Consider the following 71,667-nt stretch of genomic DNA (forward strand, 5'->3'; position numbering starts at 1 on the left):
GAGTTGCTAGGGGCTATTAGGCATATCAGGAAGGCAGAGTGGCATATCAGGGAGTCAGAGTGGCATATAGGGGGTATAAGGCATATCTAGGGGCAGAGTGGCAAGCCGGGGGGTGGATGTGCATAACTGGGGGGCAGGTTGGTAAATATAAGGAAATAAAAACAGAAAAATGCATTTTCTCAATCATAGTTTTTATTAAATATGAAAAAAGTTGTTTACATGTCAATTAATATTTACTAGTAAAACTTTTTTCCAATAGGGTATTCTTATAGTCTTATAATTGAGCAAATAATTCAGTGATATAATAAGTGGAACTCTATTACAGAAAACATCATGTAATATCAACTAAAATGAAAATGGCTTTTCTATGTAAAAGACATTCGTCTTTTGTGTATATTCGTGTATATTTATGATTGTGTAACTAAAAGTGTCTACAGCATTGAATTTGAGTCATTTTAGTTAAACTGCTCTTTGTACCAAAATATAAACTAAAAAATAGCTGTATACATTAATCGAAACCTAGAAACATTCCAGTCTGATATTTACCCAATCCCGACCACCCACAAAAAAGGTAAATTAAATTGTTTTTGAACAGGTCTCATGTTTCTCATTACTTATTAAAACAATTGGAGCGTTGGCTTATTTGATGTAGGAGTATTACAAGCACTAAAGTGGCCTTAAGAACACCTTTTTATTCATTAGTTTCTTCAAAGCTTCTTTAACGTCGTGGTTTTTCAGTGTGTATATAACAGGATTAAGCATTGGGATCAAGACAACATATAGTAGAGAAAAAAATTTGTAATTTTTTAGAGAAAGGCTTGATGTGGGTCTCATGTACAAAGAAATTAACGTTACATAGAAGAGAGTAACACAGGTCAGATGGGAGGTGCAGGTAGAAAATGCCTTTTGTCGACCTTCTGAAGATTGTATTTTCAAAATAGAGGAAACAATAAATACATAAGAAAAGAAAGTGAGCAGGAATGCAGGGATGTCGATTATTGTCCCTTCTACATAGGTTAACATTTGTAACTTGAAGGTGTCACTGCAGGAGATCTTCAGCAATGGTGTAACGTCACAAAAAAAGTGATCAACAATATGTGATTTACAGAAGGACAGCCTGGACATAAGGACAGCATGTCCTGTGGGATCCAAGAAACCAATGGTCCATGAAGCAACCGCAAAGGCAACAGTGTGTCTTAAACTCATAAAGGTAAAATAATGGAGAGGGTGACAGATTGCCACATACCGGTCATAAGCCATGGCTGAAAGAATGAGAACTTCAGTAAGTGTTAGTGAAAGGAAAAAATACATCTGAGTTACACATTCCACTAAGGAAACAGTCTTAATCTGAGTTAGGAGGGTAGTTAAAACCTTAGGAAGAATATCTGAGGTGTTACCAATGTCGGTTAGCGAAAGATTAATCAATAAAATGTACATAGGAGTGTGAAGTTGAGAATCACTCAAAATAACCACAATAATTGTTATGTTCGACAATAAAACAGCAACATAGCTGAGCAGAAATAATAAAAAAATTGGGATTTGGTATTCAGGGATATCGACCAAGCCTTGGAGTGAAAATTCTGTCACATTCTGCTTATGCTCTGATTTCATTTTGATATAATGTTTTCTGTGGGTAGAATAGCATTTGTATTAAAATAAATGTACACAACACAGGGTGTATTATGTGCAAAGCTTCAGCTCTATTGTAAAAAGGAAGATCGTTTCAACTAGACCTGTGAACAGCAAGTAAAACCAATTCGGACAAAAGTTTAATTTCATTTTTGCCGCATTAATTTTCAGGGAATTAATTTCTTTCCTGGTGAAAATTCAGAGGCATTTTTTTTAGGAACGACATTTGGGGGCATTTCCATAGGGGACGTCCCTGACACCTCCTAGACTCAACTTTCACCTACAGCAGCATCATCTTAAGGTTAAGGAAGGGATCCACACTCGGTTTTGCACTGCAGGACCACCAGCAACAGCAGCGCTGCACCACACACACATACAGCAATCAATTTCCCCCCAAAATGGGTCAGTTTGATAAATTGATCCCTCGGAGTAAGGGAGGTGATATGGCAGCAACAGCAGTAGTAGCATGGAAGGGCACTGAGGCACAGGACAGGCACATCCAGCTGCAAGACTAGAGATATAACATTTCTGGAAATTTCAAAGCCATTGAAAAAACTTTTCCCTGCTTTTTTTCTGGAAAAATTGACATTTTCTGATTTTTTTTTTCTTTTTTAATGAAAATCATTTTGTTACACTGGGAACATGGAATGCAGTGTATAAAAAAGTATTATGCTTGAAATAAAAGTACAGCTTATTCAGTAAATAATAAACTAAATTTGCTTTTTAAAACTTAATTTTTTGTTACAAATGGAACAAGGTCTGTAAATGTTAAGAACATTTGATATAAATATGAGAACAGGATGTTGGTCTCACCATTTTACTGAGAGGACGAGAAGAAAAAACTATTTACTGGCCAGACTCTATAGGTAAACATTACACTGTGATGCGGGAGAATATTAATAGAAATCATTTAGATAAAGGTTATAAAGATAAACTATTTAACCTCTTTCCTGTCAATTGACTAACTCAGAGGACAGAAACAATCACCTTCTGTATACTGACATAATGCAGCCCGGCCACGTCTAAAACTAAATGGAAGCCTTTTTCATTGCAGCGCCCCTAGAGACAGAAATGCGTATTTTTTTAATTGTATTCCAGGATGTGCTTGCCTATAGGTGAGTCTGCAATGATTTGAGAATTAACATAAAGTCTCAAAAGTAAAATAACATATTTTCAATGCTCAATATTTTTTTCAATGTTTCCGAAAAAAAAAACAGCTTTGGAATAAAAGATAATTTCTTTTTTTTTTTATTTATTTTTTTTACAATTTTCCCACCTACTTTCCAGCAAGACTGAGCACCCATCCATATAAATAAAAAAATCCCCAGAGTAAAGAAGGGCATTGAGGCACAGGGCAGGTACCGGCAGACAGACACATTCAGCCCCAAGAAAAAAATGACCCCCAGAGTAAGGAAGATGAGAAAGGAGCAGCAGCAGTATAATAGGGCACTGGGCACGCAGATGCATCATAGGCACATGCAGCCTCTTGTAGCAGGACTAATTTTTCAAATATCATATATTATAATGCCTAGACTTTTCACCAATATTTATTTATCAATGAGAAGAATAATATATGATACACAATATTAGAGGTTTGGCTAATTACATATTAGCAGAGGGTAAGACTGATTGTCAATGCTCACCTACTATATTGCAAGTTAATTAACCCCTTCACAGAAAAGCTGTACATGTAGTTTTCTAAATACTGTTCTGTTTAAATAAACTCTAAACAGAACAGTATTTAGAAAACTACATGTACAGCTTTTCTGTGAAGGGGTTAATTAACTTGCAATATAGTAGGTGAGCATTGACAATCAGTCTTACCCTCTGCTAATATGTAACCTCCTACATGCAGTCTTTCCCTCTTAACCTCATCAAGGAGCGGCCAAAACGGCTGATAATGGTGTCAAAACGGTGTCAAATAATGGAACAAAACAAAAATTAAGATGGAATGAAATTTCTGTACTCTTGCAAATTCGTCTCTTCTCTCTGTTCTCTTTTTTTCCGAGATTTGCGCAAATTCACGAAATAGGCAAGTTTGTGCGAATCCAAATGCACAAGTTTAGTTTTAACATTTAGTCGTATCTTGTTAACATTGAGATACAACAGATAATAAAACATAGAGAGAAATGAATGGATAGATAACTGATTGCAAAAATCCTACTTAACAAAAAAATAAGATAATTTAAAGATTTAAAAATTTAAAAACATGGCAAAAATATATAATTTCACAAAATGAAATCAAATAAAGTAGATTGTGAGATCTTTCACTTAGCTCTACTAGGATTTTTTAAAATGTGTATTGTTTTTGATTATTGTTTATTTTAACTGTACACTGGGCTAGCAAATATAATGGTGATTTTACATTAAATAATATATACAATTTATTAGGGCTTGTCTTAGACATATTTTTTACTTCGCATTTATATACCCAATTATTATGTATTTACACAACACATTTTCTGCTTTGCCTTGCTTTGTTGCCTTGCTGTTTTATCTAAACTTTAGTGTACTTTTTAGGGCTGTACAACAGTGTGATGTACTTAGCAAGCGTTCCGAGCTCTGAAAGGGACATCAGGTCAGGTAAGAGGGGGACAAGGATTTTGGTCAAAATAGTGTGATTGATTTCTAATAAAGTAGCCCAAGGGCTGCCACCATTTCGGACCTGTCTCCCTAGAAAAAAATATGCCACTACCAGGTACCTCCAAATTTAGCCACCCCAGGCAGCTCCCTGCAATGCCTGGTGCTAAGACTGCACATTTGTTGTGATCCTTTTAAACTGTTCATCCCATATGTAATACTGTCATAGATATAGAAATCTGTCTATACCAAAACCAAATAATAACTGCCCACAGTGGAGAAAAACAACTTAAAGCAAAAAAGCCTTACTATTATGTCAAGATTGACTGATGAAAGATGAATGATTTGCTCCTACCTTGTCTCACTGCTGTGTTGCAGGTAAAAGTGTGAGAAGTGACAGTAACCTGAGGCTCTCTTATATTGTGTTACAGAGAAATCAAACACCCCAGGGAATGGAAAGCTTGGCAATGAAAATTGGGTGTGAGAGTTGGCAATGGAACAAGAAATAATACAACCTGTAATCTCTTAGTAATACGTAGAATTTTTCAAACACTGCACAATACTGTATACAGCTTTAAAAACATATCGATGATACAGAATTCAAATCAGGACCAGCCGGAGGAGAGGGGTGCAGAGTGGCCGCACATGAAAAAATTGTCAGCAACCACTCTGCCCCTTTGTCTTCTCTGGTCCCTACCGCCACTTGCCTCGGCGCTGTCTTGACTGCGGTGATTGGAGCACGAGGCCACGGTTGGGGTGCCGGCGCATCATGATGAGCGCCGGAATATGATGTCATATCCCGACGCTCAGCAGTAAAGCTGTGTGTGCCACGGCAGGGCAGCGAGACACAGGTCTTGGGCTCCCACCACAGGACTTCAACAGGGTAACTGAACTATATAGAGGGGGGTAGATAGTGAGAAGGGAGAGAATAGGTAGATGGTGAGAAGTGGGGAGAAGGAGTAGATAGTAAGAAGAGGGGGAGAGGAAGTAGATTGTGAGAAGGGGTGGAGAGGGGGTTGTTAGTGAGAGGGGGAAGAGATGAGATACATAGTGAGTAGGGAGGGAGAGGGGGTAGATAATGAGTAGGGGGAGAGGAGGTAGATAGTGAAAAGGGCACAAGAGGGAGTAGATAGTGAGAAGAGGAGGAGAGTGGGTAGATAGTGGGTAGGGGAGGAGAGGGGGTAGATAGTGATAAGGGGGAAGCAATTGTGAGAAAGAAGGAAGAGGGGGTAGATACAGGGAGTAGATAGTAAGAAGGGGAAGATGGGGTAGATAGTGATAAGGGGGAAGAGATCACGAGAAAGGGGGGTAGTAAGACTACTAAAATAAATAAAGAGTGAAAATTAATGTGTGGATGAATTGTGTGAATTAGTGAGAGAATGAATTAATGTGTGGATGAATTGTGTAAATGAGTGAGGGAATTAATTCATGTCTGGATGAATTGTGTGAATGAGTGATATAATGAATGCTTGAAAGAATGGTGATTAGTGCATTAATGAATAGTGTAAATGATTTGTGTGAATGAGTAAAGAATGAATAATTGTGTTAATGAATTGTGTAAATGAAAGAATGAATAAGTGAATGACTGTATAAATGTTTTGTGTGTATCATGGGGAAAGGCAATGATGGCACAAGCAGGGTGTTTGAGCTTTGGGGTCCAAGATGGCACAGACAGGGTGTTTATGGGACTGTCAGGGTCCTACCTCAGACTCCGGTCGTCTGCTGGGGTCCCCGTCCGGTAGGGGGATCATCGGGTGTCCACAGCTTGGTCCGTGTACCACGCGGCCCTAGTACACGCACCCGCGAACCTCGCGGTCACTGACTGCTCAGGCCTATGTTAGGCCGCATCCACGGCCGCACAGGAGGAACGCCACACGTGGAGTCCTGTGCCCCGATGACGTAGGAGGACAGCTAGGGGCGGGACAAGCAGTGACCGACAGGCAAACAGTAATAATAAAAGTATGAAAGTGTACATTGGAGGTCTTCTCTGACTCGATGTCCTACAGTTGAGTGCCACAAGGTAAGGTGAGCATGTGGTCATGCCTCTGTCACCACTCACCTATGTTTGAGCCCTGCCCACTCCCACCTCTTCCCAAAAACCTTCCCAACACTGAAATATTAGGGGGTATAATGCAGTGTTTGCAGACATGAAAGCAAGTCTGTCATAACTTATATGAAAATTTCAGGGACAGCACATTTATGATCATGGTAGACTGGCTGTCCTACATGTTTGGCAGGTGTTCTTTCCTTTTAAAGGAAATGTTGCTTGATGTACTCAAGGATCACTTGACCACTTGGGGGCACCTGTACTTCTGTATGCTTATCTCTGCTTCTAGAAGCACGTGTAACATCAGATCTGGAATGCGACCTCTGGTCTTGCCCCATGTGCCAAGATGTCTACTTACAGCTCTGGTGCCGTTCATGGTGCCATTTTGTGCTCTGCTTAATCCTGCTGCAGCTGGCAGTTAAAGTAGCCATGGTCTGGAACAAGGACAACCTTTGAGGTGTGAGACCCGTGGAACTGCACAGGACACAACATCCCAGAGGGCACTTTCTCTGCAGCTCTGCTGAAGGCACTGGCTGTGAAGATAGAAAGATCTTCCCTCACTAGCCCTCTTTCTAGGGGCTTAACTAGAAATCACAGGGCCTGGCACAAAAATTGGCCTGGGCCCCCAAACAGCTGTGATACATTTGGTACTGCTCCATCTCACATTACCAGCTTAACATGTTTAGTAATACAAAAAAGAAGAAAGGCACTCTGAATTTGCTTCCAATTAAAAGGTATTTATTTTGGCATTTACTCATAAGTATATCTTACTCATATACTCTACTTCCCCTTAATAAGTTCATGTATATTTATGTGTGTGTATCTAAAAGTCTCATTATAAACACTAATGTGCCCTTAAGAACACCATTTTATTCATCAGTTTCTTCAAAGCTTCTTTAACGTCGTGGTTTTTCAGTGTGTATATAACAGGATTAAGCATTGGGATCAAGACAACATATATTAGAGAAAAAAATTTGTTATTTTTTAGAGAAAGGCTTGATGTGGGTCTCATGTACAAAGAAATTAACGTTACATAGAAGAGAGTAACACAGGTCAGATGGGAGGTGCAGGTAGAAAATGCTTTTTGTCGACCTTCTGAAGATTGTATTTTCAAAATAGAGGAAACAATAAATACATAGGAAAAGAAAGTGAGCAGGAATGCAGGGATGTCGATTGTTGTCCCTACTACATAGGTTAATATGTCTATCTTGAAGGTGTCACTACAAGAGAGCTTCAGCAATGGTGTAACGTCACAAAAAAAATGATCAATAATATGTGATTTACAGAAGGAAAGTTTGGACATAAGGACAGCATGTCCTATGGGATCCAAGAAACCAATGGTCCATGAAGCAACTGCAAAGGCAACAGTGTGTCTTAAACTCATAAAGATAAAATAATGGAGAGGGTGACAGATTGCCACATATCGGTCATAAGCCATGGCTGAAATAATGAGAACTTCAGTAAGTGTTAGAGAGAAAAAAATATACATCTGAGTTATACATTCCACTAAGTGAACAGTCTTAATCTGAGTTAGGAGGGTATTTAAAACCTTTGGAAGAATACCCGAAGTGTTACCAATGTCTGTTAGTGAAAGGTTTAACAATAAAATGTACATAGGAGTGTGAAGTTGAGAATCATTTAAAATAACCACAATAATAGCCATGTTTGCCAATAAAACAGCAACATAGCTGAGCAGAAATAATAAAAATATTGGGATTTGGTATTCAGGGATATCGACCAAGCCTTGGACTGAAAATTCTGTCACATTCTGCGTATATTCTGATTTCATTTCGATACAATGTTTTCTGTGGGTAGAATAGCATTTGTATTAAAATAAACATACACAACACAAGATGTATTATGTGCAAAGCTTCAGCTCTATAGTAAAATGAAGATAGTTTCAACTAGACCTGTGGACGGCAAGAAAAAACAATTCGGAGAAAATTTTAATTTCATTTTTGCCGCATTCATTTTCAGGGAATGAATTTCGTTTCCTGGCTGTTTTCATTCAGGAACGACATTTGGGGAGCATTTCCAAAGGCGCCGTCCCTGACACCTCCTAGACTCACCTTTCACCTACAGCAGCACCCTTTCAAGGTTAAGGAAGGGATCCACACTCGGTTTTGTACTGCAGGACCACCAGCAACAGCAGCAGCAGCAGTACTGCACCACACACACATACAGCAGCAATCAATTTCTCCAAAGATTGGGTCAGTTTGATTAATTGATCCCTTGAAGTAAGGGAGGTGATATGGCAGCAACAGCAGTAGTAGCAGGGTACTGGGAGTAGGCTGATGCTGGCACATATCCAGCCCCACCGTACAGGACACTGATTTTTCTCAAAACTGGAAAAATATATATCCTTCAGAGTAAGGAAGGATATTGAGCTGCAGCATCAGAGGCAGAGCAGAGCAGGTACTGGCAGACATACTGAACCCCCCATCCCCCGCCCATATTATGGAAATTTTCTGAACATTTTTAAAAAATGCAGAGTGCAGTAGTTTTACAAATTGAAAATAATTTTGTTACACTGGGAACATGGAATGCAGTGTATATAAAAATATTATGCTTGAAATAAAAGTATAGCTTATTCAGTAAATAATAAACTAAATTTTATTTTTTGTTACAAATGGCACAAGGTCTCTATATGTTAAGAAAATTTCATATATATATTAGAACAGGATGTTGGTCTCACCATTTTACTGAGGGGACGAGAAGAAATAACAATTTACTGGCCAGACTCTATAGGTAAATGTTACTAGAAATCACTTAGATTAAGGTTAGAAAGATAAACTAATTTTTCAGACGAATTTAACCTCTTTCCTGTCAATTGACAAAATCAACTTCTGTATACCGACATAATGCAGCCCGGCCATGTTTAAAAATAAATGGAAGCCTTTTTCATTGCAGCGCCCCTAGAGACAGAAATGCGTATTGCTCTTATTTGAGATTTGCATTCTCACTATTTGAATTGTATTCCAGGATGTGCTTGTCTTCAGGTGAACGTGCAATGATTTCAGAATTTACATAAAGTCTCAGAAGTCTTTCTTGAAGGTCCTTGTGCTATATAGTTTTAATACCATGTCATAAACATATTATTTATCATTGTAAAATTACAAATTCCATGGTGCATACTTTTTTTTTTTTTTTTTTTACAATTTTTCCATTTATTTTCCAGGTGTTGCCATCTCTATGCAAGATTGATCCCCCATCCATATAAAAAAAAAAAAAAAAAAAGGATCCCCCAGAGTAAAGAAGGGCATTGAGGCACTGTCAGACAGACACATTCAGCCACAAGACTGACCCCCCCCATATTAGAAAAAAAAAGAGGGCACTGGGCACGCAGACACTGGCACATCATAGGCAAATTGCAGCAGGACTAATTTTTCACAATATTATATATGATATAGTATAATGCCTAGATTTGTCACCAATATTTATTTATCAATGAGAAGAAAAATATATGATATGATAGAAAGATAATAAAAAAATTAACTCTACACAAATTAGAGCTTTGGCTAGTACAGTAGTGTAAATACGCAACTGTCTTAATTAAATAAACTTAACTAATAAACAGAACATTATTTAGAAAACAACTAAATTATCTATTAATTGTATGCATACATTACAGTGGTCACTACAGCTTCTCCAATCCACCCCACAACAGCAAACTTTCTGCACTAAAATAAACTTTATTAATTAACTTGCAGTATGGTAGGTGAGCAATGACCATCAGTCTCAGGCTTTGCTAACGCTCACACTCCAACTCTCATTGTCATTGATATGTACCCTCCTACACGCAGTCTTTCTTCCTTTACCTCATCAAGGAGCCCCAAAACGGCTAATGGTGTCAAAACAGCTTGTAATGGTGGTGGCTACATGTGGCAACGACTGGATGAATCCTAACGAAACTTCTTTTTTCAATTCCTTTTAGTCAGTTTTGTCTCTTTTCTCTTCTCCCTGTTCTCTTTTTCAGAGATTTTGCAAATTAACGAAATAGGCAATTTTAGTTAAAAACAAGTTAGTACGAATCCGAATGCACAAGTCTAGTTTCAACATTAAGTCATATTTTATTAACATTGAGATATGACAGATCATAAAACATAGAGAAAAACAATAGACAATAAAACAGAGAAAATATAAATCAAATGAATGGATCGATAACTGATTGCAAAAAACCTACCAAGCAAAAAATAAGATAGTTTAAAAAATAAAAAGCATGGCAAAAATATATAATTTCACAAAATTAAATCAAATACAGTAGATCGTTCACTTAGCTCTACTAGGATTTTTTAAATGTGTATTGTCTTTGATTATCGTTTATTTTAACTGTACATTGAGCTAGCAAATATAATGGTGATTTTTACATTAAAGAATATATACAATTTATTAGGGCTTGTCTTAGACCTATTTTTTTTACTTCACATAAGAATTTTTATATACCAATTATTATGTATTTACACAATTTTATTTATGAGCACATTTTCTGCTTTGCCTTGCTTTGTTGCCTTGCTGTTTTATCTAAAATTTTGTGAGCTCTTTAGGGCTGTACAACAGCGTGATATACTCAGCAGGCGTTCCGAGCTCTGAAAGGGACACTAGGACAGGTAAGAGGGGCACAGGGATTTTGGTCAAAATAGTGTGATCGATGACTAGTAAAGTAGCCCAAGGACTGCCACCACTTCGGACCCGTCTTCCTAGAAAAAATATGCCTCTGAATAAATATATCCATGTTTACATGGGTTACACATTTGTTGTGATCCTTTTAAACTGTTCATCCCATATGTAATACTGTCATCGACATCCGTCTATACCAAAACGAAATAATAACTGCTCACAGTGGAGAAAAACAACTTCAAGCAAAAAAGCCTTTGTTTTATGTCAAGATTGACTGATGAAAGATGAATGATTTGCCCCTACCTTGTCTCACTACTGTGTTGCAGGTAAAAGTGTGAGAAGTGACAGTAACCTGAGGCTCTCTTATATTGTGTGACGGAGAAACCAAACACCCCAGGGAATGGAAAGCTTAACAATGAAAACTGGGTGTGAGAGTTGGAGATGGAACAAGAAATAATACAACCTGTAATCTCCTAGAATTTTTGAAACACTGCACAATATTGTATACAGCTTTAAAAACATACCGATGATACAAAATTAAAAAAGAATGTGATGCCCTACTAATCAGGGCCAGCCTTTGGGGTATGCGAGCTGTGCGGCCGCACAAGGCTCCATTGCAGCAGGGGCGGCCATCCCATCACCAAGGCCAGGGCCGTGCTGAGGCAGGTGCATAGCACCCAGGCGGCAGGGAGCGGAAGAGAGAGGGGCGCCATATGGTCACTCATGAAAACATTTTCAGCAACTGCTCGGTCCCCTTTGTGTCCTCTGCTCCCTACCGCCACCTTCCTCGGCGCTGCCCTGAATGCGGTGGTGGAAGCACGAGACCTTGGTCGTGGTGCCACTGCTTCATGATGGGCGCCGGAATGATAATGTCTGTATGAATTGTGTGAATGAGTGAGATAATGAATTAATGTGTGGATAAATTGTGTGAATGAGTGAGAGAATTTATGAATTAATGTGTGAATGAATTGTGTGAATGAGTGAGAGAATTAATGAATTAATGTGTGGATGAATTGCTTGAATTAATTGTGAGAATGATTGTGTGAATTAGTGAGTGACTGTAAAAGCGTATGTGTGTATTAGAGATGTAATATTAATAATAATTTATTTTTGGAAAGGCAAAGATAAAAGGATAAAAGGTGGCACAGGTAGTGTGTTTATAGGACAAAGATGGCACAGGGTGGGCTGTTTGGGGACAAAGATTGCAAATCCTATGTGTGTTATCTGGGTGCTGGTCAAGTTCTATGTGGATGCCAGGGCTGGCTTTGGGTGTGCAACCTGTGATCTATGCCTGGAATTTAGGGAGTTTTATCTATGCCTTTAATGCAGAGTTTCTGTGTGAGTTCCAATTGATCTACACCTGTGTTTTTTGTTTTATTGTGTTGATCTATATCTGCTATGCTATGTTTCCATACATTATTTATGTACACCTGCAAATACGGGGCTTGTTTGTGTTATTCAGTTAATGGATATCTGTGCTGAGTTTACATGTGATTTCCAGTTGATCTATAACTGCAATGCCGGGTTTGTGTGTTCTGTTGAGCTATACCCGCTATGCTATGTTTCCATACATTATATGTGTACATCTGCAAATACAGAGTTTTTATGTCGTATTCAGTTGATCTATACATGCACGAGCTGTTGACATGTGTTTATTTGATCTATACCTGAACTAAAGGTGAGGTATGGCTTAGTGAATGAGGGACAAAGGGACTCTGGGGATGAGTACAGGGGAGAGGACCTCTCAATGTCACAGTAGGGTCAGGAGGAGGGAAGACTGCAGTCAGTGTGGCAAATATTGTTTTTTTGGCGATAGCGGAGGGAGTGATTGCATTCTAGGACGTATGGGAGCAGGGCCCAAAGAAATGCCTCCCTGGGGTCCAATTTTTTTTAAATATTAAATATATTGGCAACAGTGTCTAATATATATATTTCTATATATTGGCAGCAGAGGCCAATATTAATATATATCGACAGGAGGGTCTAATATTAAAGAATGAAAAACAACTACCGGTTTAGCTGTTATTTTGAAATCATATTTCAATCACAGTCTTGACTTCAAAGAGATAAGTACATATTTTGTAGTTAAAAATGCATGTCTACCACATATCTCACACACACATATATATATATATACACACACACACACATATATATATATATAGTGTATATGCAGCGTTTTATAATTGGCCCCCCTTTCGTCCCTGCCCCCCCATGTGCCCCCCCTTAATATGAAAGCTGGAGACGCTACTGGTTTACATCTGTGGAGATGCGGAAAAAGATAGAAGATTTAAGATTGTAGATAGTAGAATGAAGAAAAGGGAGAAGATAAAAGATAGAAGAAGAAGAACATGCGGAAGCAGAAGTGGTAGGCAGAAGCAGAAATGGTCAGCAGAGAATATGAGAGAGCATGAAGGAGAATGACAGTGTGAGTTTGTGTGAGTGAATGTGGGCCCACATATTTCAGACAATAATTGGGAACTTTTTGCTTCATTTTCGTCCAATTCATGGGGGAGTCTGGCCTCTTAATTCAGTGATATAATGGAACTCATTACAAAATACAGCATGTAATATCAACTACAACGTAGATACCATTCTACAAAAATACATTCTGCAATGCACTCAACTAAGCTCTACCTCAAAACAAGCCCCATGTTTGGTCTACAGTGTACTCACCGGGTACTGCTCCATCTCACGTTACCAGCTTCACATGGTCAGTAATACAAAAAAAGAAGAAAGGCACTCCGGATTTGCTTCCAATTAAAAAGTATTTATTTTGGCATTTACTCATAAGTATACCTTACTCATAAACTCTACTTCCCCTTAATAGGTTCATGTATATTTATGATTGTGTATCTAAAAGTCTCTATAACATGTAATGAGTCATTTTAAACTGTTCTTTGTACCAAAGTATAAAGTAAAAAATAACTGTATATATCTTTATTAATCAATAATTAAGTTAACTGGAGTTGACTTATTTGACATGAGAATTGTAAACACTAATGTGCCCTTAAGAACACCGCTATATTCATAAGTTTCTTCAAAGCTTCTTTAACGTCGTGGTTTTTCAGTGTGTATATAACAGGATTAAGCATTGGGATCAAGACAACATATATTAGAGCAAAAAATTTGTTATTTTTTAGAGAAAGGCTTGATGTGGGTCTCATGTACAAAGAAATTAACGTTACATAGAAGAGAGAAACACAGGTCAGATGGGAGGTGCAGGTAGAAAATGCTTTTTGTCGACCTTCTGAAGATTGTATTTTCAAAATAGAGGAAACAATAAATACATAGGAAACAAAAGTGAGCAGGAATGCAGGGATGTCGATTATTGTCCCTACTACATAGGTTAATATTTCAATCTTGAAGGTGTCACTGCAAGAGAGCTTCAGCAATGGTGTAACGTCACAAAAAAAATGATCAATAAGATGCGATTTACAGAAGGAAAGTTTGGATATAAGGACAGCATGTCCTATGGGATCCAAGAAACCAATGGTCCATGAAGCAACTGCAAAGGCAACAGTGTGTCTTAAACTCATAAAGATAAAATAATGGAGGGGGTGACAAATTGCCACATATCGGTCATAAGCCATGGCTGAAAGAATGAGAACTTCAGTAAGTGTTAGACAGACAAATATATACATCTGAGTTACACATTCCACTAAGTGAACAGTCTTAATCTGAGTTAGGAGGGTATTTAAAACCTTTGGAAGAATATCTGAGGTGTTACCAATGTCGGTTAGCGAAAGATTAATCAATAAAATGTACATAGGAGTGTGAAGTTGAGAATCATTTAAAATAACCACAATAATAGCCATGTTCGCCAATAAAACAACAACATAGCTGAGCAGAAATAATAAAAATATTGGGATTTGGTATTCGGGGATATCGGTCAAGCCTTGGATTGAAAATTCTGTCACATTCTGCGTATATTCTGATTTCATTTGGATACAATGTTTTCTGTGGGTAGAACAGCATTTGTATTAAAATAAACATACACAACACAAGATGTATTATGTGCAAAGCTTCCGCTCTATAGTAAAAAGAAGATAAATGAAATAGACATGTGAAACCAATTCGGACAAAATGTTAATTTAATTTTTGCCGAATCAACTTCTGTATACCGACATAATGCAGCTCGGCCATGTTTAAAAATAAATGGAAGCCTTTTTCATTGCAGCGCCCCTAGAGACAGAAATGCGTATTGCTCTTATTTGAGATTTGCATTCTCACTATTTGAATTGTATTCCAGGATGTGCTTGTCTTCAGGTGAACGTGCAATGATTTGAGAATTTACATAAAGTCTCAGAAGTTTTTCTTTATGGTCTTTGTGCTATATAGTTTTAATACCATGTCATAAACATATTATTTATCATTGTAAAATAACAAATTCCATGCTCCATACTTTTTTTTTTTTTTTTTACAATTTTTCCATTTATTTTCCAGGCGTTCCCATCTCTACGCAAGACTGACTCCCCCCCCCATATTAGAAAAAAAATAAGAATTAAGGAAGATGAGAAAGGAGCAGCAGCAGTATAGTAGGGCACTGGGCTCGCAGACACTGGCACATCATAGGCACTAATTTTTCACAATATTATATATGATATAGTATAATGCCTAGATTTGTCACCAATATTTATTTATCAATGCGAAGAATAATATATAATATGATAGAAAGATAATAAAAAATGTAACTCTTCACAAATTAGAGCTTTGGCTAGTACAGTAGTGTAAATACGCAACTGTCTTAATTAAATAAATTTAACTAATAAACAGAACATTATTTAGAAAACAACTAAATTATCTATTAATTGTATGCATACACTACAGCGGTCACTACAGCTTCTCCAATCCACCCCACAACAGCAAACTTTCTGCACTAAAATAAACTTTATAAATTAACTTGCAGTATGGTAGGTGAGCAATGACCATCAGTCTCACGCTTTGCTAACGCTCACACTCCAACTCTCATTGTCATTGATATGTACCCTCCTACACGCAGTCTTTCTCCCTTTACCTCATCAAGGAGCCCCAAAACGGCTTATAATGATGTCAAAACGGCTTGTAATGGTGGTGGCTACATGTGGCAACGACTGGATGAATCCTAACGAAATTTCTTTTTGCAATTCCTTTTAGTCAGTTTTGTCTCTTTTCTCTTCTCCCTGTTCTCTTTTTCAGAGATTTTGCAAATTAACGAAATAGGCAATTTTAGTTAAAAACAAGTTAGTACGAATCCGAATGCACAAGTCTAGTTTCAACATTAAGTCATATCTTATTAACATTGAGATATGACAGATCATAAAACATAGAGAAAAACAATAGACAATAAAACAGAGAAAATATAAATCAAATGAATGGATCGATAACTGATTGCAAAAAACCTACCAAGCAAAAAATAAGATAGTTTAAAAAATAAAAAGCATGGCAAAAATATATAATTTCACAAAATTAAATCAAATACAGTAGATCGTTCACTTAGCTCTACTAGGATTTTTTAAATGTGTATTGTCTTTGATTATCGTTTATTTTAACTGTACATTGAGCTAGCAAATATAATGGTGATTTTTCCATTAAAGAATATATACAATATATTAGGGCTTGTCTTAGACCTATTTTTTTTACTTCACATAAGAATTTTTATATACCAATTATTATGTATTTACACAATTTTATTTATGAGCACATTTTCTGCTTTGCCTTGCTTTGTTGCCTTGGTGTTTTATCTAAAATTTTGTGAGCTTTTTAGGGCTGTACAACAGCGTGATATACTCAGCAGGCGTTCCGAGCTCTGAAAGGGACACTAGGACAGGTAAGAGGGGCACAGGGATTTTGGTCAAAATAGTGTGATCGATGACTAGTAAAGTAGCCCAAGGACTGCCACCACTTCGGACCCGTCTTCCTAGAAAAAATATGCCTCTGAATAAATATATCCATGTTTACATGGTTAACACATTTGTTGTGATCCTTTTAAACTGTTCATCCCATATGTAATACTGTCATTTGCATCCGTCTATACCAAAACCAAATAATAACTGCTCACAGTGGAGAAAAACAACTTAAAGCCAAAAAAGCCTTACTTTTATATCAAGATTGACCGATGAAAGATGAATGATTTGCTCCTATCTTGTCTCACTGCTGTGTTGCAGGTAAAAGTGTGAGAAGTGACAGTAACCTGAGGCTCTCTTATATTGTGTGACGGAGAAACCAAACACCCCAGGGAATGGAAAGCTTAACAATGAAAACTGGGTGTGAGAGTTGGAGATGGAACAAGAAAAAATACAACCTGTAATCTCCTAGAATTTTTGAAACACTGCACAATATTGTATACAGCTTTAAAAACATACCGATGATACAAAATTAAAAAAGAATGTGATGCCCTACTAATCAGGGCCAGCCTTTGGGGTATGTGAGCTGTGCGGCCGCACAAGGCGCCATTGCAGCAGGGGCGGCCATCCCATCACCAAGGCCAGGGCCGTGCTGAGGCAGGTGCATAGCACCCAGGCGGCAGGGAGCGGAAGAGAGAGGGGCGCCATATGGTCACTCATGAAAACATTTTCAGCAACTGCTCGGTCCCCTTTGTGTCCTCTGCTCCCTACCGCCACCTTCCTCGGCGCTGCCCTGAATGCGGTGGTGGAAGCACGAGACCTTGGTCGTGGTGCCACTGCTTCATGATGGGCGCCGGAATGATAATGTCTGTATGAATTGTGTCAATGAGTGAGATAATGAATTAATGTGTGGATAAATTGTGTGAATGAGTGAGAGAATTAATGAATTAATGTGTGAATGAATTGTGTGAATGAGTGAGAGAATTAATGAATTAATGTGTGAATGAATTGCTTGAATTAATTGTGAGAATGATTGCGTGAATTAGTGAGTGACTGTAAAAGCGTATGTGTGTATTAGAGATGTAATATTAATAATAATTTATTTTTGGAAAGGCAAAGATAAAAGGATAAAAGGTGGCACAGGTAGTGTGTTTATAGGACAAAGATGGCACAGGGTGGGCTGTTTGGGGACAAAGATTGCAAATCCTATGTGTGTTATCTGGGTGCTGGTCAAGTTCTATGTGGATGCCAGGGCTGGCTTTGGGTGTGCAACCTGTGATCTATGCCTGAAATTTAGGGAGTTTTATCTATGCCTTTAATGCAGAGTTTCTGTGTGAATTCTAATTGATCTACACCTGTGTTTTTTGTTTTATTGTGTTGATCTATATCTGCTATGCTATGTTTCCATACATTATTAATGTACACCTGCAAATACGGGGCTTGTTTGTGTTATTCAGTTAATGGATATCTGTGCTGAGTTTACATGTGATTTCCAGTTGATCTATAACTGCAATGCCGGGTTTGTGTGTTCTGTTGAGCTATACCCGCTATGCTATGTTTCCATACATTATATGTGTACACCTGCAAATACAGAGTTTTTATGTCGTATTCAGTTGATCTATACATGCACGAGCCGTTGACATGTGTTTATTTGATCTATACCTGAACTAAAGGTGAGGTATGGCTTAGTGAATGAGGGACAAAGGGACTCTGGGGATGAGTACAGGGGAGAGGACCTCTCAATGTCACAGTAGGGTCAGGAGGAGGGAAGACTGCAGTCAGTGTGGCAAATATTGTTTTTTTGGCGATAGCGGAGGGAGTGATTGCATTCTAGGACGCATGGGAGCAGGGCCCAAAGAAATGCCTCCCTGGGGTCCAATTTTTTTAAATATTAAATATATTGGCAACAGTGTCTAATATATATATTTCTATATATTGGCAGCAGAGGCCAATATTAATATATATCGACAGCAGGGTCTAATATTAAAGAATGAAAAACAACTACCGGTTTAGCTGTTATTTTGAAATCATATTTCAATCACAGTCTTGACTTCAAAGAGATAAATACATATTTTGTAGATAAAAATGCATGTCTACCACATATCTCACACACACACACATATATATATATATATATATATATATATATATATAGTGTATATGTAGCGTTTTATAATTGGCCCCCCTTTAGTCCCTGCTCCCCTATGTGCCCCCCCTTAATATAAAAGCTGGAGACGCTACTGGTTTACATCTGTGGAGATGCAGAAAAAGATAGAAGATTTAAGATTGTAGATAGTAGAATGAAGAAAAGGGAGAAGATAAAAGATAGAAGAATATGCGGAAGCAGAAGTGGTAGGCAGAAGCGGAAATGGTCAGCAAAGAATATGAGAGAGCATGAAGGAGAATGAAAGTGTGAGTTTGTGTGAGTGAATGTGGGCCCACATATTTCAAACAATAATTGGGAACTTTTTGCTTCATTTTCGGTAATACAAAAAAAGAAGAAAGGCACTCTGGATTTGCTTCCAAATAAAAAGTATTTATTTTGGCATTTACTCATAAGTATATCCTACTCATACACTCTACTTTCCCTTAATAGGTTCATGTATATTTATGGTTGTGTATCTAAAAGTCTCTATAACATGGAATGAGTCATTTTAAACTGTTCTTTGTACCAAAGTATAAAGTAAAAAATAACTGTATATATATCTTTTTTAATCAATAATTAAGTTAACTGGAGTTGACTTATTTGACATGAGCATTTTAAACACTAATGTGCCCTTAAGAACACCGCTATATTCATAAGTTTCTTCAAAGCTTCTTTAACGTCGTGGTTTTTCAGTGTGTATATAACAGGATTAAGCATTGGGATCAAGACAACATATATTAGAGCAAAAAATTTGTTATTTTTTAGAGAAAGGCTTGATGTGGGTCTCATGTACAAAGAAATTAACGTTACATAGAAGAGAGTAACACAGGTCAGATGGGAGGTGCAGGTAGAAAATGCTTTTTGTCGACCTTCTGACGATTGTATTTTCAAAATAGAGGAAACAATAAATACATAGGAAACAAAAGTGAGCAGGAATGCAGGGATGTCGATTGTTGTCCCTACTACATAAGTTAACATTTCAATCTTGAAGGTGTCACTACAAGAGAGCTTCAGCAATGGTGTAACGTCACAAAAAAAATGATCAATAAGATGCGATTTACAGAAGGAAAGTTTGGATATAAGGACAGCATGTCCTATGGGATCCAAGAAACCAATGGTCCATGAAGCAACTGCAAAGGCAACAGTGTGTCTTAAACTCATAAAGATAAAATAATGGAGGGGGTGACAGATTGCCACGTATCGGTCATAAGCCATGGCTGAAAGAATGAGAACTTCAGTAAGTGTTAGACAGACAAATATATACATCTGAGTTACACATTCCACTAAGTAAACAGTCTTAATCTGAGTTAGGAGGGTATTTAAAACCTTTGGAAGAATATCTGAGGTGTTACCAATGTCGGTTAGCGAAAGATTAATCAATAAAATGTACATAGGAGTGTGAAGTTGAGAATCATTTAAAATAACCACAATAATAGCCATGTTCGCCAATAAAACAACAACATAGCTAAGCAGGAATAATAAAAATATTGGGATTTGGTATTCAGGGATATCGGTCAAGCCTTGGATTGAAAATTCTGTCACATTCTGCGTATATTCTGATTTCATTTGGATACAATGTTTTCTGTGGGTAGAATAGCATTTGTATTAAAATAAATATACACAACACAAGGTGTATTATCTGCAAAGCTTCCGCTCTATAGTAAAAAGAAGATAAATGAAATAGACCTGTGAACAGCAAGTAAAACCAATTCGGACAAAATGTTCATTTCGTTTTTGCCGAATTAACTTCTGTATACCGACATAATGCAGCTCGGCCATGTTTAAACATAAATGGAAGCCTTTTTCATTGCAGCGCCCCTAGAGACAGAAATGCGTATTGCTCTTATTTGAGATTTGCATTCTCACTATTTGAATTGTATTCCAGGATGTGCTTGTCTTCAGGTGAACGTGCAATGATTTGAGAATTTACATAAAGTCTCAGATGTTTTTCTTTATGGTCCTTGTGCTATATAGTTTTAATACCATGTCATAAACATATTATTTATCATTGTAAAATAACAAATTCCATGCTCCATACTTTTTTTTTTTTTTTACAATTTTTCCATTTATTTTCCAGGCGTTCCCATCTCTACGCAAGATTGATCCCCCGTCAATATTTAAAAAAAAAAATCCCCCAAGGTAAAGAAGGGCATTGAGGCACAGGGCAGGCCATGCACCGGCAGACAGACACATTCAGCCACAAGACTGACTCCCCCCATATTAGAAAAAAAAATAAGAATTAAGGAAGATGAGAAAGGAGCAGCAGCAGTATAGTAGGGCACTGGGCTCGCAGACACTGGCACATAATAGGCACTAATTTTTCACAATATTATATATGATATAGTATAATGCCTAGATTTGTCACCAATATTTATTTATCAATGCGAAGAATAATATATAATATGATAGAAAGATAATAAAAAATGTAACTCACATTGTGCATTGTCATGTTTCGCTTTCAATAAACGGAGAATTGAAAAAAAAAAAAAATGTAACTCTTCACAAATGAGAGCTTTGGCTAGTACAGTAGTGTAAATACGCAACTGTCTTAATTAAATAAATTTAACTAATAAACAGAACATTATTTAGAAAACAACTAAATTATTTATTAATTGTATACATACACTACAGTGGTCACTACAGCTTCTCCAATCCACCCCACAACAGCAAACTTTCTGCACTAAAATAAACTTTATAAATAAACTTGCAGTATGGTAGGTGAGCAATGACCATCAGTCTCAGGCTTTGCTAACTCTCACACTCCAACTCTCATTGTCATTGATATGTACCCTCCTACACGCAGTCTTACTCCCTTTACCTCATCAAGGAGCCCCAAAACGGCTTGTAATGGTGGTGGCTACATGTGGCAACGACTGGATGAATCCTAACGAAATTTCATCCCTTTTGCAATTCCTTTTAGTCAGTTTTGTCTCTCTTCTCTTCTCTCTATTCTCTTTTTCAGAGAGTTTGCAAATGAACGAAATAGGCAATTTTCGTTAAAAACAAGTTTGTATGAATCCGAATGCACAAGTCTAGTTTTAACATTTACATTGAGATAGGACAGATAATGAAACATAGAGATAAACAATAGACAATAAAACAAAGAAAATCTAAATTAAATGAATGCATCGATAACTGATTGCAAAAAACCTACAAAAAATAAGATAGTTTCACAAGTTAAACGCATGGCAAAAATATATAATTTCACAAAATTAATCAAATACGGTAGATCCTAAGATCTTTCACTCAACTCTACTGGGATTTTTTAAATGTGTGCCACTACCAGGTGCACCCCTGTACTTTAATACATACGCCATATCTATATGAGAAATGTCAGCAATAATTGCAGCAAGTTAATAATAGAAAATTAAATCTGAATAAATATATCCATGTTTACATGGTTAACACATTTGCTGTGATGCTTTTAAACTGTTCATCCCATATGTAATACTGTTATAAAAAACAGACATCCGTCTATACCAAAACCAAATGATAACTGCTCACAGCGGAGAAAAAAACTTAAAGCCAAAAAGCCAAGATTGACTGATGAAAGACAAATTATTTGCTCCTACCTTGTCTCACTGCTGTGTTGCAGGTAACATTGTGAGAAGTGATAGTAACCTGAGGCTCTTTTATATTGTATGATGGAGAAACCAAACACCCCAGGGAATGGAAAGCTTAACAATGAAAACTGGGTGTGAGACTTGGAGATGGAACAAGTAATACTACAACCTGGAAACTCCTATAAATTTTCAAATATTGCACAATGCTGTATACAGCTTTAAAAACATACTGATGATACAGACGTAAAGAGAATGTGATGCCCCACTACTCAGGGCCTGCATTTGGGGTGTGCGAGCTATGTAGCCGCCATGCAGGGGCGCCATGCATCCATCCCATCACCAAGGCCAGGGCTGTGCTGAGGCGGGTGCACAGCACCCAGGCGGCAGAGAACGGAAGAGAGAGAGGGGCGCTATATGGTTACACATAAAAACATTTTCAGCAACCGCTCGGCTCCCTTTGTCTCCTCTGCTCCCTACCGCCACCTGCCTTGGCGCTGCCATGACTGCGTTGGTGCCAGTGGGAGGCCTTGGTCAGCTTCATGATCAGCACCGGAATATGACATCATATCCTGACACTAAGCAGTGAAGATGCACGCCCCACGGCATTGAAAAGGGGAGGAGAGGAAGTAGATAGTGAGTAAGGGAGGAGAGGAGGTAGATTGTGAGAAAGGGGAAGAGATTGTGAGAAAGGGAGGGAGAGAGGGTAGATAGAGGGAGTAGATAGTAAGAAGGGGAAGAATGGGTAGATAGTGAGAAGGGGAAAAGATCATGAGAAGGGAGGTAGTAAGAATAGTAAAATAAAGAGTTAGAATGAGTAAGATAATCAATTAAGTAATGTGTAGCTGAATTGTGTGTATAGGTGAGAGAATGAATGAGTTAATGTGTGGATACATTGTGTGAATGAGTAAGAGAATTAATAAATTGGTGTGTGGATGAATTGTGTGAATGAGTGAGATAATGAATGAATGAATGTGTGGATGAATTGTGTGAATGAGTGAGAGAATGAATGAATTAATGTGTGGATGAATTGCTTGAGAAACATTGTGAGAATGCATTAATTAACATGTGTAAATGGTTTGTGTGAATGAGTGTAGAATGAATAATTGTGTGAATTAATTGTGTAAATGGGTAAGTGACTGTACACATATTTTGCGTGTATCATAGATGTAAAAGTGATTTGGGGAAAGGCAAAGATTCCACAAGCAGGGCGTTTATGGGACAAAGATGGCACAGGCAGGGTGTTTGGGGACAAAGATGTCTTACACTGGGCTATTTGGGGACAAAAATGTCTCATGCTGGTCTGTTCGGGGACAAAGATGGCTCAGGGTGGGCTAATCTGTGTGTAATCTGGGTGCTGGTCAAATTCTATGTGGACACCAGGGCTGACCTTTGGGGTGTGCAACCTGCGATCTATGCCTGTAATTTAGGGTTTGTTTTTATCTGTACCTTTAATGCTAAGTTTATATGTAATTTTCAGTTGATCTATACCTGCAAAGCCAGGGTTGTGTGTTATTTGGTTGATCTATATTTGCTATACTATGTTTCCATACATTATTTATGTATAGCTGCAAATGCAGGGTTTGTATATCTTATTTAGTTGATCTAGTGCTGTTTCTGTGTGTTGTTGGTTTGATCTATACCTTTAGTTGATCTATGCCTGCATACCTGGGTTTGTGTGTTATTCTGTTGGACAATACCTGCAATGCTATATTTCCATACATTATTATTGTATACATGCAAATATAGGATTTGTATGTCATATTCAATGATCTATACACGCAAGTGTGCTGTTTATTTGATACTATACCTGAACTACAGGGAGGAAGGGAAAGGGAGGTGTGATTTATTGAATGAGAGGACACAGGGACTCTGGGGATAATTACAGGGGAGAAGACCTCTCAAAGCCATGGTAGGGTCTGAAAGATGCATGGACTCACAGGCTTCCCCTAATCTGCAGTCAGTGTGGCAAATATTTTTTTTGGTGTGGGAGCAGAGGGACTAATTCCATGCTAGAGAGCGTGTAGGGGGTGCCAAGGAAATAATAATAATTGCCTAGGGTCCCATTTTTTCAAAAAATTAGGGTGTATGATGCACTGTTTGTTAACTTATATAAAAATGTCAGTGGCAGTTAACAATGCTGCTTGCTGTACTCAAGGATCACTTGACTACTTGGTGGCACCTGTACTTCTATATGCTTCTCTCTGCTTCTAGAAGCACGTGTAACATTAGATCTGGATGAGACATCTGGCCTTGCCCCATGTGCCAAGATGTCTACTTACAGCTCTGTTGCTGTTCTTGGTGGCATTTTGTTCTCTGCTTAATCCTGCTGCAGCTGCCAGTTAAAGTAGCCATGGTCTGGAACAAGGCCAACCTTTGAGGTGTGCGACCCGTGGAACTGCACAGGACACAAAATCCCAGAGGGCACTTTCTCTGCAGCTCTGCCAAAGGCACTGGCTGTGGAGAAAGAAAGATCTTCCCTCATTAGCCCACTTTCTAGGGCCGTAACTAGAAACCACAGGGCCTGGCGCAACAATTCGCCTGGGCCCAGAAACAGTTGTGATACCTTTGCCCCAAAACAGCTTGTCTGTGTTATCTTTGCCCTGAAATAGCACGTGAATGCCAAAATGGCGGTGCTTCCACTTACGTCATCTCCCTGATCCTCCAGTATGGGGAGAGGATGTAATGAAAAGCTCTGTTATTTTGCCCTAAGTTCCATGATGTCCTCTCCCCCAAAGTTCCCGACAGGTTACATCCGTGGAAATGCGGACAAAGATAGAAGATAAAGGAGTGTAGGTAGTAGAATGAAGAGAAGGGAGAAGATAAAAGATAGAAGAAGAAAAACATATGGAAGCAGAAGTGGTAGGCAGAAGCCTACAGAAGAAATGGTCAGCAGAGAATATGAAAGAGCATGAAGGAGAATGACAGTGTGAGTGTGTGAGTGAACGTGGGCCCACATATTTCAGACAAAAACTTTTTGCTTCATTTTTGTCCAATTCTTGGGGGAGTCTGGCCTCGTGTTTGTGGCTTAGTACAAATCGCAGAATTTACCAATATTAGGTAAATATGTAATTCTTACGAATCCGAATGCACAAGTCTACTGTGTATTACTTAGTAAATTATTCTTATTATCTCTGTAATATCAGAACAGATAACACCAGACACAAAATGACAGAATGTATTTTAACTCACTTAATTCGGCGATATAATGGAAATCAATTACAAAATACAGCATGTAATATCAACTACAATGTAGATACCATTCTATTCAAAAAGATATTCTGAAATGTACTCAACTACAAAAAAAGCCCCATGTTTTCTCTACAGTGTACTCACCGGGTACTGCTCCATCTCACGTTACCAGTTTAACATGTTTAGTAATACAAAACAAGAAGAAAGGCACTCTGGATTTGCTTCCAATTAAAAAGTATTTATTTTGGTATTTATTCATAAGTATATCTTAATCATAAACGCTTCTTCCTTTTAATAGGTTCATGTATATTTATGGTTGTGTATCTAAAAGTCTCTATAACATGGAATGAGTCATTTTAAACTGTTCTTTGTACCAAAGTATAAAGTAAAAATGAACTGTATATATATCTTTATTAATAAATAATTAAGACAATTGGAGGGTTGACTTATCTGACATATGAGCATTATAAACACTAATGTGCCCTAAAGAACACCTTTTTATTCATAAGTTTCTTCAAAGCTTCTTTAACGTCGTGGTTTTTCAGTGTGTATATAACAGGATTAAGCATTGGGATCAAGACAACATATATTAGAGAAAAAAATTTGTTATTTTTTAGAGAAAGGCTTGATGTGGGTCTCATGTACAAAGAAATTAGCGTTACATAGAAGAGAGTAACGCAGGTCAGATGGGAGGTACAGGTAGAAAATGCTTTTTTTCGACCTTCTGACGTTTGTATTTTCAAAATAGAGGAAACAATAAATACATAAGAAAAGAAAGTGAGCAGGAATGCAGGGATGTCGATTAGTGTCCCTTCTACATAAGTTAACATTTCTATCTTGAAGGTGTCACTGCAGGAGATCTTCAGCAATGGTGTAACGTCACAAAAAAAGTGATCAATAAGATGTGATTTACAGAAGGACAGCCTGGACATAAGGACAGCATGTCCTGTGGGATCCAAGAAACCAATGGTCCATGAAGCAACTGCAAAGGCAAGAGTGTGTCTTAAACTCATAAAGATAAAATAATGGAGAGGGTGACAGATTGCCACGTATCGGTCATAAGCCATGGCTGAAAGAATGAGCATTTCAATAAGTGTTAGTGAGACGAAAATATACATCTGAGTTATACATCCAACTAAGTAAACAGTCTTGTGCCGAGTTAGGAGAATATTTAAAACCTTAGGGAGAATATCTGAGACGTTAACTATGTCGGTTAGTGAAAGATTCAACAATAAAATGTACATAGGAGTATGAAGTTGAGAATCACTCAAAATAACCACAATAATAGCCATGTTCGCCAATAAAACAACAATATAGCTGATGAGAAATAATAAAAAAATTGGGATTTGGAATTCAGGGATATCCGTTAAGCCTTGGATTGAAAATTCTGTCACATTCTGCTTATGTTCTGATTTCATTTTGATATAAGGTTTTCTGTAGGAGAATAGCATTTGTATTATTATTATTTATTGTTTTATATAGTGCCATCAAAGTCTGTAGCGCTGTACAATGGGTAGACAGGACATAACATGTAGTATGTAACATAACAAATTGACCAACAGAGACAACAGGTGAGGAGGGCCCGGCTCAAACGAGCTTACAATTTAAAATAAACATACACAACGTAAGGTGTATTATCTGCAAAGCTTCTATGGCAAAATGTAGACAGTGTCAACCAGACATTAAGATTGAAGATACAACAGATATTAAAACATAGAGAAGAATAATAGACAATAAAACATAAATAATTAAAATCTAAATTAAATTAATGGTTAGATAACTGATCGCAAAAAATATATAATTTTGCAATATAAAAATATCTCCTAAAGTTTTCTACTAGGATGTTTTAAATGTGTGTTGTATTTGATTGGTGCTAGGAAATATAATGGTGCTTTCAAAATAAAAGAATATATAACATTTAATAGGGCTTGTCTAATTTATTTGTCTTGTTAATACCCAATTATTATGTATTTATGCAACTTAATTTATGAACACATTTTCTCCTTTGCCTTTATGTTTCAGCTAAACTTTATTGTAACTTTTTAGGTATGAAGAACACTGTGATATACTCAGCAAGCAGTATGTCAGATACCGGGGCGCATGGACATGTGGGAAAAAAAATATAAAAAGAAATATATATAAATACGCTACAGGTCTTACCCTACGTTCCGGGCTCTGAAAGGAGAGGTCAGAGGGGCACAGGGATTTCTTTCCAAATAGTATGATTGATGCCTAGTAAAGTAGCCTATGGGCTTCCACCACTTCAGACCTGTGTCTCTAGAAAAAATATGCCTCTACCAGGTGCCTCCAAATTTAGGCATCCCTGTACTTACATACTCCATATCTATATGAGAAAATGTCAGCAATCATTGTAGCAAGTTAATAATATAAAATTAAATCTGAATAAATATATCCATGTTTACATGGTTTACACATTTGTTGCGATCCTTTTAAACTGGTCATCCCATATGTAATACTGTCATAGATATAGAAATCTGTCTATACCAAAACCAAATAATAACTGCCCACAGTGGAGAAAAACAACTTAAAGCCAAAAAGCCTTATTTTTACATCGAGATGAAAGACGAATGATTTGCTCCTACCTTGTCTCACTGCTGTGTTGCAGGTAAAAGTGTGAGAAGTGACAGTAACCTTCGGCTCTCTTATATTGTGTGACGGAGAAACAAAACACCCCAGGGAATGGAAAGCTTAACAATGAAAATTGGGCTTGGAGATGGAACAAGAAATAATACAACCTGAAATATCCTTACCGAGAATGTTTCAAACTCTGCACAATACTGTATACAGGTTTAAATCCATACCAATGATAGACTTTGTGCATTAGGTTTTGTACAAACTTTATTGTTAACGAATATTGCATGTTTTGTGGATTCTTACAAATCAATGAAAATGAAGGCAATCTCTGACAAAAACAACGAAAACAAATTTGTAAAAGTGACAAAAAATGTTTTGGTTTTGTTAATAGTTGCCATGTGTAGCAGCCATTACAAGCCGTTTTGGCACCATTACAAGCCGTTTTGGCACCATTTTAAGCCGTTTTGGTGCTCCCTGATAAGCATACCTGGGAACTCTCTGGGTTTGACCCCGGGTAGCCGGAGCACAGAAGTTCCCAGGTATGCTGATAAGGTAAAGTCGGAGGGACTGTGTGTGGGACAGTACATGTCAAAAACTAATAGGTAGAAGTAGCCTAAAAAACGGGGATGATCTCATTGATTGTTATGGCTGTGATTGATGGGTCCAACAACCTGTGGGAGTTTTTCCTTACTTTTTTTTCACTCAGCATTTATAAGGGAAGAGACAAGCATTATATATACTGTATATGTGTGTGTGGACCACATTTTAACTTGCCAGTAGCAGCAGTTACGGACTGGTAAGCATACCTGGAAACTCTCCGGGTGAAACTTTGCTTCCCCAGTTCTCCGGGTCGACACTCGAGTCCCGACAAGCCCCACTAAACTCCCATTTCCCCTTTAAATGGAGTGATGTCAGCGCGTAGTCCTGTCCGCATCCCGCAAATGGTAGGCTCCAGGTAGTCGGAGCTCACAAGTTCCCAGGTATGCTGATGAGAGTGCGAGTGTGAGACAGTGACAGTTAGCTTAGCAAAGGCTGAGATTGATACATACTGAAAGTATTTGAATAGTTTATTTTAGTGTAGAAAATGTTGCACCTCTTTGTCCCAACAATAGGGGAACCTTTTATTTCTATAATGAAAGGTAAGTCCAGAAGGTGTCAGGGATCTCCTCCTTTTGGGAACACCCCCCCCGAATGTCGTTTTAAATTAAAAAAAAAAGACTTTCGAATTTCATCCAAAACGAACAGTTGGGAAACAAACATGTAAAAAATGAACAAAAATATTGCCCGAATCGATTTTGCTCGCACACGTGCACAAGTCAAATACACAAGTAAAAAGAATGTGATGCCGGGGGGGGCACATGGAGAGATAGGGACCATTATAAAACGGTACATATACTATACTATATATATATATATATATATATATGTAACAGACTGCTATATTTTGCTGTTTGCTTTAAGTTGGAGATTTTGAACTTTGCCCTTTTTCCATGTCATTTAAGGGAGGAGGGGTGAGAGTGGCAAGAAGAAGAGGACAGGGGGGAAGCCATGTTCTCTGGCTTTGCAGAAAGAAAGTGAATTCCTACTGGGTTTTTTTTTTCCTGATTATCCACTTCTGCTGGGACATTGAAATAAAGGCAAGGGAGGTTTAGTGCACTGCAAGTACAAGAGTTAGAAGACTGTCATTTTATGTTCAGCTCCCTGCAGATTCTGGAACTTTCTGCAGTTTTCACAGCCTGTCAGTAAAAGGAAGAGAAAGGATTGCTATCCTGCTCCTGCCCTCCATTTTGCTGGACTTCTGGATATTTCTGGTAAGGTGCTTTCACAGCCTTGTCAAGGACCAGGGGCAATCTGCACCTAGCCAGTTTTCCTTGTTTGTTAGAAGTGGAGATATCTACAGTTACAGGGGTCACTCAAAGGTACCATCTTTAGAGATTACTTCAGACTTTTTCCTCATTGTATCTGGGTAGCGCTACCAACATCTAAGGGCCCCAACGTTGTGCACATAAATTACCTGCAGGTACCCATGATTTTATAACTGTTTAAACATACTTCTTCCATGTTATTAAGGGAAGTTTATTGGCTGCATTCCTGCTGCTAAAGACTCTTGTGACTGTTTTATTCCTATACCAGGGACTTTATCATCATTGCACATTAGCCAGGAACTGCATGGTTATTTCTGCTGTTATAAGTGAATCGCTTTAACCACAATACAGCCTGTATTTCCATGTCTGTACTTATTTCACGTCTTTGAGGTTTTATTAAGTGGAGGGTACTCATCTACTCAGTGGGGTGGGTTTCCTATAATTAGAAGTTGCACTGAGTGGAGGCACTGTGTTAGAACAAGATGGCCCCTTCACCCACCTATGGCGGAGGCTCAGGATCCCTGTCAGCGCCAGAAGAAGATGTAACTTCTGCCAACTACTGTTTGTCACCAGGAGTAGGGGTTACATATATATTGTGTTAGACATGCATTTAACTACATAATATGTACTTATCTCTCTGAAGTAAAGACCGTGATTGAAATATGATTTCAAAATAACAGCTGAACTGGCAGTTATTTTTCATTCTTTAATATTAGCTCCTGCTTCTGATATATATTGATATTAGCCCCTGCTGCGGATATATATTAATATTAGCCCCTGCTGCGGAAATATACTTATATTATACCCTGCTGCCGATATATATTAATATTAGCCCCTGCATTTTTAGCCCCCTAATTCTGTGGTATAATAGAACTCAATTACAGAACACAGCATCTAATGTCAACTGAAATGTAGATCCTCATTGTATTCAAAAGACATTTAGAAAAATACATGACTAAACTCTACACGTTACCAGCTTAACATGTTTAGTAATACAAGAAAAGTAGAAAGGCACCAGATTGGCTTCCAATTCAAATGTATTTATTTTGGCATTTACTCATAAGTATATCTTACTCATAAACTCTATTTGCCCTTAATAGGTTAATGTATATTTATGGTCGTGTATCTAAAAGTCTCTATAACATGGAATAAGCTGCTCTTTGTGTATGTATTAAGCAATTCTAAAACCCTAGATACATTCTATTCCAATAATTACCCAATCAATCCAGCCCTGACGTTCCACAAAAAGGTAAATTACACAGGTTTTTAAACAGGTTACATGTTTCTCTTTACTTATTAAGACAATTGGGGCGTTGACTTATTTGACGTAGAAGTATTATAAACACTAATGTGGCCTTAAGAACACCATTTTATTCACTGTTTTCTTCAAAGCTTCTTTAATATCCTGGTTTTTCAGTGTGTATATAACAGGATTAAGCATTGGGACCAAGACAACATATAGTAGAGAAAAATATTTATTTTTTGGAGAAAGGCTTGATGTGGGTCTCATGTACAAAGGAATTGAAGTTCCATAGAAGAGAGAAACACAGGTCAGATGGGAGGTGCAGGTAGAAAATGCCTTTTTTCGACCTTCTGAAGATTGTATTTTGAGAATGGAGGAGATAATAAAAATATAAGAAATGAAAGTGAGCAGGAAAGCAGGGATGTCAAGTATTGTCCCTTCTACATAGGTTAAAATTTCTATCTTGAAGGTGTCACTGCAGGAGATCATCAGCAATGGGATAGCATCACAAAAAAAGTGATCAATAAGATGTGATTTACAGAAGGACAGTTCGGATATAAGGACAGCATATCCTGTGAGATTCAAGAAAGCAATGGTCCACGAAGCAACCGCAAATATAACTGTATGTCTTAAACTCATAAAGATAAAATAATGAAGAGGGTGACAAATTGCCACATATCGGTCATAAGCCATGGCTGTAAGAGTGAGCATTTCAGTGAGTATTAGAGATATAAAAATATACATCTGAGTTATACATCCCACAAAGGAAACAGTCTTATGCAGAGTTAGGAGAGTACTTAAAAAGTTTGGAAGAATATCTGAGGTGTTACCAATGTCGGTTAGCGAAAGGTTCATCAATAAAATGTACATAGGCGTGTGAAGTTGAGAATCACTCAAAATAACCACAATAATTGTTATGTTTGACAATAAAACAACAATATAGCTGATGAGAAATAAAAAAAAATTGGAATTTGGAATTCAGGGATATCGGTCAAGCCTTGGATTGAAAATTCTGTGACATTCTGCGTATATTCTGATTTCATTTCGATACAGTGTTTTCTGTAGGAGAATAGCATTTGTATTAAAATAAAAATACACAACACAAGGTGTATAATCTGCAAAGCTTCAGCCATATTTAGCTTTCAATGCAAAAAAGGCTGGCCCTGTATAATGTATAATTACAGTCTGCGTTGTAAATCAGTACGTAAGCTCATAGTTAATTGTACATCATGCTAGCTCAGCCCTGACTGTTTATTCACCTCTACATATTATTGGAACTATCCAACATACATGGTCAGCTCAAGCCTTCTTGTAAGAGATAGACTGTATCTCTACCTTAAAACAGAGAAAAGGTCAATAGCGCAGATAATCATCATAAACAAGTTAAATCCCAATACTATTTTTAAACATGAATGAGAAAAACAACCTCATTAGATATTTTAAGTGGGCATCCTCCTAATAATCTCCCACCTGCAATAACGCATGTTCCTCTTGACCAATGACGTTTTGTCAGTGTCGTGAGTAGGAGTGGGTCAGTAGTCATCCTCCGACTTTGATCTAGGTTCTAGAAGAGATCTTTTTTTGCAAGAGAAACTCACTGGGGCTGGCTTTTTATAATGCTTACTAAAGCAAAAAAAATGTTAGCTGACCACCTCTGACCCTCAAATTGACATTTTAGTACATTATTATTATTATTTATTGTTTTATATAGTGCCATCAAATTCCGTAGCGCTGCACAATGGGTGGACAGGACATAACAAGTAGTATGTAACATAACAATTTGACTTGTAGAGACAACAGGTGAGGAGGGCCCGACTCAAAGAGCTTACAATCTAAATAAACTCCATTGATGTTGAATATGCACATGCTGCATCAAATAATCTAATTTTCCTTCTTAACTGAGCATTCTGGAAGAACTTTGCTTCACCTACTGTTTATGGGTAGTAAGTATATATTCATTGTATTCTCTTTATTATTTTTCTTACACACTGATGGGACATTTAGTTTTGCGCAGCATCTGCTAATTTGCTGTTATTTATTAATCAGTTTCATCAGGCAAATAATAAAATAATATCTTGGGTTTTTGTCCAATGATAAAATGTAGCTAGATAGTTTCAACATTAAGATGAGATATATAAGATAAACCAAAAAATAATAACAGATAATAATAACACATTGAGAAAAATAATATATAATACAACATAGAGAAAAACAATAGACAATAATATGTATTGTGGTTTATACACAATATTTAGGTAATTTAATTTATAAACACATTTTCTGCTTTACCCTGCTGTTTTTTTTTCTAAACGTTATTGTCACTTTTTTGGGGCTGTAGAAGACTGTGATACTCGGCAAGCGTTCCAAGTTCTGAAAGGAGGGACATAAGTCAAAGTAAGAGGGGCACGTGGATATTGGTCCAAATAGTGTGATTGATGCCACCACTTCGAACCTGTCTTCCTAGAAAAAATATGCCACTGCCAGGTGCCTCCTAATTCAGGCAGCCCCTGTAAATGAATACATATCTATATGGAAAAATGTCAGAAATGATTTCGGCAAGTTAATAATAGAACGATATATCTGAATAAATATATCCATGTTTACATGGTTAACGCATTTGTTGCAGTCCTTTCAAACTGATCATCCAATATCTAACTGTTATAGAAAAAGACATCTGTCACTACGAAAAAACAAATAATAACTGCCCACTGTGAAGAAAAAACAATTTAAAACCAGAAAGGAATGACTGATGAAAGACGAATGATTTGCTCCTACCTTGTCTCACTGCTGTGTTGCAGGTAAAAGTGTGAGAAATGACAGTAACCTTCTGCTCTCTTATATTGTGTAACGGAGAAACAAAACCTCCCCAGGGAATGGAAAGCTTAACAATGAAAATTGGGCTTGGAGATGGAACAAGAAATAATACAACCTGAAATATCTTAGTAATACCTAGAATTTTTCAAACACTGCACCAAGGCCGGCCCTACCTTGGAGCGGAGTGTGGCAATTGCCCCAGGCGGCACTTTTGAAGAGGCAGCACTTTGCCGACCCCAAGTGCTTTTTTTTTCTTTTTTAAAGCACAGGAGAGAGAGGGGCGCCAAGTGGTTTTCGCTTACCATGTTGGCAGTACCCGCTCGGTGCCCCTCTCCTCTCTCCCGGCGGCATTATGTCTTGGGCCGGCCCTGCACTGCCCAATACTGTATACAGGTTTAAATACATACTAAGGATACACAATAGACGTGTGCATTAGTTTTCATGCAAATTTTATTGTTAACGAAAATTGCATGTTTTGTGGATTCTTACAAATCAATAAAAATGAAGGCAATCTCTGACAAAACCAACGAAAACAAATTTGTAAAAGTGACAAAAAATGTTTTGGATTTGTTAATAGTTGCCATGTGTAGCAGCCATTACAAGCCATTTTAGCACCATTACAAGCCATTTTAGCACCATTTTAAGCCGTTTTGGTGCTCCCTGATAAGCATACCCGGGAACTCTCTGGGTTTGACCCCGGGCGAGCGGAGCACAGAAGTTCCCAGGTATGCTGATAAGGTAAAGTCGGAGGGACTGTGTGTGGGACAGTACATGTCAAAAACTAATAGGTAGAAGTAGCCTAAAAAACGAGGATGATCTCATTGATTGTTATGGCTGTGATTGATGGGTACAACAACCTGTGGGAGTTTTTCCTTACTTTTTTTCACTCTGGCCAATCAGCATTAGATATACTGTATATGTGTGTGTGGACCACATTTTAACTTGCCAGTAGCAGCAGTTGAGGACTGATAAGCATACCTGGAAACCCTCCGGGTGAAACTTTGCTTCCCCAGTTCTCCGAGTCGACACTCAAGTCCCGACAAGCCCCACTAAACTCCCATTTCCCCTTTAAATGGAGTGATGTCAGAGCGTAGTCCTGATCGCATCCCGCAAATGGTAGGCTCCAGGTAGTCGGAGCTCACAAGTTCCCAGCTACGGGAGTGCGAGTGTGAGACAGTGACCGTTAGCTTAGCAAAGGCTGAGACTGATACATACTGAAAGTGTTTGAATAGTATATTTTATTTATAGTATTTCTATAATGAAAGTTAAGTACAGAAGGTGTCAGGGATCTCCTCTTTTTGGGAACGCCCCCCTGAATGTCGTTTTAAATCAAAAAAAGACTTTAGAATTTTATCCAAAACGAACAGTTGGGAAACAAACACGTAAGAAATTAACAAAAATGTTGCCCGAATCAATTTTGCTCGCACACGTGCACAAGTCAAATACACAAGTAAAAAGAATGTGATGCCACCAGTGGCGTCTCCAGCTATCATATTTAGGGGGGGCACATGGAGAGACAGGGACCAAAGTAGGGGGGTTTATTATAAAATGGTACATATACACTATATATATATGCGTTAGATGTGCATTTAACTACATAATATGTACTTATCTCTCTGAAGTAAAGACCGTGATTGAAATATGATTTCAAAATAACAGCTGAACTGGCAGTTATTTTTCATTCTTTAATATTAGAACATGAAAGCCGGTAAGCTGTTACACTGTAAACTGCCCGATCGCGCCCAAACGTGTGATCGGGCATTCCCTTCTGGGTTGCGTCACTGCTGACGTAACCCGGAAGGTCATCGGAGGACAGGATATCCCCTGCGGGGGATAAAAAATACATAAAAATGTAAAAAAATTTAAAAAAAAAATATATATAAAAAAGATAATAAAAAAATTCTTTAAAAAACTTACATTCCATTGCCCTAGCATAACATCTACCCAGTATTACCCTCCTGCCCCCGTTCACATCCCCCAAACCCGTTAAGCCATAGGCATAAAAATTATACAAAATTGTACACCTTATAGTATGCTCCCTGGTGCTGGGAAAGTCTGGAAAATCTATATAAATTAGGTATTTCTGAAATCAGGACACCTGAATTAATAAAATTGGAGCGGATTTTCCATCACTTTACCTAATTTTGTGAGGATTCAGAGGGAAATGTAAAAAAAAAATTAGTTTATTTTTCTAATCTTCGCTAGTTATGGTATCAAAAGAAAGCTCTATCTCTCCTTGAAAAAACAATATATAGTTTACATGGGTACACTATTCACAGGAAAAGAGAATAATCGCTAAACCGACATACCCCAAAAATGGCAAAATTGCTCCGGGCTTTGAGGTACCAAAAACCCCTGGGATTGAAGGGGTTATTTAATAGGTTCATGTATATTTATGGTCGTGTATCTAATAAGATATTCTGTGTGTGTGTATTAAGCAATTCTAAAACCCTAGATACATTCTATTCCAATAATTACCCAATCAATCCAGCCCTGACGTTCCACAAAAAGGTAAATTACACAGGTTTTTGAACAGGATACATGTTTCTCTTTACTTATTAAGACAATTGGGGCGTTGACGTAGAAGTATTATAAACACTAATGTGGCCTTAAGAACACCATTTTATTCACTAGTTTCTTCAAAGCGTCTTTAATATCCTGGTTTTTCAGTGTGTATATAACAGGATTAAGTATTGGGACCAAGACAACATATAGTAGAGAAAAATATTTATTTTTTGGAGAAAGGCTTGATGTGGGTCTCATGTACAAAGGAATTAAAGTTCCATAGAAGACAATAACGCAGGTCAGATGGGAGGTGCAGGTAGAAAATGCCTTTTTCCGACCTTCTGAAGATTGAATTTTGAGAATGGAGGAGATAATAAAAATATAAGAAATGAAAGTGAGCAGGAAAGCAGGGATGTCGATTATTGTCCCTTCTACATAGGTTAAAATTTCTATCTTGAAGGTGTCACTGCAGGAGATCATCAGCAATGGGATAGCATCACAAAAAAAGTGATCAATAAGATGTGATTTACAGAAGGACAGTTCGGATATAAAGACAGCATATCCTGTGAGATTCAAGAAAGCGATGGTCCACGAAGCAACCGCAAATATAACTGTATGTCTTAAACTCATAAATATAAAATAATGAAGGGGGTGACAAATTGCCACATATCGGTCATAAGCCATGGCTGTAAGAGTGAGCATTTCAGTGAGTATTAGAGATATAAAAATATACATCTGAGTTATACATCCCACAAAGGAAACAGTCTTATGCAGAGTTAGGAGAGTACTTAAAAAGTTTGGAAGAATATCTGAGGTGTTACCAATGTCGGTTAGCGAAAGGTTCAACAATAAGATGTACATAGGAGTGTGTAGTTGAGAATGACCCAAAATAACCACAATAATTGTCATGTTTGACAATAAAACAACAATATAGCTGAGCAGAAATAAAAAAAAAATTGGGATTTGGAATTCGGGGATATCGGTCAAGCCTTGGATTGAAAATTCTGTGACATTCTGCTTATGTTCTGATTTCATTTCGATACAATGTTTGCTGTAGGAGAATGGCATTTGTATTAAAATAAACATACACAACACAGAGTGTATTGTGTGCAAAGCTTCAACCATATTTAGCTTTCAATGCAAAAAGGGCTGGCCCTGTATAATGTATAATTACAGTCTGCGTTGTAAATCGGTACGTAAGCTCATCAAGTTAGTTGTACATTATGCTAGCTTAATCAAGCAAATAATATCCAATAATAAAATGTAGCTAGATAGTTTCAACATTAAGATGCGATATAAAAGATAAACCAAAAAAATAATAACAGATAATAACACATTGAGAAAAATAATATATAATACAACATAGAGAAAAACAATAGACAATAATATGTATTGTGGTTTATACACAATATTTAGATAATTTAATTTATAACACATTTTCTGCTTTACCCTGCTGTTTTTTTTTTATAAACGTTATTGTCACTTTTTTGGGGCTGTAGAAGACTGTGATACTCAGCAAGCGTTCCAAGTTCTGAAAGGAGGGACATAAGTCAAAGTAAGAGGGGTACATGGATATTGGTCCAAATAGTGTGATTGATGCCACCACTTCGAACCTGTCTTCCTAGAAAAAATATGCCACTGCCTCCTAATTCAGGCACCCCAGGCAGCCTCTGTAAATGAATACATATCTATATGGAAAAATGTCAGCAATGGTTTCAGCAAGTTAATAATAGAACGATATATCTGAATAAATAGACATCTGTCAATACAAAAAAACAGTGGAGAAAAACAAGTTAAAACCAAAAAGGAATGACCGATGAAAGAAGTCTGATTGACCCTACCTTGTCTCTGTGTTGCAGACGAAAGAGTCTGAGAAGTGACAGTAATCTAAGGCTCTCTTATATTGTGTGACAGAGAAACCAAACACCCCAGGGAATGGAACGTTTGACAATGAAAATTGGGTGTGAGAGTTGGCGATAGAACAAGAAATACAACCTGAAATCTCTTAGTGATACCTAGAACTTTTCCCATATTTTTAAACTAGGCAATACTGTATGTAGCTTTAAACACATATTTATGATACAGAGTTAAAAAGAATAATACCAGTACCCATAATAATACTATTTTTCCAGGTGTAACTTGATCTCATTATGTACATACATTTTATCTGCTTTCTACTTAGCTGCCCCACAGACCCACTTTTATGGGCATTGGTGATCATAGGCCAGTTGGGGGGGATTCTCTGGTCTCCCCTGACTGGATCAGTGAGCTGTAAAATTATTGGAAGTCTGCTTTGACTCGATGTCCTACAACTGAGCACCACAAGGTAAGGTGAGCAGCTGGTCATGCCTCTGTCAGTCCTGACCACTCTCCACCTCTGTCAGGATTCCACCAAAGAGAGATGAGATAAATAGAAAGGAGAGCGGTTATAAGAGATGGGTGAATAGGAAAAAATAATGACAAGAGGAGAGATAAGGAAAAAGGGTAGAGGTGAGAAAGAGAAAGGGGAGAGAAAAAAAAAGAGAAAGGAGAAATAAAGGACTTAACTGTATTTAGTTATAGGTGTCATATTTGTGGCAGCCTCTAGAGGCCGCCTGTCTGATCCTAGCACTGTGTGGACTAACGACCTGACCAGCTTTATCTCCTTACCTGGGTGCAGTCCTCCCCCCTAAGTACCGGCTGAGTCCTCCATTCTGGGCCTTTGCATTGCAGTTTATCTGGCCCTGTTCTCCTGCTAGCAGCATTCTGTTTTGGATTAACCCGTTGTTACCTGGCTTGCGTCTGACTTCGTCCCTTAGTTCCTGATTTGGCTCTTCCACTGCCCGTGTTAACCCGGCTTGTTCTGACTCTCCTCCTGGATTCCGATTTGGCGTTGATATTGTTCTGCTGGTTTTGACCCGGCCTGCCTGACTACATCTACCCTGCCTGAGGGCTCCCTGCTGTGTGCCCTGTCTGAGGGCTCCCTGCCATGTGTCCAGTGCCCTGATGTGTGTCCAGTGCCCTGCCGTATTCTCTGTCTGTGGAATTTCAGCTGTTCCAAAGAGCGGGCCCTGCCAATCCAGCTGAAGCGTCCTAGTAGTATCTTGTGCCCGACTAGGGAGCTATTGTGCTGTACATCTGCCTTTATGCCTGTGTCCTGTTTGGTCGTGTCTACAGTCTGTACTTGCCTGTCTTGCCAGCTTCTCCAATACAGACCATATTGTATTACTGTTCAGCCTGTGGCATGTTTCATTTTTTCTGTCTGCTAACAATGCATTGTGGGGTACAAACTGAGCCTCTGGTATTCCCTGCAACTGGGCTCCTACCTGACCTGCTTACCCGAGCCCTGACATTAACTGATGTAGGGGGAGAAAAAGTAAAAAAGGAGAAGAGATAAAGAGAAGTAGGAAGAGAGAAAAAAGAGAAATATGAGACATGAGATGAAGAAAACCGGTGATAGATAATGAGAAGGGGGATCAAAGAAACAGGGAAAGATGAAAGCCAGAGGGGAGAGGTAGAGAGAAACAGGAGAGAGATATAGATACAGAGAAGGGGAGATAAACAGAAAAGAGGGGGATAGGGAAAAGGATGACATACAGAGAAAAGATGGAGAGAGAAAGAGGAGAAAGGGAGAGATAAAGAGAAAAGAGAGAGAAAAATGGGAGGCGAGATAAAGAGTAAAGGTGGGGAGATAAAGATAACAGAGACAAGGGAGCATAAGAGAGGAGAGAAAACAAGAAAGTAGAGGAGAGGTAAAGAGAAGGGGGAATCAAAGAAAAGGGAGAAGGCAAAGGAAGAGGTAAGGGGAAAGAGGGATCAAACAGAAGAAGAGATATGAAAGAGAAGGGAAGAGGAAGGCAGCAAAGGGGCAGATAAAGAGGAAGAGGAGGAGAGATAAAGAGATAGAGGAGGGGAGTTAAAAAGAAAGGGGATAGAGAGGGAACAAAGAGAGAGAGAAAGAGGATGAGACATAAAAAGAAAGGGTGGAAATATAAAGAGAACAAAGAGAGATATAAAGAAAGGGGATCAATAGAAAGGCAAGATAAAGGAAAGGTGAAGGAGACATATTGAAAATGGGAATAAAAGAGAAGAGGATAGGATAAAGGGAAGAGGTAGCGAGAAAAGAGATAAATAAAAATAAGATGATGAAAAAGAAGAGAGATGGGAAAAAACATCTTTAATCTGGCCTTGGCTGTATGGTGTCTTCAAATTTTCAAGTGGTTCTAAATGCATTTGGCACTCTTAAACTGAATGCATCTCCCTATGCATGATATACACTGGATATGCTGAATTCTGCATGCAGGGGTCTGTTTACACCCAGGTGATTAGCTCCATTGTTGCTTTCAATTGATGTATTTTCCTGCCACTGATTCTCAGCATAAAGCAGGGAAAGAGTTTGCATGATGGCTGTTCATTCCGTGTCATGTAACTGCTTTATTTTTCTTTCTTTTTTGTCAGAAAAATGCATATTAAAATATTCACAGAGTGAGTGAGAATGATGATGTTTAATTCAGATCATATCTATTTATTAAGACAATTGGAGAACTGACTTATTGGGATATGAGCATTAGAAAAATTAATTTGCCACCTTGCTCGTTAATTTCTTCAGAGCCTCTTTAACGTCCTGGTTTTTTAGTGTGTATATAACAGGATTAAGCATTGGGATCAAGACAATATATAAAAGAGCAAAAAATTTGTCCTGTTTAGGAGAATAGCTTGATGTGGGTCTCATGTACAAACAAATTAAAGTTCCATAAAACACAGCGACGCAGGTGAGATGAGAAGCGCACGTGGAAAATGTCTTTTGCCGACCTTCGGAGGACTTTATTTTCAGAATTGAAGAAACAATAAATATATATGAGATGAAAGTGAGCAGGAAAGCAGGAACGGTAAATATTGCCCCTTCAATGTAGGTTAACATTTCCACTTTAAAGGTGTCGCTGCAGGAGATCTTCAATAATGTCGTAAGATCACAAAATACATGATCAATCAGATGGGATTCGCAGAAGGACAGTTTAGACACAAGGACAGCGTGTCCCGTAGTGTCCAGGAAGCTAATGGTCCAAGATGCAACTATGAGTATAAAGGTGTATCTTAAACTCATCAAGATAAAGTAATGGAGGGGGTGACAAATTGCCACATATCGGTCATAAGCCATGGCTGCAAGAATTAGAACCTCAGTAAGTGTCAGACATATAAACAAAAACAACTGCGTTATACATCCCTCGAAGGAAATGGTCTTATGCTGAGTAAGGAAAATATTTAACATTTTTGGTAAGACATTCGAGGTGTTACCGATGTCGGTTATAGAAATGTTCATCAAAAAAATGTACATGGGAGTGTGCAGGTGGGAATCATGCAGAATAACAAGAAAAATGGTTATGTTTCCTATGAAAATGATGACATAGCTCAGCAGAAAAATGAAGAAAATTGGGAATTGGAATTGTGGGATATCAGTCAAGCCTTGGATGAAAAAATCTGTCATATTCTGGTTATCTTCTGGTTTCATTTTATATAGTGTTTTCTAAGTGGAAATAAAAAACATAAGAATATTATATGTCTGTTCACACTATCACCATTAACCAAGGACTTATAATGATGAGCTTGTGATACACAGGTAGAGATGTCTCTTAGGGGTTTATTGTCTAATCAGTGAGTTTACAGGTGAATATTTTGTTCAATTAAGATAATTTGTTTAAATCTAAATTGTGCAGGGCCAGATCAGCACTTTATACAGGAAAAACACACTGGGGTTGGCCTTTTAACCCCTTCGAGACCTGGTACTTCCTGGTCACATGTCACCCTCAGACCGGGACATACCAGGTACGTCATCTCAAAAAAATGTTGCCAAAATCGTGGTGATCGGGGGGCGCTGCTGCTGCTGTCTGCCCGGGTGTCTGAGCAGACAGCACAGCCACCCAGAGCCCGCCCCCGAGCCTTCAATCACTCCTATGGAGTGAGTTTGTTGGCTCAAAATCCGTTTTTCATAAAATGCGGCATTGAAGGGGTTAACGCTGCACTGCCGCTCTCATGGAGCGAACAGGCAGCTTCAGGCAAGTGTGGGGACCTGACACAACATTCCCCTGCTGCCTGGTCGGTCCATCAGAGCGGCAGTGCAGCGTTAACCCCTTCAATGCCGCGACATTTTAGGGGTTAATACCCGTTTAGTACGGGGCTCTGCTGCTGTGGTCTGCCTGGAACCCCAGCTGCAGAACCAATCGAAGTGGGCTGATGATGATCAGATCACTCCTGGCCAATAGGAATGATCTGATCATTATGGCAGCCCCTGGATGACCCTGCCCTACAAAGAGAGAGGGGTCATCTAGGGTAATTATGAAAAAAACATTAATATTAATTAAAAAAAATACATAATTATTAACTAATCACATTTAAGTCACTATTGATCGGTCTCCCGCCGGCCTAAACCTGTCACTTACAAGTAATCTGATAAAAAAATATTTTAAAAAGTTTAAAAATTGAAATGCGCATGTTCCAGTTTTGACTCCAAATCACAAGTTGTTTCAGTCATTTTATGTACCCAGGGGGAAAAAATACTGAAATAACGGGTTTGTTAAAACTGAAAAAACTAAATTTTACTGCAATGTGTAGGACAGACTGGCACTAAAATGGTTAAACTCCCAGGATACCACATTTAAAAAAAATCTTGTTTAGAAACAGCGATGCGCATCATTAATATTTAACCCTGTGCCAAAATAAATGAAAATACCAGGCATATGAGGTGTTTCCAAAATCAGGAAAAATACCTAAATACACTTTTGGAGTTCTTTTTTCTATTTGCACTGGTTATATCAAATTTTTATAGGTGAAACTGTGAAAATATTTCTTTTTTTTTTTCCTAATTTCCCCTATATTTTTAGATATTTTTCATACTTAATGATGGTTTATATATATATTATATATTATTTCAAATGAAAGCCCTACTTGTGCTGAAAAAAAGCAATATATGATTTGTGTGGGTGCACTAATTGAGAAGAGAGAATTTACAGTTGAAGAAAGACATAGCAAAAAAACCAAAAACGGCTCCGGTCTTTTAGCGCAACCTTAGTAACAAAACCCGGTCCTGAAGGGGTTAAATGTTTATCTCTGCTTCTCATTTACATATTTTTCATGTTATGATTTCTATACACCTGCGGTCACCATTTGGGCATTCAAAAGATTAACTAGTGTGTGACATTTTAATAAATGCTCCAAATAATAATGGTCTCATTTAACAAAGTTAGCATAGAGTTAGAGAACGAAAACAGGAGATAAAACAGTAAATAGAATATAGAATTTTTTTCTTTTTTTTTAAATGCGTGACAAAAATGAAAGGTAAAAAAAAAAACAACCAAATAATAACGAGTCCTAAGTGAAAAACCAAAAACTGTTTTTCTCACTTCACAAAATTAGATCTGATAGATTGTAAGCACAATGATGCTCCTTGGCTCCTTACACCTCAGCCCACTTTTCTGCTGCAGCTTCTTAAGCTGTGCCCTCCATACTTTTTTTCACTATCTTTTAGTTAATAATGTGTCTGTTATAAAATAAATATTATAGAATTTAGCCATCTACATATATATTGATCTACACTGTAAATACATATGTACCTTACCTTTAAAACTGGTCATTCCACATACACTATTCTCTTACATTGTAGATATCTACATCAATGAAAATAAATATATGTAATGTCCTACCGTAAACAGAGGAGGACGACAATGTATGACCAGCAAAGTCCTGCGTGTGCAAATCTGCCTTCAATAATGGAATCTTTTCATCTTCTTTGCGGATCTGCCTTTTCGTGGTGAAATTGGGTTGGGGATTTGGCAGTCATTCTCTGCCCTGTTTATACTGTGTGACGGAGAAAAGAAATGCTCCGGAGAATACAGAGTATGACGTGTAGCACTGTGTGATAGTAAGCGATGGAACAAATAGTTCTGTGAACTGGGAAAACCCAGTAATCACCCATTTAGTCAAATAATGAGCAGGGAATTAGCTAAAATAATGATTCACTAAATGGACAAAAGTATTGGGACACCTGACCAGTACGCCAACAGGGACTTTAATGACATTCTAAATACATAGACATTAATATGTGGTTGCCCCCTCCCCCCTTTGCAGCTATGTCCCCGTCAGCATACCCAGACATTTTGGACAATGTTATGCTTCTAACTTTGTGGAAGTAGTTTGGGGAAGACCCTTTTCTATTCCAGCATGACTGCGCCCCAGTGCACAAAGCAGGGTCCATAAAGACATAGTTGGATGAGTTGGATGAGTGGTTTGGAAGCACTTGACCGGCCGCACAGAGCCCTGACCTCAGCCCCATCGAACACCATGGATGAACTAGAATGGAGATTGCAAGCCAGGCCTTCTCGTCCAACATCAGTGTCTGGCCTCAAAAAATGCTTTACTGGATGACTCTCCAAAGTCTTGTGTGCATAGCCTTCCCAGAAGAGCGGAAGCTGTTATCGCTGCAAAGTGGGCACCAACGTCACATTAATGTCTATGTATTTAAAATGTGATGTCATCAAAGTCCCTGTTGGTGTAATGGTCAATATTTTGTCCATATAGTGTATATAAGTAACTATTTAGTATTTACAACAGACTTATCCCTACAAATATTTGGCAAATGTTATTCTAAATGCTAACGTGTTGCATGCCATTGTGTATAGCTTTAAATAAGTACATAAGGCAAAATAAATTATATATGTAACGCCATTTAAAAAATATCATTTTACTATTTATGCAAATTAAATTTCAGTTCAATATGTAAAGATGTTTCTGTGTTTACCCCTTAACGACCAATGAAAAACAGTCACTTATCGACCAATGGCATGCCTGGCAAGTCATGGCATTAAATAAGCTTAGAAAGCGATCTAAGATCACTTTCTTTGCTGAAATGGTGTTGCTGTAATGCCGCGATGTCCAAGCATTCAGTACCACCGAAATCTACTGCAGATCCCCCAGGTGTCAACATCCGTCATACAGTGTATGGCGGCGGACGTCTGATCTAAAAGAGCTTAGGAGGCTATCGACAATCGCCTCCTAAGCTTAAAACGGTATTGCTGAAATGCTTCGATGGCACGTGCGATAGAAGAAAGACCCTATTTGCTCAATTATTGCCAAAACCTTGATTTCTTGACAAAGCGCCGGCTGAGCCGCTCATTTGATCGGGGGAGGAGCTCCCAGCCGTCAGCTCCCTGCCAACACACTCCCCGCCCAGCCCGGAGTCTCCCCACCCTGATGCGAGCGGGGAGGCGGGGCTAATGACGCAAGGCGCGAAACGCCATTATTCTGTGTGTTTGTGGAGAGGGAACAGCAGCATGTGAACCCCCATTGGAATTACCCACCAGCCGCCAGTGCAGAGAGGGGCATAGAACACTAAGAAAGGATATGTTTCTTAACCTTGCTTTTGTCTGTTGGATGTTTCCATGTATTTGACTGGTTAAAAAAACAATCACGCGTGCGGAGGGACCCCAGATGGGGTGAAGCTGGTCTGGATTATTTTTGTTTACACTATTTTGTTTTTATAGGGGTTTACTTTTCATTTTAGTTTACAGAAACTTCCCCTGCCATTCCATAGGACAGGAATAGAAGGAGAGGGAGAACCATGGGAAAGGGTACCACTGTACCTCTAGAGGATATTTTGCCACTTCATCCCCTCCACACACCCCAATGGGCATTTCGTGGGTACAGACAGGGGATGAGATGGAGGCACGGGATGAGGGTCCCTGCCTCAGATATGTACTTTATTATACATTTACCATTCGGCTGAGCAGGAAGTATTGTGATTGGGACCTATACCCCAAGGATTATTTTCTTAACCCCTGCCCAACCCACACTATGTATTAATTTATTTGTTATTTTTTTTAAATTACCGTTAGGTGATGACTCACATGTTTCAACTCGGGTTTGCAACTTACAAGCCAATTAAGGGTAACTGAATCCACAAGTTACTTGTTTTTGTCAAGTTCCATCAACGTGACTGTATTGCTATTGAGTGTATGGAAGCTAAAGGTTTTTCCCAACTCACATGCACTTGCTGTGAATCCATCTCCCCATGTGATTATAATAGACTCCAGTTTATGATTTCCTATAAATACCAATTATTACATGTGGTACACATTCACTGTCGCAGGATCGTTTTAATAGAGGGATAAAAAAAATTATAATTACCGTATTTGCTCGATTATAAGACCCCCCCAAAATCTGAATATTAATTTAGGAAAAAAAAGAAAAAGCTTGAATATAAGACGACCCTATAGGAAAAAAGTTTTACCAGTAAATGTTAATTCATGTAAACTATTTTTTTTATTTCCTTTTATTTTCCAACCTGCCCCCCCAGTTATGCACATCTGCCCCCAGGCTTGCCACTCTGCCCCAGAAATACCACTGTGCCCCATGATATGCCTTTTAACCCTCTATATGCCACTGTGCCCAATGAAATGCCTTTTGACCCCCTATGTGCCACTCTGCCTCCAGAAACGCCTTATACCCCTATATGCCACTCTGGCATTTAGGGGGTTAAAAGGCATATTATGGGGGCAGAGTGACATATAGGGAGGTATAAGACATTTCAGGAGGCAGAATGGCGTATAGAGGGTTAAAAGGCATTTCGGGAGGCAGAGTGTCATTAAGGGGGTTAAAAGGCATTTCATAGAGCACTCTCCCTACAGAAATGCCTTATGCCCCCATTTAACCTTGCCCCTACTTACCGGTGCTTCTAATTCCCCGGTGTGTAGCCGGGGCAGCGTGTAGATGTCTAGGCGATTCGCGTAGACAACTTCCGCTGCAGCCGAAAGGAGGTGCGGTTAGTAGCGGGGGTCGTCTGCGTCCATTGCGCAGACCTTCCCGGCTGTCAGTGAGGAGCGTTCTCTCTGACAGCTGGGGAAAGTCTGCACGATGGACGCAGACAACCCCCCACTGCTAACCGCACATCCTTCCGGCTGTAGCAGAAGATGTCTACGCGAATCAGAAGCACTGGTAAGTTTTGGGGGGCATAAGACAGGAGGATCCAGGTCCCCTGCAGAGCTGCGGTGAATCTGGATCTTAGTCTCATAGTCAGACCTATTTAAGGTCTGATTATAAGACGACCCCGATTATAAGACGAGGGGTCTTTTTCAGAGCATTTGCTCTGGAAAAAAACCTTATCTTATAATCGAGCAAATACGGTATAAAATGGGCAATGAGACTTGCTATGTTTAAAACAGAACACACATTCATTTATTTCTGAAGAAAGTAGGAGAATTGAATTATTTTAAAAATGAGCATCACAAAAATGTATTTTGTTCATTAGTCTCTTCATAGCCTCTTTAATATCCTGGTTTTTCAGTGTGTATATAACAGGATTAAGCATTGGGATCAAGACAATATATAAAAGAGAAAAAAATTTATCCTGTTTGGGAGAATAGCTTGATGTGGGTCTCATATACAAAGGGATTAAGGTTCCATAATACATAGTAACGCAGGTCAGATGAGAAGCACAGGTAGAAAATGCCTTTCGTCGACCTCCTGATGACTTTATTTTCAGAACTGTGTAAACAATAAATATATATGAGATGAAAGTGAGCAGGAAAGCAGGAACGGTAAATATTCCCCCTTCGATGAAGGTTAACATTTCCACTTTAAAGGTGTCGCTGCAGGAGATCTTCAACAATGTTGTAAGATCACAAAAAACGTGATCAATCAGATGGGTTTCACAGAAGGACAGTTTAGACACAAGGACAGCGTGTCCTGTAGTGTCCAGAAAACCAATGGTCCAAGATGCAACTATGAGTATAAAGGTGTATCTTAAACTCATCAAGATAAAGTAATGGAGGGGGTGACAAATTGCCACATATCGGTCATAAGCCATGGCTGAAAGAATTAGAACCTCAGTAACTGTCAGAGATATAAACATAACCAACTGAGTCATACATCCCTCAAAGGAAATGGTCTTACGTTGCGTTAGAAGAATAGTTAACATTTTTGGTAGAACATTCGAGGTGTTACCGATGTCGGTCAGTGAAAGGTTCATCAGGAAAATGTACATAGGAGTGTGAAGGTGAGGATCATGCAGAATAACAACAAAAATTGTTATGTTTCCTAAGAAAACGATGACATAGCTCAGCAAAAACAACAAGAAAATTGTGAATTGCAGTTTTGGGAAATCGGTCAAGCCTTGTATGAAAAATACTGTTACATTCTGCTTATCTTCTAATTCCATTTTATGTTGTATTTTCTATGGGAAATCGAATTAAAACACATTAAGCAAAAAGAATAATATATTTTAGTTTTCTCTATAACTACCAGGGCCTGAGAGAGGATGAAAAGTGGCCTTGGCACTTTAAGGCCAGTGGCTGCTGTATGACGTACGCGTTGGCTGGATACGTGTAGCTGGATTTTATGCTTTTAAACTCCAGCAGCGTTGAGCTGGGGGTATCCAGCCGGGGGGCTACACAACAGGACCCGATCTGCCGCTGGAGAATTTGTCCGGTGTGCCAGATGGACAGTCAAGGCCTTCATACTCCTAACGAAGGCATCATGAGGAATTGTGGATACACAGGTAGAAATGTCAGTTAGGGGTTTATTGCCTAATGAGTGAGTATAGAGGTGAATTGGAACATTTCAACATGAGATTTTTAATAATTAAGCTCATTGGTCTAACGAAAAATTGTGCAGATGGGCCAGATCAGGTCAGATGGCTGGATGACCACCCATTTCACTCTGCTTCTCAATGTTATTGTGTGAAAGCCACCATTGCACAATAATAAAGTATAACTACTTTGTGCTGCATGAAAACATCACATTTTTTCATTCTCTCAGGAGGAGGCTCAAGGGGACAGTTTAATGTCCCTGGCACCCCTACTAGAGAAGATTTCCTATTACAGTACTCTGTGAGGACTTTAATATGAATTCTTTTAAAACAAAAAAAAAAAGTTCTTACGAGACACAGAAGAGAATGTTCTGCTGCAGCAGTTGCCCCTCCTCCTGTGTGGTTCGACTATTCTTGCCACCGATTAATTTAATACATTTTATGTAATATTTTGTGCTTTCTTTTCTGAGACATCAAAGGGACAGCGGCTGATTTATTATTTATCATTTATCTATTTTTGCAAACTCGATGAACCTACCTAGTTACATGTCTCTGCTCCAGGTAGAATTTTTGGGTCAGTGTCTTTCGCTGCCAGAAATGTTTACAATTTCTAAAAACCCTGTGCTCACTAAAATACAATGCAGCAATTCACAGAATTAGATTTGATAGATTGTAAGCTCCATGATGCCCCTTGTCTCTTATTCCACATTTTAAACTTACTGTCTGTCGTTTTATTATTATTATTCTTCTTCTGTGTAAAGAGCTGTGAAATACATCGGTGCTGTTAACATAAAGAATATTTGCAATTAAATTATTTAATCTATCTCTTTATGGAAGGGATTCAGTAATGCTTACAGTAACTCGATATTAAAGAAATATATCTGTGCAAATATATATATTTATTTATGCTGTTAACACTTTTCCACCATACCTTTAAAAACGATCATCCAATAACCAATATTATCTAACAGCTAGACATTTATCTGCATTAACATTATTAATAATAATAATAATATTAAAATGCAATGCCCTACCATAACCAGCCATGGATGACAACTTATTGTCAACAAAGACCCTTCTTATGAGATAAAAATGGGCTTTTTATCTTCATATTACCTCTTTTGATGATCTGCCTCCGGCGCCCATGGGAGAAATGGTGTGGCAGTAATTTGCTGCCCTCTTATACTGTGTGATAGAGAAACGAAATCCCCCAGAGTAGGTTAAAAAGATGAAGAGTAAAACAGTAATAGTAAGTAAGTGATGGAAAAATTAATATTGCCATCTGGGAACATCTAGTAATACTCAAAACTCATTAATATGGTTTGCTCTATTTAATATTTGGTAAATGTAACTCTTCTAGAGCTAATGTGTTGCGCAATATTGTATATAAAGTTAAACACAGGTGAAAGAATGAAAAATGATATGTATAAAATAATAATAATAATAATAGTAATAATAGTAATAATAATAATATAAATTGAGTTAATTATGCAGAAGTGTCTATACATTATCCAGTGATGTTGGCGTGTAGATTAGCATGTGTTCAAACCATATTGAGATTTCTGGAAACTTGTGAGCCTCTACTGTGGTTAGATCAGATGTGGCCCAGCCATGTAAAGGCTCAGCGAGCTACCAGACTGGTGCCTGTTTTTTAGCCGTAATGGCCATGTTCTTCCATTAGCATTGGCACATGCTCTTTAAATCCCCATGACAATCGTGTTGTCCTCACCCTACTCAGTATTTGTATATGTGAATTTTATTAGGACGATTAAAACCCTAACACTAGACAGCATTGATTGAGGAGATTCCATAAAACAGCCGGAGCGAATTGGAGTGAATGAATATTAAAACTTATATCAACCATATAACTAATATATACATCTAACTGTCAGTGTGAATCAAAGAATAGTATGGTCCATTGAGGCCGTTTACTCCCGATAGACATGTTCGAAAACTGTGAGTAAGGCTGATAATTCTTGTCTGTAGTAGTGTGACTTATGGATTGTTTGTTATAACGGGCAGTTAGGCCTCTTTTTGCGGTGATCTGTGAGACAAACTGCATTTGCAGATCTCGTACGTGGTGGCACATTAGAATGACCATGGAAATACATTCCTGTAGTGAGATTAACAGCACACAGGAAACTTCTATTAATGGTCACAAACTGATTGGCACCTTCACCGATTCAAAAAAATACATATTGAAATAAATTCTAAAAATGCTGACAGCTGATCTCGAGTGAACTCGGCTGGCTGGCATGCTGATAAAATACCCTAATCTCAGTTATGTATCGATTAGGGATTGTGATGTCACAGGTGTGACAGGGCAAGGTAATCTGGAGTTGTCTGGGCAGAGACAGACATTCTTGTGAAACTCTGGGTCGGGAGCAGTTTGCACAAAGCGTTTCGTTGGGTGAGGGTGTTTTGGGGGTCTTTGTTGGGCATTCGTGTGCAGTTTAGCCGGGTCATGGAGCGCGTCTGTGTCTTGTTTCTGATCCCATGACCCGGTAGTATTTTATAATGTACTTTATTGTAAAACCGGCCTCAGAGTCTGAATGTGGCTGCAGCTCCGCCCCTTCAAAGAGACAATCTTGTAACCTGGCACAGCCCTGTTTGCCCAGACGGCAGCCTCACTACAGGGGGTGGATATCACAGGCTGGGAAACCCATTGTATCTCTTAATCCCCTCACCTTATCCATTCCCGATGTACTCCCCGAGCTGATGGGATTTGGGGTTGGGTTCTGTGTTTATTGACAACGTCTGGTAAAGGAATGTTGATAGAATTACGGCTCTATATAAGTTCTATGTGCTTGAAATAAAGGTAGTTCTTGTTTTACTGCATGAATTGTGGTCAGCCTTGGGTATGGTGACCCTGTAACAACAGGTGCCCCACCTGTAAAACCCCCTTCTACACAGTAAATAAGTAAAAAAAAAACAGAATAACAAACACACACATTAAGACACATTTATTTATTTAAAATATTTTTTTAAAATTCAACCAAAAAAGAAATGGAACCATACGGTTTGGGGGATTCCAACTCCCAAAATATTTGTTTCAGCTATTGCAATAAAGACACTACAAGCTGTTACCGGGCAAGGATCCATGTTCAGATACAGAACTGAATCCAGGTTGGAGGTTAGAACAGGAAACAGGAAGTCTAAAGCAGGAAGTTGCTATCGTAAATCTATTACGATAAGCAAATAGCGTTAGAATATATGCATAATAACTATAATAACGTTCAACCAGAACAATGACAAGAGTAATAGTTCAATTTAAACGAAAAACGATGAAGCCGATAATAAAAGGCTGTGGGAATTTCCAGACGCTAAGACTCTTGTCAGAAAGAAAGTAAATGTTTCCTCTCGCATTCATGCTTTCGGTCCAAAGGGGTACCCATTTGGCGTCATGTGCGAGGAGAGTGTATAGCCCCTGTGGTTTACGATACTCTTAATAATTTAGGTTCTAAACTTTTTGCTAGATCTTGCCTTATATTAATGTAACGCTTTTTTTTTTGGGCCTGCCACAGGTACCAGCATCTTCCATGAATATCCCTTCCAAAAAATAACCCCCAATGCTAGGAGAATGGTGGTCAACATAGTGGGGCGCTGAAAGTAGATTTAGGTTTCTCTATGCCTTTAAATGAGAAAAGCACTTTAATATACATTCTTTGTTGGCGAGGCTGCCTGTAATGTCGATGAGAACCTACAATCAACCATATAGTAATTTCTATAATGTAATAGCTAATATACACATTGATGTTCTCATCCAAATACCACACTGTCTTTAAGTTTCTTTAGGGCCTTTTTAACTTCCTGATTTTTTAGAGTATAGATAAGGGGATTTAGTATCGGGACCATGACAACGTAAAGGAGTGAAAAAAATTTGTCTTGCTTTGGTGAATAACTTGATGTGGGTCTCATATACGAACAAATTAAAGTTCCATAAAATACAGTAATGCAGATGAGATGGGAGGTGCAGGTAGAAAAAGCTTTACGTCGCCCTTCTACTGATTTGATTTTTATAATAGTGGTTATAATAAATACATAAGACGTAAACGTGAGAAGGAATGCAAGAACCGGGAATAACGAACCTTCAATAAAGTTTAGCATTTCCACAAAGAACGGGTCGCTGCAGGAGAGCTTCATTAACGCTGCAATATCACAGAAAATGTGGTTTATTACATGGGAAGCACAAAAGGACATCTTTGATATCTGGACGGCATGTCCCACAGTATCTATAAAACCCAAACTCCATGACGCAATGATTAACAAAGCACAGCGTTTGAGGCTCATCAGTATAAAGTAGTGGAGCGGGTGACAGATCGCCACGTACCGGTCATATGCCATAGCTGCAAACAGGATAATTTCACTGAGAGTCAGCGACAGAAATAAATACATCTGAGTTATACATCCCGCAAACGAAATGGCCGCATGCTTTGTAAGGAGAATATTTAACAGCTTTGGAAGGATGTTCGAGGCATTGGCAATGTCAAAGAATGAAAGATTCATTAAAAAAATATACATTGGGGTGTGAAGATTGGGATCCAACAATATAACAAAAAGTATGGTTTTATTCCCAAAAATAATGACGGCATAGCTAAGAAGAAACATGAAGAAAATTATAGACTGGAGTTGAGGGACGTCACCAAAGGCTTGGATTGAAAACTCACATTTGTCTTAATGTCTGATTTCATTTTTTTATTATATATTCTAGGATAAAACATAATTTGGATTATAGAAATGTTGCATACATGCACAGCCATATTTAATATACAGTATGCGTATTTATTTTAGAAACTGCCGATAACCAGCATGATCTAATCACAGCCGGAGAGAACCACTCAGCCCATTTAGTCTGATGTAGACTGAAACCTTAATCAGACCTTAATTGGTCTAATCTTTAGATTCAAGATAGGCATATGTGATATGGGTTGTGTCAGCGCTGAGAAATGTACGAATATCAGAACCAGAATTTCTATAAATATATTCGGGCCAATACAAACCATTGTGTGGAAATCTGTTCATAAACAGGACTATGCACAGGACACGTGGTCACGCGTTCAGACTGGAAGAAAGGAGATTTAGACTAAAGCAGAGGAAAGGGTTTTTTACAGTAAGGGCAGTAAGGATGTGGAATTCGCTGCCTGCAGAGGTAGTTTTATCGGAGTCTGTACAGACGTTTAAACTGCAACTGGATGGATACCTGGAAAAACATAATATTCAGGGATATAATCAGTAATTATGGGGAAACAGCTTATTGATCCAAGGAGAAATCTGACTGCCAGTTTGGGGTCAAGAAGGAATTTTTTTCCCCTGGTTAGTGCAAAATTGGAAAGAGCGAAACCGGGGGGGGGGGGGATTGCCTTCTTTTGGATCAACAGCAACAAATTAACAGATATAGGAAAGGCTGAACTTGATGGACGCATGTCTTTTTTCAGCCTATATAACTATGTAAGTACAATAAAATGTCATAAATATAACTGGTTATGTATAAAACATATGGGAATATTCTTGCTTGAACAATGAAAGAATACCTGGCACATTTCACCGTGATACTTCTCTAGAGCAAATCCTTGTTTAGTTATATATCTATTTTTGCTCACTCACACATTGATGCTTTACAAAGTATTACAGGAACATATGAGCCTCCACTGTATGTGTTTAAACCTCATATCAGTTATTCTGTTAACAGCTCACACAGAAAATGCTCTTTAAAGTTAACTTTTTATAGTTACCCTTTTCTGTATTAAAAACAATGTAAGCACTTCAATCAAATACTATATTTTATTTCTTAGGCATATAGCAAAATTGCTTTTTTTTCTTATAACTATGAAAACAAAAAGTAAAATGGAATAAATATTTGGAACTTTGGGACTTTAATATATACTTTTCACAGTGCGTAGAACAGAGCTAGAAAGACAAAAAAAGACATCAATTTAAAATGAACTTTAATAATACCGTATTTGCTCGATTATAAGACGAGGTTTTTTCCAGAGCAAATGCTCTGAAAAATAACCCTCGTCTTATAATCGGGGTCGTCTTCTAATCAGACCCCCAAAAAATGGCTGGGGCCATGCTGCTTACCGGTCGCGAGCAGCGTCTCTTCCGTTAGAAGCAGGAGGACAGGAAGCTTGTAGCTTCCTCACAGAACTCTATCTCCCCCTCCCTCCTCTGGGGGCGGGGCCAGAGAAGTTGCTGGTACAGCCGGTCCCCTGCAGAAGTCTTCGAGTGAGAGATCTGCAGTTCAGGTAAGGGGGTGGGGGAGGGTTTTTGGGTAAGTATGTGTGATTAATGTGTGAAGTTGTGATTAATGGAATGAATGAGTATTTAAATGTTTGTGAATGTGTGTTTGTGTGTGATAGCATGGATGTGTAAGAGGGGTGGGGGTTGTAGCATGGCATAGGGAGGCTGTAATCCCACTACTATCATCCCCAGGTTCCAGCATGTACTGGCTGCCTTGGCTTGATAGGAGTGTGATTGCTGTTAGCAGCAATCACACTCCTATCAAGCCAAGGCAGCCAGTACATGCTGGGTTAAAAGGCATATCATGGGGCTGAGTGACCTCCAGAAATGCATTTTAACCCCCTATATGCCACTCAGCCCCATGATATGCCTTTTAACCCCCTATATGCCAGAGTGGCATATAGGGGTATAAGGCATATCATGGGGCAGAGTGGCAAATAGGGGGGGTATAAAGCATTTCTGGGGGCAGAGTGGCATAACTGGGGGGGGGCAGGTTGGCAAATAAAAGGAAATTAAAAAAATATATTTACATGAATTAATATTTCCTATAGGGTCGTCTTATATTCAGGCTTTTTGTTTTTTTCCTAAATTAATATTTTGATTTTGGGGGGTCGTCTTATAATCGGGGTCGTCTTATAATCGAGCAAATACGGTATATGTTACGTACCATTTTATAAGGCCGGTTCTAATGATCTGGTTTGTCTCTGGGATGCCCAGGAAAATGCAGAGTCTGAGTAGAGGAAATGGTTTAAGAAATGGGTTTATTATATAGTCTGACAGAAAAAAGTAATCATCCAGAGAATGCAGATTTTGAGACACTTGAGAGAACAACAGTGCTGCCACTGACGGCTAATAATACTCATGAATACAGAAGGGGAAAAGGGTAGGGTACTTTGCTAAAATAAAGTTGCCTTTGTAAATGTTTAGTGATAAAACTTTCAATAAAACTTTATTTTAATGTATTAAGTAGAATAATGCCATGATTAAAGAAAAACCAAGCAAATGAGGCCATGAACACATTGTGAATAAGGCACTAAACATACATGTAGTATTGTGTATAGAATGTTAGAGTTTAAATTATCCAATATTAGACTTTTAGGTTGAGTTTCCAACGGGATTTCTTTAATTTGTTACATGTTTGAGCCATAACCCAAACGTTCAGGGACGGCTGGTTTCACTCTGTCTCTCTTGGGTATATTCACTAAGAAGTCGAGTGGTCAGCCGAGTTTATAACTTGATTAACTTTTTTTCAGTTATTAACTTTTTTTCAGTTATTAAATGTTAGTACGTTATATGTACAAAAACATGGGGAAAAGGGAAGTACATCCTTTTTGAGTTCTATGGATTCTGGGTAGGCACATGCACATTCACAAGGGATTCTGGGTAGGCACATGCAAATAAGGTCAATAATTATCACCTTTCACCTCTATATCCACTTTATACATGGATCCCTTGAAAGTAATTGCCCGCTGTACAGGACAACCTTTAAGCAAAACTCGGGAAGAGATGCAATACCTACCTAGATCACGGCTCATAGTCAGCTTTTTTTTGTTTTGTTTTGTTTTTGGAGCCCGAGGTGCGTGCTCCTGGGTGCTGCAACTGTGCCATGGGCAGCAGAAGCCAGAATACGATACTGAGCCCCCTCACGGGGAACATAGACAATTGCCTTCCCCCCGCCATGGGAGGGTCGGATCTTGAGTTTCACCCCAAAGGGTGAGCCTCCTTTGCTGTCCTTTTTTGAAGGGAGGAAAGGGCCAGAAGGCTCCCAATCCTCCTCCAGCAAAGTCCAGGATTCACTGCCTCTAAAAAGAAAACAGTGTCCAAAACATAGTGAGGGCCTCGCTGTGAATTCAAAAAGCCATGAATCAGATAAAGGGAAATTAAATTGGCACTTGTGAAAAACGAAGTGATATATAAATTAAAGAAAAATAATTTTGGGGGCAGACCATTGCTGGACTATCTGGCCTAGCCAGGTTAAAAAATAAAGCATCTTAACCCCAGGACCTGATGGTACGTGGGAAAAAGGAAGTGAAAGAAGACTGCCAGTGAGATCGTGCACTCACCATGTGCAGTGGCGTGCAATACCGCACACGGTGACTCCAGCATTTCTGCCGGGGCAAACCAGCACCTCAGGCTCCATTGCTTTCCTAGCCCTAAGGCCAGAGGATCATAGATTTTATTAAATATGAAAAAATAGTTTACATGAATTAATATTTACTAGTAAAACTTTTTTTCCTATAGGGTGGTCTTATATTCAGGCTTTTTCTTTTTTTCCTAAATTCATATTTAGATTTTAGGGGGTCGTCTTATAATCGGGGTCGTCTTATAATCGAGCAAATACGGTATATATGATAAATTTAGTGAGAAGGGTGGGGGCTTTTAAGAAAATGTTTACATTTACTTTTAGTATTTTGTGTGGCACATATGGTGAAATAATGCTAGACAAACGTGTTTTTTGGAGAGGGGGTTCATATTTTTACTGCTGTATCGCGATGGGATTCACTTTTTGGGCTCTTTTATGATTATGGTTTTCCCATCCTCTGCCTTCTCACAAGCCCATTTGCCAGTGCCATAAGGATAAATTGTACGATCACGAGTAGGGTCCTCAACTTTCGTTTTATGTGTGTGTTTTTTTTGTTTTTGTTTAACCACCATATAGTTACATTATACAGAGCTGTGGAATATGTTAGCACTTAATAAGTAAGGGATAATAATAATACCTGCAAACCCCAACGATAGCATCTGTAGATCATTTTCTTGCATTATTAATTTACATCATATTTGCATGTTTATTATTAGTGCTTTATTATATGTTGATATACTTTTCGATTTCCTAGTTCTTATATCCCTAGAATTATGGCACATAGAAGTTATTAATAGATAATATTTCGAAAGTAAGCACAAGCCGATAATAAATACTGAATTAGATTGCTTAATTCACTGCCCTGAGTATTAGTGAGCACTGGGAATTATTAGGTATTCCCAGATGGCAGTGCCTGCCACTCTTCCACTCAATTTCAAAATTTATTCTCAGAAGGATTTCATGTCACATAGTATAATAAAGCTGTTTCTTCTTACAGTCTTTTTGCTGCCTGTAACCAGCCATAGCTTTTTCTTGGGGTTTTAGAGAGATGAGAAGCGGAACATTTTTGCCGTTAAATTGTTATTCTGTGATATGTATGGTAGGAACTTGCTAATTATTTGTTTTTTGGTGGTCAGATAAAATCATAAAAATATTGGCAAAAAAAGATTGTTAAAAAAATTCTCGCACAGATATACATTTATATTGTTTTTATTAAACCAGGAATTACAATATTTAAGTTGCATTAATAACGCATTGAATAGTTTTGTTTTATTATTTATTTAATAAATTTATTTTCATGTGATATAATAAACATAGCAGAAAAAACCCTTAGGGTAATATTAGGAAAACATGTATTTGTTTAATAATATTGAATATTGATGAATAAATAAAAGTGTGTTAGGCACATGTTTTTAACCTCTATAGAGATGAAAGGAAAATAGGGTTTAATATTTTGTATGTTGTGTAGCATTTAAATACGCTAAAAATGTCTTTATAAATCTATTAATTCTTTTTTTTTTCAACCCCTCTAGCAAGAGACGCATGCAGAGAAATGGAAAAGCAGAAACAGAAGATTTAGTCTGCAGGTACATCTTGGTGATTTAAACTCACTCACTAATTTTATTTTGCATAATATAAGAAATGATTCGTTTTACTAAAAAAAAAATTTCCTTAAAAAAAAATCCTTCTATGTGTGTATCACCCATTCTTGAATACTTGAATATAAATCATTTACTAGTGATTAGAGAAAATTAGAAAATTCGATATAAAAATGAAGTCACAAGAAGATAAACAGAATGTTACAGAATTTTTAATCCAAGGTTTGATTGACATCCCAGAGTTGCAGCCCCCAATCTTTTTTTTATTTCTTCTCAGCTATATAATTATTTTATTGGGAAACATGACTATTTTTGTTCTGATTTTGAGTAATTCCCGCCTTCACACACCTATGTACTTTTTTCTGATGAACCTTTCTTTAACTGACATTGGTAACACGTCAAATATTCTTCCAAAAATTCTAAATATTCTCCTAACGCAACATAAGACCATTTCCTTTGTGGGATGTATAGCTCAGATGTATGTATTTATGAGTCTGACAATTACCGATGCTCTAATTCTCACCGCCATGGCTTATGACCGATATGTGGCAATTTGTCACCCCCTCCATTACTTCATCTTCATGAGTTTACGACACACCCTTATACTTGCATTTGTTTCATGGACCATTGGATTTCTAGATCCCGCAGGACATGCTACTCTTATATCTAACTTGTCCTTTTGTGATTCTCATCTCATTGATCACATTTTTTGTGATATTACACCGTTGCTGAAGATCTCCTGCAGCGACAACTTTAAAGTGGAGATGTTGACCTTCATAGAAGGTGCACTATTTGCTGTTCTTGCTTTCCTGCTCACTTTCCTCTCTTATGCATTTATTGTCACTTCTGTTTTGAAAATAAAGTCATCAGAAGGTCGAAGAAAGACATTTTCCACCTGCATCTCCCATCTGACCTGCGTTACTGTCTTTTATGGAACTTTAATTTCTCTGTATATGAGACCATCATCGGATTATTCTCCCAAACACGACAAATTTTTTGCTCTTTTATACATTGTCTTGATTCCAATCCTTAATCCTGTCATATACACACTGAAAAATCAGGAGATTAAGAATACTTTGAGGAAACTGGTCAACAAGATGACATAGACTTTTCCTGTCATTGATATATACCATGAAGATCTTCAATGTAATCACTTACACGTATGGATCCTTAGAGCGGTATGGACATATTTAACATTGAGTTTGGCAGTGTTCAGTTAATTAATAATAAAAAAAAAATATATATATATATCCAAAAAAAATGCATCTGTGTGCACCTGCTTTTTTAGGAGGACGTAGACATACAAGACATTTGTTTTTTTTATTAAAGTTATATAAGGGGAGTAGAAGCATTATTAAACACTCATCTACAGACACCAGACGGCTTGTTTTTTCCTCAGAAAACTCATGGTGCTGCCACAACCACAAGGGATCCTGGGTAGGCGCATGCAAATAAGGTAAATAATTATCACCTTTTGCCCAAGCCTCCAAGTATTAAGCCAGTATCACAACCTCATGCTGACGAGTCCCATTAAGGATGAAACAGCCATCCATGAGCAGTGATCTGGCTATTGCACCTCTTCCTGAGTTTTGTTTAAAGGCTGTCTTGTACAGCGGGGCGATTACTTTCAAGTGATCCATGTATAAAGTGGATATAGAGGCAAAGGTGATAATTGTAAACCTTATTTGCATGCGCCAACCCAGAATCCCTTGTGGCTGTAGCAGCACCATGAGATTCCTGGCTTGTCTGTTGTCTGTAGATGAGTGTTTAATAATACTTCTACTACCCCTTAAATTTAAGTGGAAGGGTTTTCCTTCACCTTTACCCACTATACCTTATGTGATGATATTTCTTGGCTACCACAGCCTCATGCTGATGAGTCCCATTAAGGACAAAACAGCAGTTCATGAGCGGTGATCTGGTTATTGCACCTCTTACCCGAGTTTTGTCTAAAGGCTGTCCTGTACAACAGGCAATTACTTTCAAGGGATCCATGTATAAAGTGGATATAGAGGCAAAAGATGATAATTATTGACCATATTTGCATATGCCTACCCAGAATCCCTTGTTATTGTGGCAGCACCATGAGATTTCTAATGGAAAAACAAGCTTTTTGGCTTGTCGGGTGTCTGTAGATTAGTGTTTAATAATGCTTCTACTACCCCTTTAATTTTAGTGGAAGGGTTTTCCCATCACCTTTACCCACCATAACTTATGTAAAGGTATTTCTTGGCTACCCCAAGCCTCTCGTATTAAACCAGTATCATAACCTCATGCTGATGAGTTCTATTAAAGATGAAACAGCCAGGCTTTGTTCTTATTTGGTAAAATAAAATAAAATGTCAGAAACTTTGCATTTTATGTATGTACAGGTCAAGGGGGAGTGCTGGGCACTGGCTTTCTGGCAAGATCCAGGCAGTCCCCCACAGCAGTTTGAGGAGGACTGCTGGGCCCTGTCCTTCTGGCAGAATCCAAGCGGTCCCCCACAGAAGTTCAAGGGGGATCTCTGGGCCCTAGCCTTTTGGTAGGATCCGGGTGGTCCCCTACAGAAGTTCCATGGGGACCGCTGGGCCCTGGTCTTCTGGCTGGATCTGGGCGGTCCCCCACAGAGATTCAATGGGGACCGCTGGGCCCTGGTCTTCTGGCTGGATCTGGGCGGTCCCCCACAGAAGTTCAATGGGGACCGCTGGGCCCTGGCCTTCTGGCAGGATCCGGGAGGTCCCCCACAGAAGTCACATCGCATGACCCTGATAATTTCTTGTCTCCCCATGCCGATTACGACTCTTTAGAACCAATCCACGTCAGGAGGGCCCTTTCTAATCAGTTTTGAGTCTGTATGAGGAGACAGGAACAAGGGGTCGCACTGACCCCCCTAAGTGCACGGGCCCCGTCGCAGCTACCCCTGTAGTTACGCCAGTGCTCACATGTTTTGCTCTCGAGCATTAAAGAAAAAACCTACATATACATATAAAAAGATGCACTTTGGCATTCAAGAGGTCAACAACTAACAAATGCAAGTTTTACATTCCAGCACTTAAGAGGTTAATAACACATGGGGTTTTTTCATTATGAGGATTTATCTACACACAGGAACATGCTTAAAATGCAGAGAGGTTAGTTTGTAGCTATACTGGGTGAGTAGTTACACTGTTGTTACAATGCTACATACTAAGTAGTCTATGGACAGCCATGTTCTCCCTGTGAGTTTTGTTACAATGTATCCAACAGTAAGGAGCCAGTTACGCAGCTTCTACCATCAAAGGGTACACTAGAAAACAGTCTTCTCCCTGCAAGAAAAACATCTATCTATAGAGACAGGCAGAGTACTTTGTTGGGAAGCGGCTTGTTCTTCTTAAAAATGGTGAAATGGTCAAAAATTCACCAATATCTCACAATAGATCAGCTGCTAACATGCTGAAAAGCTAGGCTTGTAAAAAAAAACATGTGAGTTATTTGCAAGGGCATGTCAGGGCCTTTGACTAAACAACTACATTTTTTGTAGTTTCAGATGAGGGTTGAACTAAACCTCGCATGTCCTCATCTTAAACTTTTACAAAATTTCCTAACAAAACATCATCCACCCACCAAAATACATTTATATAAGAAATCCTACTAGCCGAAAGTGGGATAATCGCCCCCCCCCCCTTTCCAGACCTCGTGCATGAATCGGGGTGTAATTAAATAAACCTGGGTGGTATAACACAACATTTATCTTTCAATTCCTTGATTATCACATGGCACTTTAATAACAATAAAAACATCATAGTGCAGTATATAAAGTAGAAGTGAAAGAGCCCGCAAGTTTTCATCCATTTCGTGGCGTAATTTTTGGAGATTTTTACGAATTCTGGGGTGTTTTTTTTTTAATACTAATAAAACCCCTCCATCTGCCTGAGCATGGGAAAAGGGAAAAAGAAAAGGAGGGTATATCGGCAACATACCCATCATTAGGTTTAATGAACCCAGGCCCACCACACATGGCACGGACCGTCATAACCCCCTCCCTCCCTTGGTTAATAGGAGTCCTGGGGTAACCATACAAATTAGTCCTGAAAAAGTCAAAGTTAATGTACGTCTCAGTTCATCTCATGAGTTTTGGGACAGGAAATCCAATATTATTCTATAATATGAATCAAGTAATAATCAAGATGCAACTCATCTGAATCAAATATGGAAACATCTAAACAGCCACTGATCCAAAGCTGATCATTTATTTAAACCAAGTTACAAAGCATGCTAAAGTATGTTTATTTATTGGTAGTTTTAATGCTTGAAATAAGGGTAAATATGAACATTGATGTTTTCATGAACAAACCATAATGTCCTTAAGTTTCTTTAAAGCATTTTTAACTTCTTGATTTTTCAGCGTATAGACAAGAGGATTTAGAATCGGAACTAAGACAACGTAAAGGAGAGAAAAATATTTGTCCTGCTTTGGCGAATAACTTGACGTGGGTCTCAAATACAAACAGAAAAGAGTGCCATAAAAAATACTAACGCAGATCAGATGAGAGGAGCAGGTAGAGAATGCTTTACGTTGTCCGGCTGCTGATTTTATTTTTAGGACAGAGGAAATAATAAATACATAAGAGGTTAATGTTAGAAAGAATGCAGAAACTGAAAAACATGTCCCTTCCACAAAAGTTAGAATTTCCACAAAGAACGGGTCACTGCAGGAGAGCTTCATTAATGCTTCGATATCACAGAAAATGTGGTTTATTACATGGGAAGCACAAAAGGACATCTTTGATATCTGGACGGCATGTCCCACAGCGTCAATAAAACCCAAACTCCATGACGCAATGATTAACAAAGCACAGTGTTTGAGGCTCATCAGTATAAAGTAGTGGAGCGGGTGACAGATCGCCACGTACCGGTCATATGCCATAGCTGCAAACAGGATAACTTCACTGAGAATCAGCGATAGAAATAAATACATCTGAGTTATACATCCAGCAAACGAAATGGCCGTATGGTTTGTAAGGTGAATATTTAACAATTTTGGAAGGATATTCGAGGTATTGGCAATGTCAATGAATGAAAGGTTCATTAAGAAAATATACATAGGCGTGTGAAGGCGAGGGTCTGACAGTATAACCAAAAATATTGTTTTATTCCCAATGATAATGATGACATAGCAGAGCAAAAAGATCAAGAAAATGGCAAACTGGGTTTCAGGAACATCACTCAAGCCTTGGATTGAAAAATCTGTCGAATTCTGTTTTCCTTCTGGTTCCATTTTTATGTAGTATTTCCTACAATAAAATATCTATTTGATTAAAGAAATATTACATACATGCATAGCCACATACAACAAACTTATCATACAGTGTCTACAGCGTAACCATGCAGTGCAGTGTCTGTTGATTGCAAATAATAGCATTATTATAATATTTTCATACGAGGAACTGCCTCTTACTAATAAATTCTAATCAAGAACGTTTATACAGGGCAGAGTGATGAAACGTGTGCGTTTCTTTGTCTTTTGCATTGAGTTTATTCACTAACTTGGCAGTTTGTAAGAGTTTGCAGGTAGGTTGTACATTTCATCGCACTGATATTACTTTTTGTGGAGGACCAAGAAGGACTGAGCTGCCCCTGTATAATGCATAGGTATTGTCAGACGATGGCTTGATTTAATCATTCGTGCAGGACGAGCTTACTCATTCTTGTCATTGAAATGTTGAACTTTTCTGAGAATCCCAAGGTCAGCCAATGTAAATATATATTCCTCTATAGAGAGAGAATGCTTGGAAGATTTTGTTAAAGATCATAATCCGCAAAGTCTTTTTTTAAAAATTGTTCAATAACAAAAAAAAAAAGGCATCAATAAACGACTTAATGGTCTGTTAAATCATGCCCTTTTTGGTTGCTTTAAAAGTGAAAACATTTAGTATTGCATGTTGCATGATGACAAAATAAAATGGAAATAAGCAATAAATACAATAGAAATGAAAAACAATTGGTGGGAATAAGAAGTGACAGACGGTAAATGTATAAGAAACATAAAAAAGGACAACATTAAACATGATGTCAAATATTTTGAGGAATAAATAAATGTCATAAATTGTAATCAGAAAATTAGATTTTCTTTATTTAGCTTTATGTAGGTTCTTCCATAACATTTCTGTTCTCTTCAACACCCCTTGTTAAGTTCTCTATATAATCTTTCTCAGTATAGAGCTTTAAACATGTTGACTCTTTGCAATTAAATGTATACAGGACAATGAAGCATCATACTGCATCTGTATGTATTGCATTAGCTTAATGTTACAGGAATACATCTACTTAGAAACACAGGATGTGACGGCAGATAAGAAGCATTCGGCTCAGTTAATCTGCACATTTTTAATCAGTCCTTGATCTTGTCTTAGATTCAGGATAGCTTTAGGTCTATCCCATGCATGTTTAAAGTCCCTTACTGTATTATGCTCTACCACTTGTGATGGAAGTCTGTTCCATTTATCTACCACCTGCTCAGTAAAGCAGAGTTTCCTTACATTACAAACATAGCATCCCTGAAACAAAGGCACACATCCTTTGCCCTGAACTTCAGCACAGGAAAAAAAAGCTTCATATCTATGTACCAATCCTCACATTATCTGTTAGGCACCTTAAGCCAAACTGATATTTTCATATAAAAAAACATGAACAATGCCCAGTACATTTTAACTCCATAGAACCCTGCCCAGCATGACAAAGTCAGTGATTACAGCAGAAGTAATTTAAATGCAAGTAACATAAAGATGGCATATACATTACATACCTTTTTATAAGTTTTAATGTTGGTGGCAGATCTGATCTGTCTCTGCGGTGCCCAGGAAAATACAGTCTCTGATACAGGCAAAAGAAAGGGTCTGAGACGTGCCAGTAACATTATGCTCTTATATACTGTATTACAGAGAAATGAACCCCTCCCCTGCCTTATAGGATGCAAATTTTAAGATGTAAAACTGTGTATGAGAGTCAATAATGCGAGAGCAGGCACTGTCACTTGGGGGCATCTAATAACTCCCAGTACTCATTACTACAAAGAAAAAAAACATTTTGCAATAGCGGTGTAAATAAATGTGTGAGACCACACGTATACATTATTGTTAACCTTGTCAGGTTGTACTACTGCTTTCTAAGGCTCATGTGGTAGGTGATCATGAGGACATAGAAGTACGCCCTATGGTCTTTGCTTTAAGACAACTTGGAATCTTCTATGTCAGCAAGAGTCAGAATCGCTGGCTTCAAGCTGACAGTTTAAATGTAAAAGTGCTCGGTGCAAGCACTGCTTACACTTAAATAACAGTAAATGTCTGAACTTGATCAGAGTAAAAAAAAGATCCAAAGGATGTATCCAAACCCTACTGGGAACTCTGATGACCTCCGTAGGCTGATCCCAGGTACATAGCTATAGAGCATTGCTGCAGTGAGGATTTAAGCGTAAAGAGGGAGATGTAGAGTTTTGAAACTAAATAAAAATAGTAAACAATATATTAATATACAACTAAAAATCAAATTAACCCCTTCAGTCTCCTATGGACGTACCGGTACGTCCTGTCCTTCTTGCAGCAGCAGGGACACATCCCTGCCGCTGCACGGGAGATCAGGCTGTTTGACAGCCTGGACTCCCCCCTGAAAGCAGAAGCCAGCACTGCCGGCTTTCTGCTGCTCGATCGGATGTAACAGCTTCCGGCACGAATGCTGGAAAACTGTTACATTTTTATATGCCGATCCGGCATTCCCTTCTGGGTTGCATCACTGCTGACGTCACCCGGAAGGTCATCGGAAGACAGGATATTATGTCCTCCGATGAGGCACAGACGCTGTGATCACAGTGTGATCGGTGCAGGGGGATCGCGGGGAGGAGAGTGAGAAACAAATGACTGGTGCATGTGCTGGAAATGATCTGCTGGTTTTCTCTTCAGCCTCTGATGTGATCTTTCATATGTTTGTATTAAAATTGTGAAAAACTGAATAAAAAAAGATTTTATAATAATAAAAATCACACAACCAGAATCCACATCATTTAACATTTATAGGAATTAAACAATTAACGATAAACTGGAGAGGGGAGAACTTTAATTAAACAAACTGGGTGTGTGTGTGGAATATATATATATATCAAAATACAAAAAAGTGAAGCGCAATATTTGAATTAAATATAAGTATTGCACCTTCTGGTGAAGTGGTGCTGCAAAGACACAGGAACAAACTCCCCAAAAATTTTCCAAATTAAACACAATCAAAACCACACAAGTGTCTGCGCACCCAATTAATAAGTGAGTAAATTATATGTGCAACACAAAAATAATATATACAAATATACCCTTCCAGCGAGCGTTCCCACACACAGTATCCAAATGGTTCGTATATAAAAGGAAGAGAAAAAAGAAAGAAAAAATTATGGTGTAGTATATCAAAGTAGGTCTTAAAAAAAAAAACGCTATTAAGCAGATCGGACCCTTACAATTTAAAGGGCATAAATATGAAGTTTGAAGCCTGGACTCTGTGACATCCGAGACGGAGGACAACAAGTTTGCCTTTCTTTTATACATTAAAATTATCGTTTTTACCTACTCCCCTCCGCTGCCTACCTTCTTTATCTACAAATACCAGTGTGGGATAAAGAAACTCCTAAGGAGACTACACTACACTCTATGTATGGGCATATTTATGCCCTTTAAATTGTAAGGGTCCGATCTGCTTAATAGCGGTTTTTTTTTTAAGACCTACTTTGATATACTACACCATAATTTTTTCTTTCTTTTTTCTCTTCCTTTTATATACGAACCATTTGGATACTGTGTGTGGGAACGCTCGCTGGAAGGGTATCTTTGTATATATTATTTTTGTGTTGCACATATAATTTACTCACTTATTAATTGGGTGCGCAGACACTTGTGTGGTTTTGATTATATATATATATATATAGATATATATATATATGTATATATACATGTCTATATATAAATTGCTTACATTCTTTTTAATCCTTATTTTATTTTTTTATTTGAGATTGTTACTAATGTCGATATGTGTGTATATATATATATATATATATTTTTTTTTTTTTTTTTTTTGTGTGGATTTTCTATATAATTATTTTTGGTATTTTCTTTATCTATTCAGTGTCCTAAAGTTTCTTTTAATAATTCAATTTGCCACATTAAGTACTAGCTATACAAATTAATGATGGTTTAGTAATATCGAGCAAGCAACGAGGATACAGAATGACGGCACAACACACAGCAATTTGATCAAGCAAAACTTTAATAGAGAACTCTAACTACAGCAGATAAAAATAGTTATGTGTGTAAACGTATATGTATGTATATATGTGTGTGCAAACTTATATGTATGTATGTATATATGTGTGTAAACGTATATGTATGTATATATGTGTGTAAACGTATATGTATGTATATATGTGTGTGTAAAACGAGTTAAGCAATCAATCAATGTCACAGCAATCAATGCTATTGTGTCAAATGTCAATACAGTGATACATCACCGAGCCGAGTAGTTATCACTCCTCTAGCTGATTAACTCAACTCAGCAGGGGCTAGGAAACCCATCAGAACAAGAGCCACTTGTCTCGGACGCAAGGATCCCTGGATCCATCCTGGGCTGTCCGTGCGCGTTCTTGCAAACACTGCAGGTGAGGCTTCACAGTTAGCAGTTGTGGCCGTGGGTTTTTATAGCCGTTTTGGGAACTTTCCAGAATCTTCTAGGGGCGAGTGTCTTTACGTGGCTAGGTGGCTTCTGTTCTGTGACGCAGGCTGGCCCTCCATCTCATGATGCTGGCCGGGTACCTTAAACAGACGTCCCTCGCCAGGCTGTTCTTATGTGCTTGTGAGCTTCCTTATCTATTCAGCAGTGATCTGTACGTGTTGACATCTGATGCCTAAGTTACAAGGTATATAACTATACAATTAACCCTGTGGTGACTGGGCCCGGGAGGCATATAATTAAAATGCATTAAATGCATAATACATTACATGCAAAGAGGAAGAGCCAAAATACACCCGGAAGACATGGGATAACATACATGGCGGAGAGACGCCGAAGCTCCGATCCTAAGAGCGGATGCTATATATTGTTTTAGTAAAAGTCTTGAACATTATTATTAATATTATTATTATTATTATATCGACTACCTCCTCCTTTTGCGTGTCCGCTGTACCTGGCTTCAATTTAAAGAAAATACACCGTTGATAAAATTATACAAACTACTGATAAAAAAAAACACATTGAGTTTTGGGGCAGAAACATGATGACCAATATCAGTCTAAAAGAGAAAAATATTCAGATTTTTTTTTAAAATTAAGACTGTAAACTGTATTAATATTATTCTTGGCTCTGGCCAGAAGAGTTACTGTATGTCAGTAACAATGGAACCATTCATTCAATATTATAAGTTGCCCAAATCAACTGGTTATCTTGCCCACTAATTAATCTCTGCAGGTATGATCTATTAGTATAACAATCTTCATCTTTTCTTTTATAATTTGAATTTCATATTCCTAAAAAACCTTTAATATTTTTTGTTTTATAAGTAACATTCAGGATGTCATGTATCAAACTTAAATTTGCTAATGCTCATAAAAGCAATTAAGGCAAATTGATTCAAAGTTGATAATTTACTTAATTCAAATTGCAAAGAATGCTAAAATATGTTCATTCTAAAATGCTACTTCAATTGTCTTAATTTATTTATTGGTAGTTGCCACGCTTGGAAAACAATTGACATGCATGTTGATATTTTTATGAAAAAACAATAACGTCCTTAACCCCTTAATGACAACGCCCGTACATGTATGGGCTAAAAATGCATTGGTTTAGGGACCGCCCATTGTCCTTAAGGGGTTAAGTTTCTTTAAAGCATTTTTAACTTCTTGATTTTTCAGCGTATAGACAAGAGGATTTAGAATCGGAACTAAGACCACATAAAGGAGAGAAAAATATTTGTCCTGCTTTAGCGAATAACTTGACGTGGGTCTCATATACAAACACAAAATAGCTCCATAAAAAATACTAACGCAGATCAGATGAGAGGAGCAGGTAGAGAAGGCTTTACGTTGTCCGGCTGCTGATTTTATTTTTAGGACAGAGGAAATAATAAATACATAAGAGGTTAATGTTAGAAAGAATGCAGAAACTGAAAGACATGTCCCTTCAATGAAGTTTAACGTTTCCACAAGGAAGGTGCCGCTGCAGGAGAGCTTCATTAACGCTTCGATATCACAGAAAATGTGGTTTATTACATGGGAAGCACAAAAGGACATCTTTGATACCAGGACGGCATGTCCCACAGCGTCAATAAAACCCAAACTCCATGACGCAATGATTAACAAAGCACAGCGTTTGAGGCTCATCAGTATAAAGTAGTGGAGCGGGTGACAGATAGCCACGTACCGGTCATATGCCATAGCTGCAAACAGGATAATTTCACTGAGAGTCAGGGATAGAAATAAATACATCTGAGTTATACATCCCGCAAACGAAATGGCCGTATGGTTTGTAAGGTGAATATATAACAATTTTGGAAGGATATTCGAGGTATTGGCAATGTCAATGAATGAAAGGTTCATTAAGAAAATATACATAGGAGTGTGAAGGTGAGGGTCTGACAGTATAACCAAAAATATTGTTTTATTCCCAATGATAATGATGACATAGCAGAGCAAAAAGATCAAGAAAATGGCAAACTGGGTTTCGGGAACATCACTCAAGCCTTGGATTGAAAAATCTGTCGAATTCTGTTTTCCTTCTGGTTCCATTTTTATGTAGTATTTCCTACAATAAAATATCTATTTGATTAAAGAAATATTACATACATGCATAGCCACATACAACAAACTTATCATACAGTGTCTACAGCGTAACCATGCAGTGCGATGTCTGTTGATTGCAAATAATAGCATTATTATAATATTTTCATACGAGGAACTGCCTCTTACTAATAAATTCTAATCAAGAACGTTTATACAGGGCAGAGTGATGAAACGTGTGCGTTTCTTTGTCTTTTGCATTGAGTTTATTCACTAACTTGGCAGTTTGTAAGAGTTTGCGGGTAGGTTGTACATTTCATCGCACTGATATTACTTACGCTTTGTGGAGGACCAAGAAGGACTGAGCTGATTTAATCATTCGTGTAGGACAAGCTTACTGATTCTTGTCATTGAAATGTTGAACTTTTCTGAGAATCCCAAGGTCAGCCAATAAAGTCTTTTCAATGTAAATATATATTCCTCTATAGAGAATGCTTGGAAGAGTTTGTTAAAGATCATAATCCGGAAAGTCTTTTTTTTTTTTTTAAATTGTTCAATAACAAAAAAAAAAAGACTTACTCGTCTAAAAATATTTTGGTTTTTTTATTCACTAAAACAGAGACAAGTTTTATACAGCTTATTAATTATTTTCTAGCCCTTTAAAATTGTGATTTCCGTTTTTGAATGGTAATGGTAATGGTTTGGTTTACACCGATTGCATTTACAATACACTTTCCTGGTAATTAGAGAGTCTCTTAAAAATAGTCAGTTAAATTAATGTTAAAGTGCACTCTTTGGTTGCTTTAAAAGTGA

General features: G+C 38.1%; 12 protein-coding genes across 12 annotated transcripts; 1 reads left to right on the top strand and 11 right to left on the bottom strand.

Annotated features, from left to right (window-relative positions):
* Positions 1-642: 642 nt before the first annotated feature.
* On the bottom strand, positions 643-1,611 carry LOC128468266 (olfactory receptor 1019-like). The gene has a single exon (XM_053449954.1). The coding sequence runs from the start codon at positions 1,609-1,611 to the stop codon at positions 667-669; it is 945 nt and encodes a 314-aa protein (XP_053305929.1). The 3' UTR covers positions 643-666.
* A 5,428-nt stretch (positions 1,612-7,039) lies between these two features.
* On the bottom strand, positions 7,040-7,919 carry LOC128468267 (olfactory receptor 1019-like). Its single transcript, XM_053449955.1, has one exon. It carries the CDS (start codon positions 7,917-7,919, stop codon positions 7,101-7,103), a length of 819 nt encoding a protein of 272 aa, XP_053305930.1. The 3' UTR covers positions 7,040-7,100.
* A 5,953-nt stretch (positions 7,920-13,872) lies between these two features.
* Positions 13,873-14,691, bottom strand: LOC128468268 (olfactory receptor 1019-like). Its single transcript, XM_053449956.1, has one exon. The coding sequence runs from the start codon at positions 14,689-14,691 to the stop codon at positions 13,873-13,875; it is 819 nt and encodes a 272-aa protein (XP_053305931.1).
* A 4,719-nt stretch (positions 14,692-19,410) lies between these two features.
* LOC128468269 (olfactory receptor 1019-like) lies at positions 19,411-20,284 on the bottom strand. The gene has a single exon (XM_053449958.1). The coding sequence runs from the start codon at positions 20,282-20,284 to the stop codon at positions 19,466-19,468; it is 819 nt and encodes a 272-aa protein (XP_053305933.1). The 3' UTR covers positions 19,411-19,465.
* A 5,653-nt stretch (positions 20,285-25,937) lies between these two features.
* On the bottom strand, positions 25,938-27,182 carry LOC128469431 (olfactory receptor 1019-like). Its single transcript, XM_053451253.1, has one exon. It carries the CDS (start codon positions 27,045-27,047, stop codon positions 26,070-26,072), a length of 978 nt encoding a protein of 325 aa, XP_053307228.1. The 5' UTR covers positions 27,048-27,182; the 3' UTR covers positions 25,938-26,069.
* Positions 27,183-31,401: 4,219 nt separating this feature from the next.
* LOC128468270 (olfactory receptor 1019-like) lies at positions 31,402-32,088 on the bottom strand. Its single transcript, XM_053449959.1, has one exon. The coding sequence runs from the start codon at positions 32,041-32,043 to the stop codon at positions 31,402-31,404; it is 642 nt and encodes a 213-aa protein (XP_053305934.1). The 5' UTR covers positions 32,044-32,088.
* A 4,623-nt stretch (positions 32,089-36,711) lies between these two features.
* LOC128468271 (olfactory receptor 1019-like) lies at positions 36,712-37,302 on the bottom strand. Its single transcript, XM_053449960.1, has one exon. It carries the CDS (start codon positions 37,300-37,302, stop codon positions 36,712-36,714), a length of 591 nt encoding a protein of 196 aa, XP_053305935.1.
* A 3,871-nt stretch (positions 37,303-41,173) lies between these two features.
* On the bottom strand, positions 41,174-42,108 carry LOC128468272 (olfactory receptor 1019-like). Its single transcript, XM_053449961.1, has one exon. The coding sequence runs from the start codon at positions 42,104-42,106 to the stop codon at positions 41,174-41,176; it is 933 nt and encodes a 310-aa protein (XP_053305936.1). The 5' UTR covers positions 42,107-42,108.
* Positions 42,109-47,854: 5,746 nt separating this feature from the next.
* Positions 47,855-48,802, bottom strand: LOC128468273 (olfactory receptor 1019-like). Its single transcript, XM_053449962.1, has one exon. It carries the CDS (start codon positions 48,800-48,802, stop codon positions 47,855-47,857), a length of 948 nt encoding a protein of 315 aa, XP_053305937.1.
* A 4,128-nt stretch (positions 48,803-52,930) lies between these two features.
* On the bottom strand, positions 52,931-56,946 carry LOC128468274 (olfactory receptor 1019-like). The gene is made up of 2 exons (XM_053449963.1): positions 56,931-56,946; positions 52,931-53,844 (listed from the first exon to the last, which is right to left on the bottom strand). The coding sequence occupies exons 1-2, from the start codon at positions 56,944-56,946 to the stop codon at positions 52,931-52,933; spliced, it is 930 nt and encodes a 309-aa protein (XP_053305938.1).
* Positions 56,947-59,265: 2,319 nt separating this feature from the next.
* On the top strand, positions 59,266-60,198 carry LOC128468275 (olfactory receptor 1019-like). Its single transcript, XM_053449964.1, has one exon. It carries the CDS (start codon positions 59,266-59,268, stop codon positions 60,196-60,198), a length of 933 nt encoding a protein of 310 aa, XP_053305939.1.
* Positions 60,199-63,395: 3,197 nt separating this feature from the next.
* On the bottom strand, positions 63,396-64,331 carry LOC128468277 (olfactory receptor 1019-like). The gene has a single exon (XM_053449965.1). The coding sequence runs from the start codon at positions 64,329-64,331 to the stop codon at positions 63,396-63,398; it is 936 nt and encodes a 311-aa protein (XP_053305940.1).
* Positions 64,332-71,667: the final 7,336 nt, after the last annotated feature.

This window comes from Spea bombifrons, chromosome 11, assembly GCF_027358695.1.
Source record: "Spea bombifrons isolate aSpeBom1 chromosome 11, aSpeBom1.2.pri, whole genome shotgun sequence".
In the NCBI taxonomy this organism is placed as follows: domain Eukaryota; kingdom Metazoa; phylum Chordata; class Amphibia; order Anura; family Pelobatidae; genus Spea; species Spea bombifrons.

Bases quoted from the DNA above. Each gene is read 5' to 3' on its own strand.
- LOC128468271 (XM_053449960.1), bottom strand. From the start codon at position 37,302: ATGGCTTATGACCGATATGTGGCAATTTGTCACCCCCTTCATTATTTT.
- LOC128468269 (XM_053449958.1), bottom strand. From the start codon at position 20,284: ATGGCTATTATTGTGGTTATTTTAAATGATTCTCAACTTCACACTCCT.
- LOC128468272 (XM_053449961.1), bottom strand. From the start codon at position 42,106: ATGAAACCAGAAGATAACCAGAATATGACAGATTTTTTCATCCAAGGC.
- LOC128468270 (XM_053449959.1), bottom strand. From the start codon at position 32,043: ATGTATATTTTTATATCTCTAATACTCACTGAAATGCTCACTCTTACA.
- LOC128468266 (XM_053449954.1), bottom strand. From the start codon at position 1,611: ATGAAATCAGAGCATAAGCAGAATGTGACAGAATTTTCACTCCAAGGC.
- LOC128469431 (XM_053451253.1), bottom strand. From the start codon at position 27,047: ATGCTATTCTCCTACAGAAAACCTTATATCAAAATGAAATCAGAACAT.
- LOC128468268 (XM_053449956.1), bottom strand. From the start codon at position 14,691: ATGGCTATTATTGTGGTTATTTTAAATGATTCTCAACTTCACACTCCT.
- LOC128468267 (XM_053449955.1), bottom strand. From the start codon at position 7,919: ATGGCTATTATTGTGGTTATTTTAAATGATTCTCAACTTCACACTCCT.
- LOC128468275 (XM_053449964.1), top strand. From the start codon at position 59,266: ATGAAGTCACAAGAAGATAAACAGAATGTTACAGAATTTTTAATCCAA.
- LOC128468273 (XM_053449962.1), bottom strand. From the start codon at position 48,802: ATGGAATTAGAAGATAAGCAGAATGTAACAGTATTTTTCATACAAGGC.
- LOC128468277 (XM_053449965.1), bottom strand. From the start codon at position 64,331: ATGGAACCAGAAGGAAAACAGAATTCGACAGATTTTTCAATCCAAGGC.